This window comes from Pollicipes pollicipes, unplaced genomic scaffold, assembly GCF_011947565.3.
Source record: "Pollicipes pollicipes isolate AB1234 unplaced genomic scaffold, Ppol_2.1 Scaffold_4219;HRSCAF=4965_pilon_pilon_pilon, whole genome shotgun sequence".
Lineage (NCBI taxonomy): Eukaryota > Metazoa > Arthropoda > Thecostraca > Pollicipedomorpha > Pollicipedidae > Pollicipes > Pollicipes pollicipes.
Genome location: NW_023596448.1, coordinates 18,883,186 through 18,954,514, shown reverse-complemented (window position 1 = coordinate 18,954,514; position 71,329 = coordinate 18,883,186). Strand labels below are relative to the sequence as shown.

General features: G+C 53.0%; 2 protein-coding genes across 2 annotated transcripts in view; one reads left to right on the top strand and one right to left on the bottom strand.

Annotated features, from left to right (window-relative positions):
• The window catches only part of KdelR (ER lumen protein-retaining receptor), a 37,194-nt gene extending 10,235 nt beyond the window's left edge, over positions 1–26,959 (top strand). Inside the window, exons 5-6 of the mRNA XM_037218279.1 lie at positions 19,407–19,504; positions 26,282–26,959. Coding sequence (XP_037074174.1) covers positions 19,407–19,504; positions 26,282–26,316 — 133 coding nt within the window. The 3' untranslated portion in view covers positions 26,317–26,959. The remainder of the gene's footprint in view (positions 1–19,406; positions 19,505–26,281) is intronic.
• Positions 26,960–40,900: 13,941 nt separating this feature from the next.
• LOC119094964 (GTP-binding protein Di-Ras2) lies at positions 40,901–70,532 on the bottom strand. Its single transcript, XM_037217874.1, has 5 exons — positions 70,471–70,532; positions 48,787–49,067; positions 45,213–45,440; positions 43,134–43,338; positions 40,901–42,488 (listed from the first exon to the last, which is right to left on the bottom strand). The coding sequence occupies exons 2-5, from the start codon at positions 49,065–49,067 to the stop codon at positions 42,369–42,371; spliced, it is 834 nt and encodes a 277-aa protein (XP_037073769.1). The 5' UTR covers positions 70,471–70,532; the 3' UTR covers positions 40,901–42,368.
• Between the last annotated feature and the right edge of the window lie 797 nt (positions 70,533–71,329).

The following is a 71,329-nucleotide window of genomic DNA, read 5'->3' as shown; positions in this document are numbered from 1 at the left end:
GTGGGCGGCGCCGGCCGACGGGGGCGGGCCGGAGTGCAGCGAGCGTCGATCGGCCGCTGGCTGAGCAACGAGGTCGTCGGTCGGTCCCACGAACTCCGCCGACGAGGGGGGAGGGGGCGGCGTCCCACGCGGGCGTGGGTCGGGGCGTACGGGTCAGTCGCGGGGTCACGCGGCGCGTGTCGGCCCGTCTGGAGCGCCTCCCCCACACGGGGCCGCCGCGCCGGGCAGATCTGGTGCCGTCTTGTATGGCCTGGTTCGGTCTGGTCCGATGGGACTGACTCTCCCAGCACACACACGAGCTTGAGAAAATCGCTCAACAAAATTAACGGAATCCAAATAAAACGTGATATGCGGCTGTCAGACCAGCTCAGGACTAATAAAGTTTCGTCTATGGCTACGCTTCGAGCTGCTCCACTCCGTCTGTTTTAGTGCGATTTGTCTGGACTGACTCGACCCTCCCCAGCTGATCCGGCTGGCGCCGCTCTGGTCTCTGTGGCGTTATCTGGTCGGCTCGTCTGGTCGGCCTCGCATCTCATGTGGTCTTTTACGGCGTCGTCTGTGTTAGTCCCTGTCCACCTCCCTGTCGCAACGGTGGTCTGACGTCACACCGTGCATCTGCGTCACTTCCACGCCTGTTAGCGGTCCTCATATCTTAGTGAGAAGACGATCATCTCATCACTTCCCGGTGAGCAGATGGATGACGCGACATCATGCTACACCGCGCTACACGCGCTCGCCGTCGCAAGCCTTCCGCCCGCGCCCACTGCTCCGTCATTCGTCGACGCACCCACCGCTGTCCGGCTCGTCTCGGCGCGCTGCCTGGAACGCTCCCGGGCGCATCAGCAGCTCATCTTCCGCGCCATTGTCGCGCGCGCCCGCCCGCCGCGCGGAGGACGGACGAGCGAGGCGGAGACAGGGCGCGGCGGGGCGGGGCGCGGCGGGGCGGACAGTCGTCGCCCCCGGGCGTGTCTTCCGCGTCGGCGGAATTGTGTGCCGACGGAAATCCCTTCCCGTGAGGGGATCATCCGTTCAGGAAAGGATTTCGTTCGAATTATCGGTGGTCAGCTGTAAAAAAAAAACTGGCTGTCGCATGCAGTTCCGCTCAAGGCCATTTCAGCCTTGTTTGGTGTCGCCGCCTTTCCACTGGTTTTTAGCTATTGCTCAAGACGACCCAAGTCCGAGATTGAAAAGGAAAGGGAAAGAAGGTGAAGTTGACACCGTGCTGCTAAAAGTACTCTAATTATTGAGGTCCTTAAGTGGCTAGCAGCATAGAAATGCTCGCGTAATTTAACCTTGTTAGGTGCTTGATCTATGCAGACAGCAGGCGCCAGCAGTGTTTGGTGTTATCTTTCCGTCACAAGGCTAGATTCATTTACATCTGGGGCAGGCTCCATGCTTCCAAAAACCATATGGAGATAACACGGTCATTTTATATAGCTCTGACTTGTTCTCATCTTAATTTGTGAATTGCTCTCGAAATTCTTGCAGAGAATGTCTCTTTCATTAAAAAATCATCGTCTGCCATCGTGCTGACCATCGTTTCATAATCAATCATCAAATCAAAGTTTCTTTCATTAAGTGAATACCTAAAGGCCCCAGAATTGTTTTTGCAGGCGTTTCTACAATTAGGATGTTGGTTGCTTGTCAGTTTAATTTGCGTAAGAAAGGTAATCTAAAAATTCCTGCATGATGCGAAAGATCAACAAGTATAGTTCATTGCAGTCAGCTCGGAATGTGAACTATTTTTAATGATAGGACCAAAATTGCCCAACGATGGTTCCAAAACATCAAGAAAGCAAATGTGAACACCGGATGAAAATAGCCGTTATCAGTACTCTGCTTAATCTAGGTTTGTTACTTCATGTGAAAGAAAACAGTGCATAAATTAAGTAACACCAAACACAAAGGCACGTGCTGCTCGGAGGACATGTCTGTGGTGCATATCATTACCTGTTTTTGTACTGGTGAGTAGATATGTTACCTTGGTGTTTTTTTTGTGATGGGTGTCTGTGCAAGCCATGAGGTATGCAATTCAACTGTTGTCATGATGAATAATTTGTTAGGAATTTTGAGGTAGGATTGCTGTCGTCATGACACAGCTCTCTGGTTGGTTCACATATTATGACCTTTCGACTGTGCGAACACACCTGTTTGTGTCGCCTAGCCATCAGTCCATATCAGCCCAATGCTGTTGACTGCAGAGATATCAAATTATTTCAACCCTGGTATGTCAAGAAAGCAAATATCTGCAATGTGACTTGCCAGTCCATGCCAAGTGTGAATGGCAATGCTGCCCTCAGGTACTGATGCTGCATTGGATGAGGAAGGACAACATAATTCCACAATTTTTGCCACTAACTGTGTAGCATTCAGAGGTCATTTCTGTAGCTTAGCCTATTGTTGCAAGCTGCTCATAAATGCATCAGGGTGGGAGTAGATAGTTTGTTTCTGGGGCGGGGCAAAGTACATGATATGATGCCGGGTGGCCCATCTGATCAGAGTGCGGTAAGTTTGTGAGTGTCATTGGCCAATGCAAGACAATGCTGATTTCCTACTAGCCCTTGCATGTCAGCGAATATTCGGTGTCACAGACTCCAGGTGTATCTTAAATGTCATCCTAAACAACGTTATTCAGAACAACAAGCCATGATTTACATTGCGGAATGGGAAGCAGTAGCCTTGCTTGCACTTGTTGGAGTTCTTGTCATGTATGGACGGTCTAACACATGTTACTTAGACATCATATATGCCATTGCCATAAAACAGCTTATGGTCTTATTTACCAGTTCACTTCCTTGTCATTCTTGATTACCTGTGATTGGAGAAACTGTTTTTAGCATAGATATATGCTGGAATATCTGTAAATCAGTTTTTCCTGTTTTTTTTTGTTGTTGTTGCCAATTTCTGTGATCGTGCTCCTTGCAATGCATAATGCGCCATCCATACGCAGAGTACCGGCTTCCCCTTTTTTTCTTCTTTTTTGTTGTTCAGTTCGCTTCAAAAGCGTAGTTTTCGCCCATAACCCGTTCCTTGATTCGAAGTAAGCGGGATCGAACTATCGACCGTCAATTCGACGTGATGCCGCTCCCGCCCATGTAAACACACCTCTGCGAGAGGTTTAACGTCGCATGATCCGTTCCAATCTTAATTCGAATTACCTTGGGCTGCCCATGTAAACAGTGTAACAGGATCGGCACGACTGCCGCCATACGGAGCGCCGCAAAGCTCGGGGCCGTCGGCCCGGAACGCCGACCGAGCAGCGTCCTTGTGCACCGGGCTGCTCAGGGCCGTGCACCGCGCTGCACGGGACCGTGCACCGCCCAGCGTCCAGCGACGCGTCATTGTCGTCATCGGGGTGTTACGGCGCACTCAGCTGCCGATCCTGTGTGGCGTCGCTTGCCTCCCACCGTGGCAAGAAAGGCGGGCACCGCCCAGCGACGCGCGGTCGCACCGCGTGCTACTGCCTCACCGCCCGGGGTGGCGGTGCACGGCTGCACTCTCCGGGCCGGGGGCACGCTCCGTGCACGCATACGCGTCACGACAGGCAGCCAATCAGCTCACGGCGCCGCCAGCTGACTGGGCAGCTATTGTCCAGAGCCCCCGGCCGGCACCACCTTCACGCGCTCCCGGCACACCCGGTGGCCGCCGGCGATCGAGTGACGAATGAAGTCACGAATGACGTCACGAATGAAGTCACGGATAAAGTCACGAATAAAGTCACAAATGAAATAACGAATGAAGTCTCAAATGAAGTCATTCTGAAAAAGCTCGAAGCGTAGCCATAGACGTAACTTTATTGGTCCTGGGCTGGTCTGACAGCCGCATATGACATTTGTTTTGGATTCTGTCAATTTTGTTAGGCGCTGTTCTAAAGCTTGTGTGTGTGTGTGCTGGGACAGCGGTTTCTGAGATACGGCGCGTGCCTGAAGGTGCGGTAGCTGTTGCTGTGGTGTTTTGCTGCTCCCGCCTTGGCCTGCAGCCGTAAGTGCACTTCGTCTCCGCTTGGAGCTTTCGGAACTGGCGCCTCTAGAGATGGTCAAGAGTGCTTATGTGCTCTGAAAGTGGGATCCGGCAGGTAATATTTTGTTAAGCTTTAGAAAGAGGCTTTCTGGGGCTATTTCTAGATCTAGAGTAGGAAAGTGGAGAAAGGCATCCTAAGGTATGAAGCGCTTTGCAACAAACATGGCGTCTGCACTGACGACAGGACTAGCGTTCCCGACAACTGGTTTTCATTGGAGATTGGTCAACCAGCGATCGCTATAAGAACTATGTTGAATACCAAAGCGGGCGGCCGATAGTCAGTGCATGGACTTCGGTGCATCTCTGTGCCAAACCGCGGCGCGCCGTTGTCCATTCCCGAGAGCAGGGGCGACATGCGCACTGGTGGGCTGACCGGCGGGAGACACTGAATCCATGCAATAGATGTTAACCTAAAATATACTAACGGGGCCCTGGTGCCCCGTTTCCTTATAACTGGGAACGGGATCTCAATGATGGGAGAGTGAGTGGAATGGGCGTGGCGGTGGGCGTGCATTGGAGTAAAAGGGCTACAGCGGGCCGCTCGTGGCTCCGGATACGGCAAACAACGGCTGGGCTCGTGCTCATCGAGGCGAGTCACGTGCGTGTGGTTAGCTCCTCTGACGCCGGGCTTCGTTTCTGCTGCGATGTCAACAGCACTTGTCATTTTCCTTGTGGTATGTCGCATTCGGTAAAAAGAGCCGGGCGTGGCAGACAAGATGGCCGCGAGAGGCCCAGGCCAGGGGGCATCCGTCATGAAACCCCATATGTCCTAGCTTCGTAGCGTATCTCTCAAAAGCTGTATTTTTGCCATCAACAAGACTGAGAATCCAGACTAGAGACGCAGGTTTTAAACCCGTCAACCCGCCAAGCTTGACCCGGCGAGAAGCCGCGGGCTCCTGACCCGGCTGTGGGACAGATTCGGCGGGTTGTGCAATAACCTGTCCTGGATGATACGGGGTCATACGGGATAATGTTATCAGCCGTGATCCTGTACGTCTCCGTGAGATCCACACCGAATAATCGTAATATTAGTCGCGTTTTATGCTCGTTTCTGACACCACCTATTTCGGTGCGACTGAACGCGACGTAGGGTCAACACACTTCACAACGTCTTCATCCGGGCATCGCACTGTATCGCAGACCCAAAGAAAATTAATGCTTTGCCTCAGTGCAGCGGGGCGTCTGGATCTCGAAAACGCGGCCTCCTGCCTAGATGGACGTGAGTTGTGTGTCTTGCGGTTTTTTGTGGCAATGGACGGTCACCTTTAACAAGCGCGCCCAGGCGTCCTGAAAAGCATCGCTTCGCCAGCAGCTTCGGAGCAGCAAAGCCACCGTCGTGGTTCCCCAGCTTGAGATCCCTTCCCAAGCGAACTTCTCCCGGAAAAGGCTTTGTCAGCATGAACTCGTGACAATTGGGGCGGCGCCGGCCGGCCGCACGCACCCGATTTCTTGATATCGTCCTCCGTTGTGTCGCCTGCCGCGGCCGTACGTGGCCACCATGGTCAGCTCCCGGAAGGATGGCGACGCGGTGTAAGTGAATTCCTCGCACAATGGCGGTGTGTCTGCGGCGGTGGGTGGCGAGTGGTGGTGGCATAGCTACGAGGTGTTACAGTACACCCTCTACGTTCTTCTAGCCCGTGAGATGGCTTGACGGGTGGGGGTCGTTGCGTCTTGGATAAGACTCATGTAAGCACGACTTATGCTCATTAAAGGGAGTGTTCCACATTTGTATGGAGTTTTGATCCGAAATAGCCGTCTTGAAGCTCATTTGGTGCAGTTCACAGTCGTGCATTGTTCAGACCTAAGCCCATCTAGTTTCTGAGCTGCACGCCTACGAAGATGGGGAGACTTTCGGGGGGGGGGGGGTATTTGAAGGTTACCCTGGCTGTCATGATGTCATACTGACGTCATTCAAATCCTGTCATTCCATTGGCCATGTGGCGGTCAAGGCCAATCTTCCAGGCAAGGCCAAGACAAAGTTATCAAGTCGTCCATGTCTGACGTTCATGAACACGACTTCCAGATATGGTGGCCGTCAATTGCCCTCAATCATTGTTGTGGAAGGTACGATGACGTAATCAATGACGTGTCAAAGAGCATACCTATTAAACAGAGAAATTGTGTTGTCTAGACCAGCCTTTTGTACTTCAAAGTATAGCAAGAGTTATAAGTAAGGTTTCCTTTTATATCTCATCCGTGCTTCATTGTCTTGAAATGTAAATAATTGCCCTTAATTAGGAATGGCATGCTTATAATGCAGTGGCCACAATACTATTTGATTCGAGAATTTCTGCGATCCGGAGCGGTCGGCACGGCCTAAACTTACATGTCCTGGTTTAGTGATAACCTTGCCGGAGTCCAATAGCTCGGTTGGTGCGTTCGAAAACCTCATCAGATTCATCCCCAGCATTACTTCGGGCGCATGTCCTGGAGCGTCGCCCACTACGTCAGCGTTTCACTGGGTCGGTCGACTTTTCAGGCCTCGCCGGCGCTTCATGCCCATTCGCGGTGTTGGGAACGCAGCGTGCATATAATATATTGCACGGTAGTTCTCGGGCAACAAGCTTGGGACGAGGGGTTATGCAATCACGGAGGGGGCCTGCGGACATGGTGCACACTTCTTAGACGCATTACACGCTCATCTGGTTTGCGATGGTTCTGGCGGAGCAACCTGCGCGAAATTTGGCCCGGTAATAATCTGACGAGCAGGTGTAGGCAGGAAGTGCAGGCGATGCTGTATCTGTTGACTTTATATAAGCCGCTCATTACACCACCGAATGCGACGCATTTTTCAAAGCGAAGCCACACACGTTCTGAGAACGTGACTGGCCCATACGATTCTAGCGCGACGAATCACAGCGCCCCACCCACGTTGGCAGCGACGCGGCCGCAGCCATCACGCGCCTGCCGCCGGCACGGGCGCGAAGAGTGACGGAGAACGGCGGCGTACGGGGCCGACCGGGCGATGCGCCCAGCGGGCTCGCCACCTGCGGTAGGAACCGGCGCTGTCTGACCTGGGCGGCCAGCGCCGTGTCATCTTCCGCGCCGGTGGCATGGAGAGACGTTGTTGCGTGGCGGCGGCCGTATAGGCATGCTCTGCGTGTCGGGCCTGAGCACGGAAATAGCGACCCCGTTTCTGCAGGTCACGGTTTTCGTCGGAACCACGCCCGGGCTGTTGCTATGGTGTGAGCAACGTTACCGGCTTCTTGCTATCAGCGACGGCAGCTTCAGCTATCAGCTATCAGCTCCAGGCAGCGACGGAAAATACGTATAGCGCATGCCTAGATCTGTGGTCTGAACTCTGTTGCATTATATTAGCAGATGCCTCTTGCTCTGTACGCCATTTCATGAACTTGGAAGTAGGTTGTCACTGATGTGTATCATTATCAGATACCTTTTAACTAGATAAGACAAATTTATAACAGCAGTTATTGCTTTCATAAATAAATAAAGGCAGACTGTGTCAGAGGAAAGCCATTCAGCCAGGCTGTTTCATATGACTTTTTATTACACATTACATAGATAAATCGAGCAACTTTCGTTCCTGACCCGTCGTATCCGAGCTGACTTATCCCCGCCGCAGGAAGCAAGTTCATTTGACGCCGTCCCCGTCGGCGCGGTGCCGCCCCAGTTTAGGGGCTGCATGTGTGGGCAGTGCTCCCGGTGGACAGTGCTCGCGCCCGCGCCGATGGTGTCCGCCTACATCGCGGCGGCGATGTTGCTGTTTACGCCCGCTTTATAATCGCGAACACACACCGTGGAGTGAGCGAACGCCAATCGCGCCATCCGTCGGGGGCCCGGGTTCGAATCTCGGTTGCGCCACAGCTCTTGAGCGCTAATATAGCCAATGCAGTCGCTTGCGCTTCATAAAAGGGCGTTGCGACGTGCGTTGCGCTCCCCAAAAAAGGATTGACCAACGATGACGCCGGCATCGGCCCGACCCCGTATTGGACCGGACCGGACCGGACCGGAACGGTACGGTACGGTAACGGGCGGTACTGGCCTCGCGCCCTGCCACCCGTCGTCGGGTAGCAGAGAGAAGGCTCCAGCAGATATTTTCTTGCTCACTTAAAGTGGAAACACGCCTTACGTGTGGTGGGCGCGAACAGAACAAACAAGGTTATTGGGAACGTCTGGCACGTGATTTGTTCCAACAGACGTAACTGCAAATGACCCTAAGACTCGATCGGGTGCAATATTTTTCACGATGTTAGCATGCAGCCTGCGCCGTCACTGCCAAGCTGAAACCCAACCCGCCGAACTGTGTCAAACCAGCCTCCTGTCTGTTTCCAACCTTCAGCTCTTAAAAACTGCATGAGTCTACTGTTTTACACTGGATGGCTTACGATCAGGCGAGGCTGAAGCGTGCACACACGGCCTTTCGGTATTCATGGCAACACATGATGTTATGGAAGGGGTCTCAAAGGCTGCAGCTTGGAGCATTTGAAGCCTGCGAGTGGTTTTTGTCACGAGAGCGACCCTTGCGCATACGACTCCCTTCCTTCCAAGCAACGTAAATGCGACAGCTTGCAAGGGGAAATATCGTCAGATAACGTCGGCGTGAGTTATGTTACCACATGGAAACGTGGATAAAGGTAGAAGAAAAATATGTAGTAGTCATGCATCAAGGTGAATACGCTTTGCTTAAATGCAAGTTGTTCAGATTTCAGAATAGGCTCAGCAGGTTGGAAGGATAACTCACCTGGGCTTTTTTGGGGACCTGCAAATCACGGGAAAGACTTCAGCCAGTGGAGGGGACCGAAAGCAGGCCTATTGGCCGGACGGGTGGGGTGGGAGACAATCATGCCGTCCCCGCTCTCGCGCTCGTGCTGCCCCGCTTAGCCACGGACTCCGGGCGCGGTGTCCCGCCTAGCGCTTAGCGGCTCTGCGCGACATGAGCGTGACCAGCGCGCGGCAGACCGCCGAACCTCGCGGGCGAGGTAGCGCCGACCCGCGGCGTTCGGCGGGCCCCGCTCACACGGGCCGCGTCTGCCACCGGAGCGTGCGGCGGCGGCGCTCGTAGACAGCGCCCGGCGGACGCTTAAGCGGCGCCCCCGCCGACCCGACCGCGCGCCCCGCCCGCGTCTGCTGGGACCCTGAGCCGCGGGACGACACGTGACCGCCCGCGACGGGGGCGGCGCCGGTGCTGCTCACGGCGGCGGCGGCAGCGGCGGCGGCGGCGGCGGCCTGCCGTCGGACGAGGCGGTCCGCCGGACTCGTGGCTGAGCCCAGGCCGCCCGCCTGAACTGGCGGGTGACGGGGCTGTGAACGACCTGTTCGGTCCGTCGAATCTGCACCTGAGAACATAACTAATGCAAAGATGGCTGCAGTTCGTCAGGAACTATGCTTATATATATATATATATATATATATATATATATATAATATGACAATATAAAGGACATTGCCCATGGTTTTTCTTATGTAGATAGCTTTCCATAGCGACTGCCGCGACTGCATAGCGCGCCGGACGGCGGGCTCTCCTCCCCCTCCCCCCCCCCCCCCCCCCCCCCCCACCTCCTCCTCCCTCTTACAGACCGTGGCGTCGGCTGCGAGGTGGAGCTCGGGCTATCCGTTGTTTCCACCGCTCGTGTGCTTGGTAATGGCCGACTGGTAAGCACATCGGACTCCAATGTGGCTGGCCCGGGCTCGAATCCAGGTTACACCATGGCCCCTGAGAGCTGCTAAGATCGGCGCAGTCGCTAGCGCCCGTAATTGGAGTGCGGTGACGTGTGTCGCACTTCCTTAAAAAAAAGAGCGCAGTGGACGCGTGTTCCGGGCTCGCCGCCGTCGCCGGTGTAATGCGACGCCGCCGCGGTCGCCCCGGCGATGATTGAGGAACGACGGCAGCGGCGCGGTGCGACCTCGCGGTGGCCGCCGACATCCGGGAAAGCAGGCCTGTCATTGCCGTCAAGATCCGTCCGCTTCCGCTCTGCCTGTTCCCCCGCGATGAGCCGTACGGCGAAGAACCGTCCAGGCCGCTCAGTCGTTATCGGGATCCAGTAATGCATGTTGCCTTCCAGGGACTCCCGCGCTGTGTTCGCGCCACTGGGATTCAAATAGATATTTGGTTAGGTATGCCGGCCAATTGCGCGGCGGATGCGTGCTCCTGCGCGCTCTCGCTCGCCACGCCAGAAGTAGCTGCTCGCCGCCGGTTCAGGGAAGTGGAAATGAGCGTAAGATGACATCGCCAGGGAGGGGAAGTTATTACGCGGTGCAGAACCAACTGCGTCTGGATTTCCCCACGATATCGGCAGGGGCGTTGGGACGCTGACGGTTGCCACTGCAAGTCCCGTGAAAAGGCGACAACATTAGTGTGCTAGACACATTGGCTTCGCCCTGCTTCGTGCGGGCGTTTGCTGCATGCGTCCTCTGCGTTGGACAAATATCACTGGCTACTTTGCTTGGTGCGGCGAGGAGTGTCGTCTTTGGCCGGCCAGCGCCGGTCAGCCTACTGCTCGGTACTTGCCACGGCTTCGGTGCCGTCTCACTCAGCCCAGCCCAGCCCCAGCCCCAGCAGAGGCCGAGCTTGATTTGGTTTGGCCGGGCTGGGCTCAGCGCGGCTCGGCCCGGCTCGGCTCGGCCCGGCTCGGCTTGCTCAGCGCTCTGACGGCTGTCGGTGGGAGTGGCCAGGTGGCGTTCCGACACCGGTGAGGTGTGGCCCGCCCGACCTCGCCGGCTGGGCCAGCACCGGCGGTAAATTGTGGCCGGTGTCGACGGGCCCCGTCTGCGGCGCACTGGATGACCGTCAGTCACTCCGGACACAAAGGTCTCCGCGGCGAAAGAAGCGCTGCTTAGCAGAGGCTGCCGTATGGTGCTGCGCAATAAGCAACGGCGGGAATAGGGTCCGCGCAGACAAATGTGGCTGGGGTGCCGAGCTTGGGCGCTGCGTGGGGGACTTATTAAGTCGCAGTCTGCCGTGAAGGTAAGTGTTCGTCCTCCATTTATTTGTTATGTGTCATGTCATCGGGGTTGTACGACGCACTCAGCTGCTGAGGCCATATGGCGTCGCCTGCCTCTCACCCCGGCAGGAAGGGCGGGCACCGCGGGGAATCGAATCCCGTACCTCTGGTTTCCCAGACGCGCAGTGGTTAACGCACTAGACTAAACCAAAATATGGAGACATTAAGTTCAAAGTTTCCCCACTCACTCCTACCGCAATTCTACACACTTGCCAAGCGGCTTTTTTCACTTGAGCTGTAAGAAAGGACATCTCAGTAACTTTGCCCCACGAACTTTGTATCACTAAAACACGAAATGTTCAATGATTCGTTTAATGTAGAGATTTGGAGTGAAGTGCACAACATTATGTTCGCACGATGGAGAATTACTATTGTTATTACTTAACTATCCTAATATAGGACATTTTCCTGCCTTTGGATGTTTTTTTACTTAAGGAAATGAAACCCCGGGGCCTATTCTCGTGAATTAAAGTTAATTGTAACGTACATCTAAATATAACCCCGATGTGAAAAGTCTGTTTTGGCATTTCATTTGTATGTGAGCTTACCTTGACCTCGAAATCGATGTTCAGCGCGTGTTTTGTAAACGCCTGGAGACCTTTTGATTAGCACGTGACTCATTCAAAGCGACTGATTGATTTGGAGATCGCAGGGGAGGACAATTTGCTGCGAAGCGGGGCGTGCTCGGCCACCGACCCCGGTGGCGCGAGGGTGTACGCAGCTTTTCTTGGACTGATCTCAGCGTGGCCGTTATTGGAACACGATCATCTCCTAAGAATACCGTCACCAGTCTGTTGATTGAGCTCGTTGGATCATCCCCCATCCGGCGGCAGGTGGCTCGGGAATGCCAGTCTTACGGATCCTGCGCAGGAGAGCGATCACTTGGGAGCGGAATGTATCCGGTGACGTCAGCGAACCCAAAGCCTTCAGCAAGCCAGATGTGTTCTCAAATTTCTGTTCTCCAGAAACGGCACGGGCTTTAAAATTGATGGTCTTCTGGATCCGGCATGAGATCTTGGTGGAGCCGTTACCATATGCAGTGAGGCAGTAAATGGAGTGCGATAGTACAACCGCCGAGACCACTGCGGGCAGAGAGCTACGTGGAAGGTAATAGCGTGTATGGTCGCGGCTTTCTAGGACGTCAAAACACTTCTGGGGACGACGGAGAGACGTGCCAGTCCCAGACGGACGTCAGGCACGGGCCGGCGCCGGCCGCGGGCGGGTCACGCGCGTCGCCTCTGGCCGCCCGAGTCCGGCGACGACGTGCTGGGACACCGGCCGGCGCCGGCGGCTGTCGCGCTCTGTGTGAGGTGTCCCTGTCGGGGCTGGGCTGGCCGCCGCGCCGCTGGCGCCGGGCGGCGGGGCTCAGGTGACCCAGACCGGGGCGGTTGGAGCTGCTGCGGGCCCGATGTCGCAGGTGCCGAGGTCGCACCACAGGCTGGATTGGTTTTCCGTGGGACCTGGCGGGCGTTTTTTACGTGATGTGGGCCTCGACTCCCAACAGCGAGCGACACAAACAGAAGGCGACTTGGAGACTGCGGAAGTCAGAGGGGCGAAACTGTTGGTCCGCCGCGCATAACGGACAGTTCGTTCACGAATCGCGGTAGCACCGTGCCTGCTCACAGAGCGTGGGGTGACCAGAGTTCGTCCGTTAGGGGCAACAAGATGAGACGCCCTGTTCCTTGTGGGCCTGGCGGAACAGCCGAAGGAACGGAGTCCGCTGGCAGGCTCGGGCTTCTGCACGAATTAAAGGGAATGTGTTACGTTTAAAGATACTGCGGCAAGCACGAGATGTGGTAAAATAAGCTCACTTATAAGTATTAATATATTTTTAAGTGGAAAAAACTGTCGTAGACAACACAATTTCCTGTTCAGTAGATTGCTTCTCAACACGTCATTATTTTATTGCGTCATTGTACCCTGCAAAACATGGGCTGAGAGCCAATTGACGGCCATTATATCAGGAAATCGTGCTCACGAACGCCAGACTCGACAATTATATTTTCGTGGACTTTCGCCGCATGGGTAATGGAATGCCAGGATTTGAATGACGTTATTGGCGTCATGGATGCCTGGGTGATCTTGAAACATTTGCATGGAATATTGTGCAAATCTTCGCGGGCGGGTGGCTCAGAAACTAGAGGGGTTTAGGTCTGAAGGAGGGCGGGGCTGTGAACTGCGCCGAAAAAACCTCACACAAATATGGAACACTCTCTTTTACAAACACCTGTGACAAACATTCACAATCGAGAACCGCACAGGTGACCTGTTTGGGTGCGTCACGCCTAGCCGGGCCACGATCTCGTCCCCGTCTGCGTCCGCCTGGGCCACGTTTGTGAAGTCCGAACAGTGCTCGTCTGGCCCGTTTTGAACTCGATGGTAGTTGGTGAGCAGACAACGTGCTGAAGTGACGAGTTTCGGCCTTGTCGGGCCTGATCGCATTTGTTTCCTCTGAACGGTTGCGGAGGCGGCTGGAAAACGTTCGCAGGGGGTCGTTGGATCACGATCAATAGCGAGCCTGCAAAAGCAGACCACGTGCCAACTCTGATGGCGCGTGCATCAGCCTTGCCCGGGGACTGCCCAGCCGTGCTCAGGAACCGCTCAGCCATGCCCGGGGACTGCCCAGCCGTGCTCAGGAACCGCTCAGCCATGCCCGGGGACTGCCCAGCTGTGCTCAGGAACCGCTCAACCGTGCCCGTGAACTGCCCAGCCGTGCCATGGACTGCTCAGCCATGCCTGGGGATTGCCCGGCCATGCCCAGGGACTGCCCAGCCGTACCCGGGGATTGCCCAGCCATGCCTGGGAGCTGCCCAACCGTGTCAAGGGACTGCCCAGCCGTGCCAAGTGGCTGCCCAGCCGTACCGTGCGTCGTGTCTAGCGAGCAGTTTTAGTGCCCGGGGGACTGCTCGGCCATGCCCTCCTTGCTGCAGAGATATCCGCCGAAAAATGTGACACATAATCGCAGAAAAACGTGAGCCGGGCGGCCCCCCGCTGAATCCTGCTGCGAGCGTTGCGTCGGGTTGTGGAAAGGATGTAATTTCCGCGCTCTTCCGGTGAGGGGCCCGACGAGGCTTCAAAGCAGAGAGAAGTTTTTAATTGAGACCTTGATGGGAGAGTTTGATGTTCTGATTGGATTCGTCCTGGATAATGCGATTTGAGGACCACCTGGTGCGCCCGTTGATGGCGTAACGGCCAGTTTTCTGAAAAATGAGGATTACACGTGGTGTAATCCTCATTTTATTTGGGGATCCTCATTTCCAGTGCGGACATATCTAGTGCTCGAGACCCTCCGCAACTGCCCGGTGAACTGCGGCTAGCTGCGGGGCTGCGTTTCAAAACGAACCCTACGCGCCTGGGGCGTCTCGGAACCAGACGCAGCGTTCTACGTGTAGACTCGAGGCATTCAATTTAAGCGCGTAAGCGCGCTGCACTTGCAGCCACCACGAAGTCCGTAGTTCCTCTCTTGCGTTGTTCTCGACTTTCATCGCTGTCATCGGCTGTGCGCGTGCCGTCTGCTTCTGCCCGGTCGACGTTGATTGGCTGTCGCCCGCTGTATTCAGGGCGCGCGCGCGTCGTTGCCGTCAGATGACGGGGCGCGGTCGGCGGGCGGCCTCAATGTATCCAGCGCTGATGGCTGTTTACGGCGGCGCCAGAGTGTCGGCAGTTGTCAGTCGGCCGGCTTTGGGCTAGGCCGGCCTGGGATGCGTTCGACTCGAGTCGCTGGACTGCACGACACTGCACCACACTGCACTACGCTGTACTGTACTCCGCTGCACTGTGCTTCACCACACGGCCCGGGCCGGGCTGGGCTGGGAAGGGCTAGGGTGGGCTCTGGGCTGGGCTGGGCTGGGCTGGGCTGGGCTGGGCTGGGCTGGGCTGGGCTGGGCTGGGCTGGGCTGGGCTGGGCTGGGCTGGGCTGGGCTGGGCTGGGCTGGGCTGGGCTGGGCTGGGCTGGGCTGGGCCGGGCCGGGCCGGGCCGGGCCGGGCCGAGCCGAGCCGAGCCGAGCCGAGCCGGGCCGGGCCGGGCCGGGCCGGGCCGAGCCGAGCCGAGCCGAGCCGAGCCGAGCCGAGCCGAGCCGAGCCGAGCCGAGCCGAGCCGAGCCGAGCCGAGCCGAGCCGAGCCGAGCCGAGCCGAGCCGAGCCGAGCCGAGCCGAGCCGAGCCGAGCCGAGCCGAGCCGAGCCGAGCCGAGCCGAGCCGAGCCGAGCCGAGCCGAGCCGGACCGTACTGAACTGGGCCAAACTGTTCAGGGCTGGATTGGGCGGGGCTAGAAGTGAATGTTGCTGCATCAGTGCGAGAAGCGGTGCCGCATCGGTGGCTTCATGGCATTCCTGTTCTTTCCGTCCCATGCTCGACCGAGCGCCCCCAACCGAGAGCTAATCGTTCCGGAGGTTAGTGCCTGTGCCCTGGCTGAGGTGAGGCAGAGACTGGTGGCTCTAGCGGCGGACTGTGACGTCACTTCTGCGGCGGCGGCAGCGCATGCCGGGCGTGCGGTCAGGACCAGCGAATGTCAGGCCCGGCCGGCGTGCCGGCGCCCGCTGACCCGACCCGCGTACCGACGCTGGTGACCTGGCGTCTGCGGCCGGCGTTGATGCATCGGTGTGACGCTGTGAAATGGCAAGGCGTTGTGCCTCGTATTGGAATTCCTTGCTCCAGCTAGTTTTGCTGCAAGTGTCGGGTCGCATGTGCGGTGAGGTGCTCGCGATGTCTTGCTGCCTCGCCCTAATGCTTTGCTCTCTTGATGCAGCCCCAATTGCGACGCCGCATCACTTGGAAATGACAAAAAGTCTTCCACAAATGGGTTCATTAAGCACTGTTGGAATGGCTCCAGACATTTTCTCTGATCAGCTAAAAGCTGTTTTCCTCAATCTCTTCGTTTCCACGTAACATTTAGCCAGATTAGTTCGACGGGTGCACTGTACAAAGAACAAACGCTCTGCGGGACGAGTTCGCCGTCGCTGAGCGCAGCTTGTCGCGAGGGCCGTAGCCACATCACCCTTAGGCGAGCAGTTCCAGTTCAGTGACACTCAACACCAGCCGGATTACGGCAGTGTCACCTACCGCTGTGCCCGCGACACGCCGTCGCTGCGTCCGGAACTCACGCGCGCTCCGTGATGCCCGGCTCCGTGACGTCGGTGGACCTCTCCGCGAACCAGGCGCTCCCCGTGATAGGCCGGCGGCGCCCGCGGCGTCGGCGGCGGGCGGCGGCCTCGTGCCCGGGGGTTGCGCGGCGACTCTTCACTGGGAGTCAGTTTTTTCCAGCTTCGTCTACGGCCGCTAGCCAGTTCGTTTGCTGATCCTGTGGCACGCTAACTTTTTCATTGCCGGGAGGGACGCTGAGCGTGAGTGCCGATGGGTTGCGTCATGTTGGACCGCAAGTTATATTCGGATGTTTGGACGGTTGAAAGTTGCTGTGCCGTCGCTGCTTCTCAAAGGCAAGGTGTACTTTGGCTTCGTTTCAGGTAGAAACATTCTCGCTCGTGCAGTGTTATAAATGCGCTGACGTCGTATCGCGGCATTTGGGTAGTGGCAAGGTACGGTGTGCCGTGGACATTTCAGTAGCGCTTCTTAAGTTTGTGGCGCAGCATCCGTCCTACATAACGCACTTGGACTTCCAGTCTTCGGCTCACTTACATTTACCTGGAATGTGTCTCAGAATTCCTACTTGTTACCCTGGCCCCAGCCACAGCTCAACCCACAGCCCGGCCCAAGCCACAGGCCGGCGACAGTCCTAACCACAGCCGAATCCCAGCCACAGCCTCAGCCCCGCCACACTCCAACCCCAGCCACAGCTGAATCCCAGCCACAACCTCAGCCCCAGCCACAGCTCAACCCACAGCCCGGCCCAAGCCACAGCCCGGCGACAGTCCCAACTACAGCCGAATCCCAGCCACAGCCTCAGCCCCGCCACATCCCAACCCCAGCCACAGCTGAATCCCAGCCACAACCCCAGCCCCAGCCACACTCCAACCCCAGCCACAGCTGAATCCCAGCCACAGCTCACCCCAACCACAGCTCAACCCCAGCCACAACCCCAGCCCCAGCCACAACCCCAGCCCCAGCCACAGCTCAACCCTAGCCACAGCCTAGCCCCAGCCACAGCTCAGCCACAGCCACGATTCCAGCCCCACTCGTCCCCAACCACGATCCCAGCTCCCGCTCGTCCCCAGCGCACCGTTGCTCGGTCTGCCACCTGTTGGCCGCGGGTGTAATCTCCCCCGGCGTGTTTGTCGCTCGCCGCTCGGCGCGCAGGATGCTCAGATTGGATTCCGACGACACTGGGTGCGCGTCCGCCCGTCCGCGGAAACTATAATCTGGACGCGATTGGTTCTCAATCGAATCAGCTCCGTTCTTTGAGTTGCCGGCGCCGGCGCGCGGCGGCGACGGCGGCGGCGGCGATGACAGCGGCCTCTTGGAGGCGTGGCGGCGGTAACGAGCCATTCTTCGCCGGTCGGTGCTGGCGAACGGGAGCTGAGCGGAAAACCCAGCGCTGGCACGGGCCCCTGGAGAGTCCGCGGCGGCCGCGGCGGCTGCCGGGACGGCGCGCTGCGATGGCTACGACGTACGACTCTCCTGATGGTTGCTATGTCGTCTGGCGGTAGATGTGCATGCATAGCTGATAGACGTGTGAGTTGTGTGTGATTCGTCTCCTGATCTGCTCACTCACGTGCTCTCTGGTCTGGCACGTCGCTCGGGAAGCGCACACTGGCGGCCGAACGTTGAAAACGGAGCCGGCTGGAGGCCGAAGTGGCGTATCATCTCTTCCTATGTGTGTCACTCGCTGACGCAGCCAGGCGTCGGCCGCGAGCGCCGGCGCCGCCGAGCCCGGCGGCTCAGCCCTAGCTCGACCCCGACCACGTCTGCACCCTGGGCGCCGGCGATCCCGGCTTACGGCGCGGGCCGGCCCGGTGGCCGCCCTTTGTCCGGGCGCGGCGGCGAGGGCGGCCCGTTCGCCGCCGCCGGCGCCGTGTTAAGTCCCGCCTCGGTCTGATGGTGCGGCGATGATCCGCCGCCGGGCCCCGCGCCGCCCCGGGTGGTCGGGTCGTCGGTCGCGGACGCTGACCCCTCGCCGCCGCCTGTGTTTTGCGGCGCTGGGGTCGGCGGACGGCGTGAAACGGCGCGCCGTTTTCGCGCCAATCCAGGCCCGCGGCGGGATCGACATCGCAGGCTCGATTCCCGCTTCGGGGTATTTTCGCTGGCCACACCTCCGCGTGTGGGAAAGCTGCACGGGCGTCACGCCACTGCCGCCGAGGCACTGTGACGCCTCTTACCTCAGGACTTGTTTGCGTCGATGCATGGTCTCAGAGCTAGATTATTCGTTTGTTATCTTCTATTCGCCGTTTATGCCTTGCCTGGCTTGCTTTCCATCGGTTGGGGTTGAGCCGACGGCAGTGGGCGGCGCTGCCACCCCCGTGCCGTGTTTGCCCCGTGCATCGCCCCCGCTCGCCGGCTCTGCCGCCGTTGGCGGTGCCGTCGTCTCGTCGTCCAGACATGGCGGTCGACCGTAAAGAAGGCGGGCCGATGATAAGGTCGTCGCCGCCGGCGGCTCTGGTGCCGACAGCCGGGAGGGGGCGCCGCCAGCGATGGTCGCAGGCAGGGCTGGGGACTCTTCACTCGACGTCGCCGGCGGCGCGCGTGGGCCGGCGGACGGCGCCGCTGCTGGAGGGCGCTCCTCAGCGCGCCGGCGGCGGCAGCTCCGATGTATTGCTGCGCAGTGTCAGCTCGCAACGCGCTGAACCAGTGCTGGCTGTGTGATACGACTCAGCTGAGCACGCACCGCATGCTATCAGTGCCCTGTGTGCCCAGCCGCGGGCGCTGGATTACGCGACCAGAACGGCCGCCCAACTGCGGAGATGGGATTGATCTGTGGTCGACGACGAGCTTGAGCTATGACGTTGGCCTCGTTATGTTGGGTTACGTGTCGGTGGCTTTTTCACTTGCCGTCTACACTGTACAAGACGGCTACCGCCCACCCCCGAACAGGTTCGGCTCAGCTCTGAGGAATGTTTCAGAGCAGCTTACCAAGCGGCAGTGTAGGTAGCTGAATACCAAGTACGAGCTGAAGGACAGGGCTCAGGGCTGAAGGACAGGGGCCCGTCGCTTATGTTTGTGTGAGTCAAACAGCAGCGTATAAAATATCTGAGATCCAGCGCAACAGTTCTTATTTGATAGGTCTCGTGGGTCCACTCACGCACTTCAGCGTCATAAATTTGCATCAACCGGTACCATTTCCGAAAGATCGTCTTTAAACTAGTGACGTCTTCTTTTAGTGTTACGTTACGTTCAAGTGGTTAATGGGGTTATGTAATCGCATCATATGTGCCAGCCTTCGGTCACTCCACCTTGCTGTGACGCCACGCACAGGCAACCAACGACATGACACGTGGTGCGTACGGTCAACAGACGGCTGTCTCTTCGTTCGCAGCTTCTACTTCGAGAACTTCTACGACCTGATCGCCATAGTTGCGGGCGTGGTGCAGACCGTGCTCTACTGCGACTTCTTCTACCTGTATATCACCAAAGGTGAGACTGTGCTTCGGCGCGACGTCATCTGCAGGCACGTCACCCCACGCGCGTCACCTGCAGGCACGGGATCCCTGCAGGCGTGCCACAGGGGCCCCTTGGTGTGGGCGTCCTGGCCGCGCAGCTGGAAGGTACAGGCTCTTTGCGCGCGTAGGGCCGGGCTCGAGTCCTGCCCGGGATGAACGGGGGGGGGGGGGGGGGGGGGGGGGGGGGCTCTTCACAGCTGCAGTCGGCCCGCGTGCCCGCATGCTGGCGTGACGCCCTCTCGGCGCCCCGTGCGGTCCGGCTTGGGTGTATGCGACGTGTCAGGACCTTTTTTGTGCTCCCTTCCGCAGGAAGTCCTCGTTGCTCGTATCGAAGGCACAACTTTTGTTTTGCTCTACTGTTTGATGAACCCTTTGCGTTTGCGATAGCTGGTAAATGAAACTGGAGCAACTTTAAGATTTACCGACAAATGCGATCTGGTACTTGCAGAGCGCTGGTTCATGTGGTGAGCCTACCATCCGGCGGATGGCAAGAGAGGCTGCATGTTTTCCATCAGCGTGTCAGGGACTTCCCTTCCCCCTGTTCCAGGAGAGGGTGAAAATTAGCTTGGGTGTAACCACTGGGGAGGGGAGTGACTCTGGGATGACAGGTCTCTTGCAATTTTCCCTCCAAAAGGGGTTTTGTCTCCAACACTGCCTGTGAAAATGCACGTTTTTACGCTTGTGAATTGAAAATGCTAGTTTCAGGGAAGATTGTCCCCATAATTCAGTCTGATCCTTCCAATCCTGGTTTTTGCTCACCAATCTCGAGAGACGCGGGTACGCCCATTAGCACAGCCAAATGCGCGAGCGGTCTCATCAAATATAAATGTCCTGGATGCTCACCATCGAGATCGCATCCAGATGTTCCGACACGCCTACAGACACTACTGATGCACGTCGTTTTGGACACCACGTGATGCAGTTTGTCAGCCACCCAGCCGTGCCGGCCATCGTTGAGTCACAGCGGTAACGACCCCCCCCCCCCCCCCTCTAGTCCTGGCAGGACCGTCTGTAATAAGCACGCGGGGAAACTCGACCTTCAATACCGCCGGGGGCGTAGACGGCGGAGGGGGAGGCGTGGAGCCATGCGGACAATATCACAGCGTGCCGTCGGTCGGGCTTGGGGTGGTGAGAAGCCAGTGTGCTTGTTAAAAGCCGAGAATGGATTGGCTGCTGTCGGCGTGGTTATCGTGAAATCTGGGCGGTAGTTGTGCGTTTATTTTAGGCGTTGCGAGTTGGGAGTTCTCACTCTGGCAGTCGATCTTCAACAAACCAGGAGGTGCTGGTCAAAATGCGTCGTCGAGGCATTGGATTTATCGGCGTTACCAACCGAAGTAATCAGGCAGGTGTTGTCGATATAACCATGCTTTTTGACATCATATTTTGATCAGCACCTGGTATATTGAAGATCGAAGTACCGTTGTCAGAATGAGAACTGTCACCCGTGCTGAAGAGCAAAGAACCCAATGCTTCGCTTTTATCGAGTTGGAGAAGCATATGAATATCTTTCGCGCCGGTGAATATCTCGATCATTGCGCCTCATTTGCTTTGTACGAGTCATCTTTGTAGGTGCCGCCGCCCGAGCAAAAGTTCCTCGTGGATATGAATCTGATGATCGACATCTCATCTCCCGTGCCGCCTCCGTGCGTGGCGATGATCGAACTGGTATTCAGGCTTCATCCGCGCTCTAGTGTTCAGCCTGCCCCGCGCGCATTTTGCCAGCAGGGCAGACGTGCCGTTAACATTCCACAGTCACAAAGATTCTCCTGCGCAGCTTGTGCTCGCGCTGTGTGTGTGCGGCAGCCTGCGCTCAGTGCGCACGCAGCGGCCGACCCAGGACCAGCCTAGTCGTGAGGGCTCGCCGGGCTGTGGCCTAGGGGACGGGCTGTGTTCCCCGGGTCTGGTCTGGGTCTGGATGAACTCCGATGAGCCGGGTCGGGTTCGGTGCGCGGCTCCGCCGATGGCTGCCCGTCGGCGTCGCTCGCTGCCGGCACCCCGCCGCCTTCGGCCGTGACGCTCGCACGCGCCCGTGTCCGCGTCACACGCCCGGCCGTGACGCGCTGTGCGGCCGGAGAGCCCGGCTCGTCGGTGGACCGGGTGGTGGGGTTCCGGTGATCGCGGCCTCCTGTTGGGTCCGGTCAGCGTACCGCCGGACAGCCGATGTCGGCGGAGGACAACGGCTCTCCGCTGGCGCCGCGGAAAATGTGACGTCAGAGAGGGGTCGCTTTGTTGTTATCCCCTACAGGGCGGGTGGGGAGGGAAGGGGTCGGGTTACGCATCCGGAGGGAGTCGACACATGACCAGAAGCCGGTGCGCATGGGGACTGAGCCTCAGCCACCGGGGAATCCAACACATGCCGGACGCTGGTGTGCGCGTGTATGTGTGGGCTGTAAGCTGAATCATGACCGTCGACATCGGTTCAACCGGAGCTCCGGGCCTAAGGCGCAGAAGCCCGCAGCAGCGTCTTCGCGAAGGTGGTGGATGCCGGCAGTTACCTTCCGAGAACGAAAACTCACGCGCTTCAGCTTCTGAGGAGCCTGGGAGGCATGTGGTGAAACGAACGTTTTGGGGGCGTCGGAATCCCCATGCATTGCGCTGCTCGCGAGCGTACGTAATTTAGTAGTTCACTAATTGCCGGAGCAGTCAGCGCCGCTACCCACCCTTGCCCCACAGCCCTTCGGCGTCGCGGCGGGGAAGTTTGGCCGGCATCTCATTGCGTCGATGCCAGCATCTCGGTGATTTCACTCGGTACGATGATGGTATTTCCATTCAGTGGAGCCTCGTGGACTTCAAAGGCTGTGCTTCGGCCAGATTCCGCGAGCGATATTGGAGCCGTGTTTGCCCCTGCTGCCTCGGCTCGACCCTCCGGTGGCCGAGGCTGTGACGCGATGCGACGGCTGTCGGGTGCGTGCCGACCGAACTGGTGACTTGCGCGACAGGCGACCGAACCGCCGACCGAACTGGCGACTCGCGCGGCACGCGACCGAACCGCCGACTGACTGGTGACTCGCGCGACACGCGACTGAACCGCCAACTGAACTGGCGACTCCGCGGCAGGCGACTGAACCGCCGATCGAACTGGTGACTCGCGCGGCAGGCGACCGAACCGCTGATCAAACCTCCGACCGAACAGGCGACCCGCGCGACAGGAGACCGAACCGTCGACCGAATTGGCGACCCCCGCGGCAGGCGACCGCGCGCGCTGTAAAGCGGCACAGAGACATAAGTGCCGTTTGACGCTTCGAACACTGCCGCTGGTGCCTGGACATGCGGCCAGCGGGCAGCCGGCGCCGCTGGTCACGACGGCTGAGGGTGATCTGTTTAGCCTGACCAGCTCGCGGCGGTCCGCAAGGGATTTCCGATGGCTCAGCGCTGAAACGTGCGCCGTGAACGATGCTGGCGTGCTGCGTTCGCGGTCCTGTTGCCGAGGGCTTTCTAAATCTTTTGTGATCTCGGCGTCGTCTGGAGATCTTTTCGTTTGAAATGCTCGAGGGCTTGTTGGTTTAGCAGGTAGTACTTGGCGAGTGGGCTGCTCTCGTTTGATGTCGCAGATTCCATTGGCAGACTCTGATATCTGAGCGGCTGCTTGAAACTCTCTCTCGACGGGACCTTTCTCCACTCTCACCCGACGACAGGCTGCCTGGCAGCTTCTCCCTTCTCATGAGAAATTTCGAACTAAGGCTGGGAAAGCTAGTGAGATGCTGGTTGTTTAAAATATTAGATAAATGTATTTTTCCGGTTAATAGGTCACTTTTCAAGTTCAACATTGGTCTTGATATGTATGTATGACATCACCATTGATGAAATGGGCATTGAAGTGTATGGTATCTATTTCAAGTACCGGTAGCTGTCAAACTTGACTTGTTACCTTTCGGGCCCTTTGTGGCGCCTTAAGTCATGCTCGGCCATTCGGCTCACGCCTTTTTACTGCGGTACAATGGCATACACTAATGTATTGCTGCCCAGTGAATACTGGCATGTCATTCGATAAAGGCATTTTAAGTTGCTTATGCCTCAGAGGGGAATAGTATACCATATCCGTTTCGCCTTTCACATTTCAAACCTGCTTGTGGGACCCAACATTTTCGCTGGTCACCAGATTATACCCATCCATGTTACGACGACGCCACAAATAATGCTCGATGCAATATGACGACCTGTCTTAGATTACTTATGTGCGAAAGCCATGTAGGGATTTGTGCAAGGTCTAACGAGGTTGAATTCCGACATACACTGGATGGCAATAATAGCTGCAATGATGATGCCACGCGATGGGGAACAACGTTAAACGAGCGCGCCCAGGCTTTACTGGACGTGTTAAACTGCTCTGTCCGGCTGTGCACTGGGGTACCGCTGAGGACGGCTCCCTGGGTAACTGAGACATAGCCCCTCCCCTCCCAGTATGACCAAAGTCGTATAAAATTATGTATTTGTGATGTTTGGAGGGTCCTAGCAGCTTTAATTAGGAAGGATTGTTGCAGGGCGCTCTTTGAGGCAAAAGGAAGCAAAATCGGTTATTTTAATCAGGACGTTTTTATAACGGCTCCCTTCAAGTTGCGGCTCAGGTGGGGGCACGATATCTGTCAAAATTATTTTGATGTGGTGGATCGCTTTGCTTAGACACAAACGTGTGGTATCACCCACATCGAAATCGGTTCATTGATTGACAGGCAATATAAGCCAATCGCCAGTAAGGGCACTGCATGGACAATTTGGCGAGGAACCTGGCTGACATGACCATTATCATTGAGTCATACGTCACGACCTACGAGAAGAGAGAGAGAGAGAGAGAGAGAGAGAGAGAGAGAGAGAGAGAGAGAGAGAGAGAAAGAGGAGAGAGAGAGAGATAGAGAGAGAAGAGAGAGGGAGAGAGAAGATGAGAGAGATAGAGCGGGAGAGAGAGAGAGAGAGAGAGAGAGAGAGAAGAAGAGAGGAGATAGAGAGAGGAGAGGAGAGAGAGAGGGATAGAGCGAGAGATCGAGAGAGGAGAAGAGAAGAGAGAGAGGAGAGAGAGAGAGAGAGAGAGAGAGAAGAGATATAGAGATCGAAAGAGAGTAGGGAGAGATTCTCTCTCTCTCTCTCTCCTCCTAAAGACTTCTCTCTCCTCTTCTCTCCTTCTTCTCTCTCTTCCTCTCTTCTCTCTATACTCGCTCTTCCTCTCTCTCTCTCTCTTCTCTCTCTCTCCTTCTCCCTCTTCCCCCTCCCCGAAAAATGGCAGGGTGATAAAAGTCACAGCTCGGTTTCGAAGAATCACCCCCGTCTTCTTTCTTGGTTACAGAGCTGATTTAAAAAATACCTTCTAGCCCCTCCCCCCCGTCATCTCTTGTTGAGGGAGGGTAAAGTAGGGTCACGTGGTCATCTCGTGATGGTTAATGGTCTCCGGCAAGCCGAGGGGAAAACTTATTTCACGCCTTTGCTTCCACGTCCTGTCCACACCTCGGCTCGAGACATCGCTATGGCCGGACAAGGTGCGGCACGTGCCGGTTTCGGGGCGGCACCTCGTCTTCGGCCGGCGATGCTTTATCAGGCGGCTGCAGCCGGACGGTGTATCGAGTTGGCGGCCGCCGGTGTGCCGCGGCCGTCGGCGGGGAGGTGGAGCGGCGGCGACGCGCCCCGGCTCTGGTCTGTGTTTGGTCGCCAGTTGCAGGGCGTCTGTACACGACCGGGTCCCATTACCCGCGGCGGTCATGCGGGCAACCGGCAATGGACGCACTGGACCGACCGAACGGGAGGGGGGCGGGGGGGGGGGGCGTGCGGACGTTGCGTAAGTGAGAGTGGGGGATGTGTCGACGGACCGGTTTCCGAGTCGACTTCCGCGCTGGGATGTGACAACACAGGAGCTGCTGGAGCTGCCGTGCGGGCGCACATTACCTTCCCCGAAGAAGTCGGCTCGGTAGCGGGCATGGTGGATCGCACAGCTATTGGTATTGCTCGTAAGGGATGTCGCTTTGAGCATGCAGCCATGCGTCCTTCTCTGCCAGCTTAATAGAAGCATGCCACCTTGGCACGTCCCACTTTTTTGGATCAGGCGCGTCTGCTCTGATCGGTTAGACCAGTCTCGAAATCCGTCTGAATAGCTCGGAATTTCAATTTGGAGTGGCTACTCCTGCGGAGAAATCTCACTGGATTCCCTGCTCACCAACATGGAAGTATTACATGATAGGGAATGCTTCACATTGGTAGATATTGAAGGAAGCATCAGACATGATGACCTCAGCTCTGCTATAACCATTGTTTTACTTTTTAAGTGGAAACGACTGCTATGGACAGCGTCACTGTCTAGTAAAGACGCTCCTTAATGTGTCATGGGTTGACCGCGTCATTGTACCTTGCACAACATTGATTGAGAGCCAATTAACGGCCGTTATATCTGTAAATCGCGCTCACCAACCCCAGATATGAACGACTCGACAATTATATTTTTGTCCTTGATCGGCGCATGTCTTATGGAATGGCAGGATTTCGATGCTTTTATCATGACGTCATAAATGCCAAGGTGAATGAAATACTTTCCCCGATATGCCTTTCCCCATTTTCGCGGACGTTTACCTCAGTAACTAGAGGCTGCTCAGACGCTAAGAAAGGCGGGATTGTGAACAGCACCGAAAAACCTTCAAAATGGCCTTTTCAGTTCAAATCCTCATAGAAATGTGGAACACTTCCTTTAACGCACGACTCCTGTTGAACGTTTTTCAGCACACATAACGTCATTGCTGTGCTGATTTAACGCCATGCGCTCTCTGTGTTCCAGTATTGAAGGGCAAGAAGATCGTGTTACCAGCCTGAGCGTCATCTGCCGCCGAACCCGCATGACGTCATTGGAGGCGGCGTGACGTCACTGGAGAGCAGGCTGGGCGGCGCCGCTGAGCCCGACAGCGTTCGTCGCGTACCGGATGTGGTCCCGGTCCGGGCGCCGCCCTCGGGTCGGAACGCGCAGTGGTGTGGTGTGCCGAGTGGGGCACTGCGACGGCGCGGGAGAGTGTCGTCTGACGTGCCGGGGAGCGTGGCGTGAGGTGACGTCGGAGGTAGCGCTAGAGCTTGTTGGACCTTCCGCTCTCGAACGGATCAGCTGGCGCGCGTAGCGGCTCGATGGAAGCCATCGGTGATGGCGTTGCGCGTGTATTTAAACCCTTGACGTGCGCTTGACATGCCGCAACCAGCTGACGCGGCTTCATGCTCTCCCGTTCGCCGTCGAGACGGCGCACCGGGTGAGGCAGCGTGAGTGATCGCTTCTATCAGCTCCCTGTCGCCTTCAACGTGAAAGGCGCCCGCTTGTATCAAACTTCATCCGCTTTCTGTGTTTGCGTTCGATCTATCGGCGTTGTTTTCCACTTTGCGTTATCGAAGACTTGTCCGAACGCGTTCAAGAGCAGTTCGGCGGAGAGTATTTGGCGTGAGATATTCTTATTAAACATGGGATTAAAGTGCGTGGTGTGTTTTTGCCGGAGCGGTCAGCGTGGGTGGCTATGAACATCGCGGTATCTCTCGGCTCACTAGAGGCCGTCATCTTGACTTTATGCTATGAAAGAGCAACGTCGTGTGAGGGTGTGGACGGTCCACTCTAGTTAACTAAGCAAGCAGACTGTAACTTGCAACATGACGTAAGCTGCGGTCGAAAGTACAGCTGTGGGTGCCGGTAGCGTAGTGGTTCCACTGCGTGTTTGGGAAACCAGAGGTACGGGGTTCGATTCCCTGCGGCGCCCGCCATTCCTGCCAGGGTGAAAGGCAGGCGACGCCATATAGCCTCAGCAGGTGAGTGCGTCGTAAAGCCCCAATGACACACACAGAAAGTACGGTTGTGCGGCCGTCGCACGTGCTTGAAATGAGCGTGTTCTGTCAGCAACGAGCTAAACAGATTTACAGCGTACTCCCTTTCGGACCTAGTTGTGCTCTCATTATTGGGGCCCTGCAATAACACAACCTAGAACTTGCCACTCGTCCCCTCCTCACAGCCGCTGCTAGTTGGCGTACGGAGCTGCTGGTGCTGCGGGCTCTTCTCCTGTGCAAGATCTACTGACAGTCTCTCCGCACGACGCCAGAGTCGTAGTTTGCGGACCCGAGGTCGATGAAAACAAGTTTGAGAACACTGATGATAAGTAACTGCTTACATTTACAAGCATTTACCTTTACACTAACATACATTTACAAACACGTCAACACTGAGAGTGGAGAATCAGTTTTAGTTTTGCGTGTGATATTAGCAACAAACCGACGTTTTGAAACATTACAAGCTTGTAGTTCATATGTTGACAGTAAGCGGCCTTCAATACATGCACTAAAAAGAGCTAGAGAAGCCATGTTATCAAGCAAAGATTGGCTACGTTGTCATCAGGCGCAGTACACCCTCCTCAGTCCGTGCGACCAAAACCGCCAATCAGCCGCAGAGGTTACGCGTTCAGAACTCACTGTCTGATGTCGGACACGTGGTCATTAGTGATTATCAGCGCAGCATGACACGTCTTGCCTCGCAGGATGCGTTCCCAGCCATGATCAAACACCACCAGTCAGTCAGACGGGGTCGTCGGTACGCACGGAACGTGCCGGAGCTGCTGACTTAGGCAAATGCCTCTGGCCTGCGAGTGCTCGGCGCGGCCGGCACTGAAATGGATGCAGGCGGCGGAACTTCTGAGGCCAGATATGTGCCCAAGTGAGACAATGAGTCGGATTTCATCTTGTTCGTGTGCGGTCATCGGCAGTGCCGGCTGGGGAGCTGACGAAGGACCAGGTCACATCTTCAAAAGCTGCCGGAGCTTCAGTATAAGTACGGATGGCTGATGATGAAGTTCTTTATGGGGTTGCCTCTATCACTGCATGCCGGACTAAGTTCATTGGAAGGGCCACACGTGCAGAGTATGAGCGTCTTCTACTGGCAAACGACAACTGTGATAATTGTGTAATTGTAATTATGATAATAATGTAACTATAATTGCGTAATGCAATAATTGTGATAAGTGATTTTTTGGTGTTTATGGGTAGGCTCCAGTCAATTCACATTGATGACAGTATCACTGAGGTGAGCAGTTCCAGGTGTTGGCCTTTTCCGATCAAGCTATGCGGCGCATTTGCACGCCTTTGTAACTGTCTCAACCCAATAGATGTCCGTCCGGCAGTTCATGAATGGGAATAACTGACCGATGTGCTCAACGAGCAGAATTCTGCAGACAGCTTACTGAGAACGCGCCCCTCGGACTCGATTTGTTTTCTTCAGTCAAAGGCATTTCAGCACAGGGAAGGTCATAGTAACGCTTCAAAGCATAGACAATAAAATCACACGGCCAAAGCACTGAAGTGTCTTCACGGGCCCATATCTCCTTCCGGACACCTGCTCTAGCGTCTGAGGATCGGATCTTGGGCGTTTGCAGTCACAGAGAGCTCTACATCTGAAGTCACAGCGTGCGAGCCTCGCTCGCAGATGCCGGGGTTGGAAAAGTGCTGCCGCGCAAGACACGGGCGGCTACGTAGTATATGGCTATGCAGTATGGGTCGGTCTGTTAAGATAGTGAGTCCGTTCCTAAAAATAGCGAGCTTGCCAATAAGTGTCATGTCAGAGTATGTAAAAGTTTCCCTGTAGATAATCGGCCGAGTTCAGTCAATGAGGAAGAGACATGGTCATTATTGTTTTACTTCCAATGCAATTTTTCCGTGAAGCGCATGTCTTTTGGCAGCCTACGCTTCTATGGAGCGTACGCCTCACTCGTTTGATCATCCACGGTTCATATGCCGCCCAAGTGAAGGTAGCGGTCCAGGCGGGTATCACATAGAACAAATACGTGAGCATTACATAGAGCAATTACGGGAACTGCCATCCGAAAGCTTTTTGGCTGCACAGCCTCACTCGTAGATGTGTGGCAGTCCAGGTAAAGGGCACGGATCAGCGGCAAGGAGTCAGCAAATCAGAACATAGATGCCACTTGCGCATCGGATGACTAGAACGAACAGAGATTCCGATGAAAAAAGCGTATGAAAACTGGACAGACCACTATATATAAAACAGCAAGGTGTGTTACGAGATACACATGAGATACGTTCTGTGTTGCGTTGTGTTCTATTTGTGTCTTGCTTTTATCTAATAGCGAATGGCAGCGAACAGCAAGGTAGGCTACGAGATACACCCAAGCTGCGTTCTGTGTCGCATTTTGTTCTATTTGGGCCTTAATTTATCTAATTATAGCGAATGGCAGCGAATCGGCGAAAACATGTTATCCGTGATAGCGCACTGGAGGAGCACTGCAGCTGACATGGATCTGCCTTTGAGCAAAATAAATACGCGCATGTTTTGGACGGCTGTAATGTTCAAAGACCATAACGACATTTCAATTACGGAACTCGACCTGCCTTGGCATTTGGAGGGACAATGCAGAAATTTAAAACCTTAAGAAATTAATTTCAAGGCAATCGAAATTCATATAATTTGGCATCTTGTTATGCGTTGGTCTTATTCATAGATATATGAATCGTAATCGTAATCGTAATCGTAATCATAATTTATTACGATAGTAAATGGCAGTGCGTGATGGAAAAAGCTTTTGATCGCGATGGCGCATCCCAAGAACGCCACTACGCGGCTGACATCGATCTGCTTTGGGGCACATTCGCTTGCGTTTCCGCCTGCGTTTGCCTGCAGCGGATGGGCATCATAGCCATCACTGAATGTGGTCTCTGTTCCGTCCATAGCCGTGGGGCAACTACATCGAGCACTTAGACCAGATCTCATGCCACGTGGGCACTGGCGCCTGCTGTACATTGGTCTCGACAAAGCTCCCAGTAAATGTCGAGAGTATTTTTCCAGCTTCGCCAACCACTCGCAGATGTGGGAAAAGCAAAAGCGAGGCATTTATGTGTGCTCAGTGATGCGGGTTGTGTGAGGCTCTTCTTCTGTATGTCCGTTTCGCGACGACCCAAGTATTGTAAGGACGCAACTGCGGTATGCTGGTCTTGATGTGATCTGTAGCGGATGTTGAATGAGCGGTTTGACCTACGTTGGCCTGTTCACGTCACCAAACTGTCCTGGAGCGAACAGGGCCGGACCCATCGATATTTTCCTAAAGGGAATTTTTACATTTGAAGCTATTTAAGCAAACATCAGATCTGATTAAATGAGCTCACTTATAACTATTGGCCTGCTTTTAAACGGAAAAGGCCGCTATAGGCAATGCGATCTCTCCGTTTAGGAAACATGCTCCTCAACAGGTTACTATTTGATTACGTCATTATACCTTGCAAAACATCGATTAAGAGCCAAATGACGGCCGCTAGATCTGGAAACCGTGCTCACGAACGCCATATATGAACGACTAAACGATTATAATTTGCTTGGCCTTGATCGCCGCATGGCCAATAGAATAGTGAGATTTAAATAGTGTTATGGTGTTGCATGGATGCCTGGGTGGCCTTGAAAGCCTCTCCGAAATGGTCTGCGCATCTTCGGGGGCGCAAAGTTCAGAAGCTGTAACGGTTTAGGTCACAAGAAGGGTAGGGGTGTGAACTGCACTGAATGGTCCCCAAGGCGGCTCTTCAGTTCATAGTCCCATGCAAACGTGGAACAGTCACTTTCATGTGACGCGATACAAGTGGTCGCGCACCCCTGTACGTAGTGCCAGCGACTGCAGAGGCTATATTACCGTCTAGGGGCTATGACGCAACCGAGGTTCGAACCCGGGTCCACTACGTGCAAGACGAAAGCTCTGAACACTCGGCCATTACGCCCAAGGGCGCGTAATTGGGACATAGCCGGAGACATGTCTGCTGAGTTTTGGTACCTTTGAGGCTCGCGCATCAGGAATCAGATTCTATTAAATGGCTCGACAGCCCAAGTTTTGTTCCGAGGATTTCGCTGAAATTGTAGTTAGGTCTTAAGTGGTTATAAACTCGCTGCCCAAAAATGAATTTAGGCTCACATGTAGGATATTATACCTGTTTATAGCAATATGGGAGTACATTTCGCCTCTGGTCTGATGCGTTTCAAACTGCGCAGCCAGGGATGGCTAGACATGGCTACAAACACCACAGACAGTCAGAAATGATCAGCTAATCAAGCGTTTACGGATTAGAAATGCTAGTAGCAGCTCAGGTATGTCCAGGGCGCAGAGGTCACCATAGTGGCTACTTGTATTTAATATTGAACACGGGTATGCGCCTGAGAGCCTGGTTTCTTATGCAGGAAAGATATATGAACGCATCGGTGAGATGATTTTATCAGTAACGGATATATGAATGCTAAATAGGGGTCAATTTGATTGCTGTTCAAGGCCTCCAGTAGGGGATTTTGGAAATCCCGTCAGGGGATTTTGTACCGGGTTACGCAAGTCAGCTACAAGAATGAAGTGCGTGATGCCCTTCTTTTTATGCTGCCTGATTCCTTCCCGTTTAGTTTTGTTAGGTAACTATCAACTAATACTGTCATGTCATATCATCATATTGGATATTGGGACCATACAAATTTGGTATACAGTTGTTTGCCTGCCTTTCATGTTGCCTAACGGGTGTCAGAAAGTGTGACCGTCATGCATGACCGTTGCACCTCACGAAGTACGTCGCGTCTCCCATGAGTATGTAGTTTTATTCGTGCATATACGTTTCAGTGACCACCATTTATGCCATTGCCGGAAAGTTCCGATCACCTTTATTGACATGCTCGTTGGAAGAGGTCATCCACTTGACGACATTCGTCAACACAACTTCTGGAAAAGTCGTGAAGCCTTAGAAGCCCGGCCCTAATGACTTTGAATGTACACAAAATACAGATGAAACTCCGCGGTTAATATTACCTCCGAAAGAAAACAGGGTTCAAAATGAGCACCTGGCTACTGATCCTATGCATGACGCGGAAACAAAGTTATCAGGTTTGCATGTGACTATGACATGGCCTCGTGTATGCAGCATGGAGCCGTTGTGTTGACATCGCATCGCGCGAAAAGATCCTTCCGTGAGCGGGAGATACGTGTGCGATTCCCACGCGCAGCATATGACCACTGACTACTAGGTGGCGGAAGGTGGCTGCGGTGTCTGACAACAGGAGTGACAAACAATTTGCGTGAGAAAAATTACCGACTGACCCAGTGAGCGCACAAGTATGGGCGGCCAACCTTTTGCGTTGCAGCAATTTTCCAGGATGAGCGACGATACGGCACGAAACTTGAAGGTGACAAGTTAACGCTTTAACGCTTGACATGTTCAACGCTTTCGGGAAGATGCCGGCGGATTCCTTTGGGAGCGCAGTGTGGTACTCCGAATAGACTATCTCGCGCTGCCGGGTAAACTGCATCTCTGCCGCTAGCGTCTGAGTGAGTCGGTTTCCTTTCATCTGTTTCATCCACGTTTACCGCAAAGCCCTTCCCTACGTCAGTAAAACCCAGGACGACACCGGCTAACTGCCCTTCGAAGTTTGTTGTGAGGCGAAACTTATGAATCCAAATAATAAGCCGGCTCTGGCGAATGAAGCCCCTGTGAATTCGGCATCAGATCCGCCCAGCCGGCGGATGGCTTCGAAGATCTCTCGCGGGGTAGCTCTCGAGTGAGCTTTCGATCCAGCTGACTCGACACCAAGGAGCCGCAGGGCGCCCCCCCCCCCCCCCGCCCCCTTCGATCCGCTGAGCCTGCGCCGTGTCAGCTCACTGTGACCCTGCCCAGTGTCTGTCACGACGGGGATCGCCCCTCGCCGCGCCCTGTGACCCTGCCCAGTGTCTGTCACGGCGGGGATCGCCCCTCGCCGCGCCCTGTGACCCTGCCCAGTGTCTGTCACGGCGGGGATCGCCCCTCGCCGCGCCCTGTGACCCTGCTCAGTGTCCGTCACGACGGGGATCGCCTCTCGCCGCGCCCTGTGACCCTGCTCAGTGTCCATCACGGCGGCGATCGCCCCTCGCCGCGCCCTGTGACCCTGCTCAGTGTCCATCACGGCGGCGATCGCCCCTCGCCGCGCCCTGTGACCCTGTCCAGTGTCCGTCACGGTGGTGATCGCCCCTCGCCGCGCCCTGCGACCCTGCTCACTGTCCGACACGGCAGTGATCACCCCTCGCCGCGCCCTGTGACCCTGCTCAGTGTCTGTCACGACGGCGATCGCCCCTCGCCGCACCAAGTGTGACTCCCAGGTGACGTGACCATTTTTTAATCCCAGGTCGCGTGATTCTCAGGTGGTGGAGCGTCCCTATGGTTTTTCTCTCGTACAAGCTCCATAAAGTCAACATAAACTGTTATCAATTTGCCCCGGGCGGGGAGCTTTATGAGCCGTCCATAAATTACGTGACGCATGGGGGAGGGGGTTTTGATGGAGCGTAACGGTGGCGTAACGAGGGGGAGGGCCTTTGGTCAGCTTTACGTTACGCTCAGGTGTGGTTGAAAATCATGCTGAGCTTTTTAGAAATAGAATACAACGTTAAATTCAGACCTGTCGTCTTTCTCTCATGACGAATTAGACACCAGTTATTCGCTTCGCATCCTTAGCTCAATTAGCGGCCGTTGCTTTCTAGGGCGTTACTATTTTGCACAGTACAAATATGGGATATCACTCAACGTAACCGGTGCGTCACCAAGAGTGGTGGAAGAGGTGACAAATTATCAGACATGCGTAAGTTAATCCACAGTCAGTCCATTACAAATTATATGTGGCTTTGCTTGGGCACGTTGCCAGCGCCGGGGCTCGAGAACGACAAATGATCATAGTTCTGAAGTGCATTCGCACATTATTGATCACAGCTCGCCATGGCTCAGCAGTCGTCTTCCGGCGTTAAAAGATGTGTGGTCTAATTTGGTACCTTCCTCTGCCTCTGGTATTCGTGTTGTAAGCCAACGTTCAGATCAGTGTCACATGATGTCGACAATCGGTTGGAGCTGTTCAGCTGGTGTGGAAGCATCGACATTCCTATTTTTGCGAGCACTACGGTCATTAAGCCGGGATTGGGTGCCTTGTTTTGATGTATTGCATTCCTATTGCTGTACAAGACCACCATTTTGCTTTCGCAGCGACAAATCATTGACGCATAGAGCATCCGGAAGAGCCTGTCAGAATCTACCACGCGTGTTTCATTCCATTTTTATATCCGTGGAGCTCTACGGGCATTGGGTCCTGATCAATGCTGTATTTTTTTATTTTTTTGCCAGCCGATGACTCTCTTGGCGGATTATTTCTGCGACGCTTTCGCTTTAACGCGTGACCAGCGGAAGGTCACAGTTGAGCATGCATAGGTGCAGGGTTCATTGACATGTAGCATGAGTAATACAGTGCGGGCAGCTCAAGCATCCATTACACAAGTGTCACTGTTTATGTTGTGCATTGGTATATAATCGAGGATGAAACTTTTTGCATTTGTTACTCGATTCTTGCTGTCTGCTTCACATACTGATACGCTTCAGCCAGACGTGTTATTTTCGTTCCCCTGGGTGCATACCCCTGCATCAATCAACGATGTAAAGACGGGTTATGTGCGTGGTATAGTACTAGGTACGGAAGAAATGCTTATTGGTTGATGATAATGTATATCAAACTTACATTACTCGTCGCAAATCAGTTACTAGGGCTGCATCGTCCTCAGCCAGTGGCTGTAGCCACGGGCTTACGTAACGGGCAGCTAGAGCCGATGAAGGCCAAACAATGTCATTGAGCAGTTAATGTAAGCCAACAACAGCGTTGTGATATGTCTCCGGACAAGGACAGGCCAAGCCTAGTCCTCGCGCTGATAGATAGGATGGGACCAGAGGTGTATTTTCCTATACAGTTGTATTGGGGGAGAATGGAAATGGGACGAAAATGGGCCAAATCTGGGGACAAGCCCGTTTGTAGGCGCATTTTGAGCAGGTTGTCATTTCACAGCCAGGTTCGGTCTGTTCTCATTGTTCAGACCCCTAATCATCCTGTGCAGCTGCGCCCCAGGATCGGATCCCCGATCGGAGATATTAGGTGATACTGTAAGATGCTTCAAAACAAAATGGGGAGATTGCGTGCGTGCGTGCGTGCGTGCGTGCGTGCGTGCGCGCGCGAGCGAATGAGTGAGTGAGTGAGTGAGTGCGTGCGTCCGTGGTACGTGCGTGTGTGTGTGTGCGCGCGTGCGTATAAGTGTGAGTGCGTGTGCGCATGCGTGTGCGAGCGCGCGTACGTGTGCACGCGTGCGTGTATACATGCGTGCGTGCATGCGTGCGTGCGTACGAGCGTGATTTACCCTGTTTTACTCGCCTCGATAGGGAATAGCCGAGAGAACTCACCACCATGCGTTCGTTCCAACTTACTGTCATTCTTATCACCATGCGCACCATTCGTTCGCCACCACCAGATGATGTTTACAGCGGTCGCAGCTGTTGGTTGTATTTGCAGACTTGGGACGACTGCGTATTGCGTCAAGGTCACGCTACCAGACGTCTTCAGCGTCAGCCAAGATCCCCATCACCTGTAATGCTGCCGATACTCCTGAGGCGAATTCCTTGTCCGTATGCGCAGCCCATCACTCTCCAGTCGGCCGTTCATCAGGATAATTGCCCACCACGCTGAGACGCCGTGCAAAACAAGATCGATCCTTCAGTCGAGGGGGGGAGGGGGTCGCGAAAGACAGCACCAGCTGCTCCGCCACGCCATTACCGCCGACCGGTCGCTGTCGGGGCTTTTTCGAGGTCTGGCCTGGGCTGTCGGACATGCGCAGTTGGTTTCAAGGTTACCGCGGGTGACCTTGGTAGTCTGTCCTCGGGCTGAACGCTGATTGGTCCTCGCCACTGCCTCTCAAGTGCATGTACCTACAGCGACGCAGCCCTCCGATGATTTCGAAAGTTATTGGCGCCTGATGATCCCGCCGTTCAAAATTATACTAGGCAAGCAACCTCCTCACCTGCAGGCAATAACGCTTATGATCTGACTGTTCGAAACTTATTCAACTATCGATCATCACATCCTTTTGCTCTGCTAAGGTGGTTTCACCGTTTTATTAAATTTTGCATTCACTCTAAAGACGCAAAGTGGTCACCTAAGAAGCTGTTATAAGCCCTTGGTTATGAAAGGGGCACTGGCACATTTAAGGATATATTGCAATAAACGTTTGGAATGTTATATATGGACCGCTTACAATTTTTGGTCACAATCAAAACTCACAGTCATTGTTTATCACAAAAGAAGCATGGATGTGTGTTATGTTTTACAAGGATCCGAAGGAGTTTGCTCCCCACTATTACATGAAAGCCTTTCGCCAGCATTCGAGGCACTTTCGAGTGAATTGTCAAGTGCATTCGGGGGAACATTATGCACGTATATAACACAATAGTAGCAGCTTTATTTCTCGCGGAAAAAAGCTAGGAGAGTTGGGATATAAGAGCACTGATATTTTGGCAACATTTCTTCACCGAAACGAACGGCAGAAGACTTCTGACTTCTGCTATTCGGTTCGATAAAAGTGTGTTACCGAAATATCAACGCATGTATATCTTAATTCTCTTGGTTTTCCTCCGAGAAACAAGGTTATTACTACTGCATTACTTTCCGGTGAAAAGTAAATGACCTGTGTTTTGTACACGTTATGCACCAGAATGAGCAGTCCTCAAACTATATGGCTTCGTAATAAGGTGCGGGGCTTTCAAAGGTAACGTGCGATCGAGGGCGGAGGTTCAGCTCCAAGCTCCGGACCTAGGGTGCGGTGCGATAACGCGTTGGCGCAGTGAGTGGGTTTCACGGAGAGTTCATTGGTTTCCGTGGTGCACTGAGCATGCTCTTAAGAATTCAGTTGCCTCGTAACTGTTACTGTCGTGCTACGAACTTTACCTCCTCTTCAAACTGCGAACCCCTTGAGCTCTTCAGAGGGTAAGCAGCACTCTTCCAATCAATGTCGCTGCCTCCGACAGCTAGCTCAAGTAATCTAAATGTCACGTCAGAATCTGTGCAATCACTATGCTTTGTTCCATGCCGTTGAGCATGATGACTCATCCCTGTTGCTTTACCGCGTTAAACCACTGGCTTTGCGCGAGCTCCCACAATTAAACCAACGTTGGAACAAGACGTTTCAATACCAAACAAACATTGCGCGCTCCTTAAGCGAAAACCTAATCAATGTTTCGCATAAAGAAAAACTGGCCACTTGCTCGGAGCCCTTCGGCTCCCAAGTCTCCGACCAAAATGCTTGAATGCAAATATTGAACTGCAATCGAGCGTAGCGAGCTGCATAGAAATCTTCTGACATACGTCGGCAGGCAAGTTCAAACGGAAGACAAATTACGTTCGCAGAGGTTAATAATTGCTGCCAATAGTTAATCGTACTAGATTGTGGTGGCTGACATCTTCAAGGCCATCAGCTGAAACCAAATCGAACTTTCGATGAAAACATTGAGTAACCGACTGCGGGCTTCAGAGCATGGACCACATTTATGTTATCATCACATTAATCACATCAATCCTAATGATGCTAAAGAAAGATTTTGACCTGCGGTAACGAATTGCAAGACTTCAGACCAAAAGGCTTGGCTCTGACCTCCGTGACCCTGACATTTCGAGTCCAATGGCTGTTCCCTGACCCTTTTGGCGATCACCGGAGCCTTTGCTAACAGCAATCCCCATATTAAATCACGTCGACTATATAGCCATTGCAGTACGAGCCCTATAAATACGAGGACGGCTTAAAGTGGCCTCCAAGCTCCATGAACACTGAGACTCATTGGACGCATGCGAATCCCCAACTTTCTTAGACCATTGTGGCCATTACAGAATCACCGACCGTCCAGGTGCTACTTGAAGTCTCTGGGTGCTATGAAAGCGTGAAGAAGCTAAGGCTGTTCTCATCGGGCCGTTGTTAGTGAGCATCCGTCAAATAATCAAGGGCATCTTCTCTGGACTGTTATCATTACGGGAGGCTGTTCACTATTTCATAGCTTCTAAACAAAGTATTGCTAGCTCAGAAAGGCAGCTGAAAGCCGTTCTGAATTGTTGAAAATTACCTAAGGCTGTTGACATTTTGGTCCTCAAGACGCAATCTCATCTACAGCTGCGTGTCTGTCATCCGGTCGATTTGATTTAAACAGCAATCGGACTTATGCTGCGTGCCTAGAAATTAAATGCTGGCCCGAGCACTTGTTTTTCTTTGGTTGGTTTGTCTGCTGGTTTGATGATCTGTGAGCTTCTTTTCTTAGCTTTAACGGCATTCCAACCCAGCCATTTTTTTCATAGCTCAGTGATGACATGCTTGTGTGGCGATGTGATCAGGGCTAAGTTTTCCTCCTTGGACATGACTGCGGCTCTCAAACGTTCAGAACACCAGCAACATTCTTTACTTTTTGGAAAACAGCCAAAAAAGATTAGAATATGACTGGCTGCAAGCCAACAAAAGAGGCAGTTGCAGAAAATCTGGCGAGGAAGATGTTTTTTACGCATTTATTTCAGACAGGCATGAGATTGACATGATAAAGTATTTACATTGGTGTTTTGGTCTCGTCAAAATGACATAAAAATATTAAATTTTGTTGTCTGACATTCTCTTATTGATGTGGCAGTATCTACACAGACACACACACACACACACACACACACACACACACACACACACACACACACACACACACACACACACACACACACACACACACACACACACACACACACACACACACACACACACACACACACACACACACACACATATATATATATATATATATATATATATATATATATATATATAAATTTGAAATTTTGATGACTTTGGTTTTTGTTTTTCCACCACCTGGAGCATATAAGGAGCGTGTTTTCGCAAAAGGGGTTGGGGAGCTGAAAAGTGAAAAATTACTCATTTTTTGAAGATTTGATCCGAACTCTTTGAATGGGTGGATTTATGGGATCAGAGCTGGCGCTAAGCAGTGCTTGTTGTGTGAGCCCTGACCCTTACCATGCGATCGCGCAATTCCAGGCAACCGCAGTATCTAGTGGCGAAACTTTAATGTCCTGTAATGCCCGGCACGGTCCGTCCTGCCCTCTGACGTCCTCCGACCTTTCTTGCGACCGCTGCCAGCGCCGTAGGCCATATCTTTTTTTACCGAGGGCAAAAAGCGAGCGCCTAAAGCGACTCGAACCCACCCCGCCACGAGTGGGTGGATCGGAAAGCAAGCGATCTAACCAAGTGAGCCACTGGGATAGACAGATTGCCCCAAATATGTCAATAAACAGTTTGCTGCCAGGATTTTGTCCACTTTCTTCCCAAAGTTTTGGGAGGGGGGCTAAAGCCCAAGTTGGAGTGGGACTGAGGTCCTCCAACTGAATAGGAAGCTACACTTCTGACGTCAGCATTGGTCTATAAAAGCTTGCTTTATGCTTTCGCGGTGTGGTAACCACGTTGGACACTATACGAGCGGTTTGTAGTTCACTTACGGTCGGAAGTGAGCACAGTGAAATCCAAATTTTATCTCGTTAAGCCTATCTTTTTAACACGACAATCATGCGATATGCTGCAAGGACACGGTCTGCACAGCTAGTGGAGCAATTATAGCGAGCACAGTGAGAGTTGTGTAGTGCTTTTCGTGTGCATTCAGGGATTTTGTCTTTTTATATGAAGTTTTGCACCAACAGTACACGGGAGTAAAAAGTAGTTAGGAAACGTGCAAAAACGTGTTTTTGCCTTGCTAGTTTCACTGTTCTACGCCCTAAAACAAAAAGATGTAATGGAGTAGCCGACTAAAATAACTTTCGTTACATTTGCTGTAGAGTAGTGGAGTGATGAGTAACAGCGCTGCCTTTTAGGTAGCGACGCCCACCAATGGAGGCGGCAAATACAGTTCAAACCAGAATGCTTGGGCGTTGTTCAGCGCTCTGAAAAAGTTACTAACACACAAAGCTCTAGGTCACAATGTTCGCCGCACGGTGGGTCGTGGTGATCCATGGCCAGGTCAAAATCAAACATGCTTCATCGCTTGTTTTGAGTATTTTCGACATCCCATATTGTCATGAGCAGATGTGGATGCTCGGTTGTCATGGCAACGGGTCAAGAAGCAAGGAGCTGCGCTGGATGTGGCCAATTCTGAGCAAACAGCGGCAGCGGTGTTCCTGACCCCGTTGGTAAAGACGTCGTGCAGAACCTGTTGAACAACAAGCGATTTGGCAGCAGACTTACGAACGATTTGGCAGGAGATAGGATTTTTATCACCACATCACTCGTCCAACTTTTCGTTCGTCGGGGAGGACTCCGGTCATTTTGGCTTTCGACATTGGTGCTGCCACAACCCTGAACCGGCCGATCACACAGTAACCGCTCGGAAAAACACTGACCTCGGACCACTCAGTCCTGAGAATGGTTGAACTCAAATTCCAGAATACGTGCGTTTTGTGCACGCGCCTCTGCTATGTCACATGTTTGCACCAAACACTTGTTATTGGTAAGATGTGTGTTTATTCCTCATCTGTCTTCGCAGACGGCCAAAAGCAATGGACATCAACTACATCGAGTCTATTACAGTAGCAATGACGGAGGATCACAGCATATTCAAGAGCAAACACTGATCCAGTTACCTCCAAGCCACAGCAGAGCCTCTTGGATCCGCCAGTGTCAAAAGTCCGTCAAAGCAGTCTCACATCGTGTCCTGCTCTTCAGCGTCTCGGCCACACGTCACCTTACGACAACAGCGCCTCGGCCTCACGTCACCTTACGACAACAGCGCCTCGGCCTCACCTCACCTTACGACAACAGCGCCTCGGCCTCACCTCACCTTACGACAACAGCGCCTCGGCCTCACCTCACCTTACGACAACAGCGCCTCGGCCTCACGTCACCTTACGACAATCTGACTGTTACTGACAGCGCGTCCTCAGCCAATCAAGTTGGATCATACATGCGCAAAGTCTCTACCTGTACACCGTCAAAAATTATGATCGTCACACCTCGGACGACATGCGAAATACATTTCAACCCAACGGCAACGGCCTTAATCCGCGCTGCACATCGGACTCTGGTGGGACAAGTATTCAGCAACGCTACCCACACTACAGCATTAACAAACACCCGTCCGCTCAGCCGAAGCTGCATTTTGATTCACACTGGACACGGGAAAACAGGATCACAGCTCGCACAGTTCCACGATCAACCGTTCCTCGTTGAGCCTACGTGCGCGAGCTGACAGAGACAGTGACTTGCCCGACGCGTACTTGCCAAAGTCACGGAGCGGGACTTAAAAGACTTAAACTTCTTTCACTTCTGTACCGCAAATAGCGAAGACGATAGCACAGTGACAGCGTATTTCGCACGCACTCGCTGTCTGTCCGACATTTCAGGAATAATATTCGTTGGGGCTACCCAGAGCATATAGGTGCTGCGTAGTCCTTCAACGACTTTGTCCGTTGTAGCGGCACCCTTGCAGCAAACATGTCAGCTTGGATAATTGAGCACACGTATGAACAATAGCGCGTTAAAAATGAAGCACGATCGCTCCAACCAACTTTCAAGTAAACCTGCTATTGTGGCGTTACTTCTTAGATATGTTGATATCAAAGCTCCAAACTCGAGCCCGTTTGGAACATGCCAGTCCACTCTCGCTGCCAAAAAGTTTGATCGCCTGTTCAAGATCTGACAGCACTTCACGCAAGAAATGAGCGCTGGTATACTTCCCAGGGACAATCGACGCATGTCCTGCATTCTCGCTCACCACCAGCCAATCGGGATGGCCCCAACCGCGACCGGATAATTGGCAAAATCCATGCCGAGACGGAGCTTTGCTTCCACCGTAAACAGCCGACGTGCTGACGGTCACCACTGGACAGCAGTAAATGCATCACTTCCACTCCAGTTTTTCGGGGGTGGTCATCGGTGAATGCGCCACCGCCCCCTTGTGGCGACCGCGAGTAGCAAAGATCACTGCCCTCTAACTTTCACCTCCGAAACTTGCGCTTCCCGGCGCGCTTACTGCACGCCGCAGTCGTCGGACCTCCGATCGACAGACCGGCTCTTCTTGGACAGGGAGCGACGGATCAGGCTCTTGCTGCGCGGCTTCAGTCGACTGAGCGGCGAGCACTCGTCCGCCTGAAAACGCCCAACACGGTCACCATACTGCACGTGCCTTGTGTCTAGAGTAATCTCGTTACTACAGAGCCTGCATAACTGTTCCATGACCAGGGCTTCAGGAATTCGAGCTCAACATGAGCATTCGCGCTCAGCATCCGTTGCAATCGGGATGAAAGACTGCCGTAGTGGTCGATGCAGCCATTACAGGCTTAAATTAGGCATGACACTTATCTTCCCGACAGAATCAACGCATCTACTCATCCAACGTTCGACTGATGACAGGATGAGGCAACTTCGAGACAAATGCGGCAATATGACAAATTCGACTGATGATTGATGTAGGATAGGTAATGCGATACATTGGTTAGTGTCACAGTGGTATTGTAAGCCTCACACGAACCCCTCAGCTGGCGTTACCACCATCTGGCTGACTGTTTCCCGCTAGGCGTGCCGGAACGTCACACAGTGCATCTGCCAGCGGCATGCGACTTGGGTCACTGTGATCCCGCTGGCTTTGACACCACCTCTCGCGACGGAACAACACGGAACCTACCCAACTCATCACGAGGCTGTTGTGCCTCTCCCATCTCCTCAGCCACGCACACGTGACCAGCGCTTGCCAGGCGCTGCCGTGCCGCCAGCCCAGCGTCGGTAGGCACTCACCATGGCCGCCTCGCCGATCTGGGCGGGCGTGCGCTGCGGCGACAAGTGCACCGGCGGACTCTCGCTGCGCTTGCGCGACAGGCGCAGCGAGAGCTGCCGCTTGGGGCCCGCGCTGGGAAGCGGGATGCCCGCCAGCACCAGGTACACGTGGAAGATGTCCGCCACGTTGGTGCCCGTCAGCGCTGAGCATTCGGTGAACCGACCCCTGTGGAGCGGGGCGGCCGTGGTCAGGCGGGTCGGGCAGTCGTGGTCAGGCGGGTCGGGCGGCCGTGGTCAGGCGGGGCGGGACGGCCGTGGTCAGGCGGGGCGGGGTGGCCGTGGTCAGGCGGGTCGGGGCGGCCGTGGTCAGGCGGGGTTGGACGGCCGTGGTCAGGCGGGGCGGGACGGCCGTGGTCAGGCGGGGCGGGGTGGCCGTGGTCAGGCGGGGTGGGACGGCCGTGGTCAGGCGGGGCGGGGTGGCCGTGGTCAGGCGGGGTGGGACGGCCGTGGTCAGGCGGGGCGGGGTGGCCGTGGTCAGGCGGGGTGGGACGGCCGTGGTCAGGCGGGGCGGGGTGGCCGTGGTCAGGCGGGGTTGGACGGCCGTGGTCAGGCGGGGCGGGACGGCCGTGGTCAGGCGGGGCGGGACGGCCGTGGTCAGGCGGGGCGGGGTGGCCGTGGTCAGGCGGGGCGGGGTGGCCGTGGTCAGGCGGGGCGGGGCCAGCCGTGGTCAGGCGGGGCGGGGCAGCCGTGGTCAGGCGGGGCGGGGCAGCCGTGGTCAGGCGGGGCGGGGCAGCCGTGGTCAGGCGGGGCGGGGCGGCCGTGGTCAGGCGGGGCGGGGCAGCCGTGGTCAGGCGGGGCGGGGCGGCCGTGGTCGGGCGGGGCGGGGCAGCCGTGGTCAGGCGGGGCGGGGCAGCCGTGGTCAGGCGGGGCGGGGCAGCCGTGGTCAGGCGGGGCGGGGCAGCCGTGGTCAGGCGGGGTTGGACGGCCGTGGTCAGGCGGGGTTGGACGGCCGTGGTCAGGCGGGGCGGGGCAGCCGTGGTCAGGCGGGGTTGGACGGCCGTGGTCAGGCGGGGCGGGGCAGCCGTGGTCGGGCGGGGCGGGGCAGCCGTGGTCAGGCGGGGCGGGGCAGCCGTGGTCGGGCGGGGCGGGGCAGCCGTGGTCGGGCGGGGCGGGGCAGCCGTGGTCAGGCGGGGCGGGGCAGCCGTGGTCGGGCGGGGCGGGGCAGCCGTGGTCAGGCGGGGTGGGACAGCCGTGGTCGGGCGGGGCGGGGCAGCCGTGGTCAGGCGGGGCGGGGCAGCCGTGGTCGGGCGGGGCGGGGCAGCCGTGGTCAGGCGGGGTGGGACAGCCGTGGTCGGGCGGGGCGGGGCAGCCGTGGTCAGGCGGGGCGGGGCAGCCGTGGTCACGCGGGGCGGGGCAGCCGTGGTCAGGCGGGGCGGGGCAGCCGTGGTCAGGCGGGGCGGGGCAGCCGTGGTCAGGCGGACTTGTCTTCCTCAGAGCGCGACCTCAGTGGGAACAGGACTGGTTCGTGTGGTGGGAAGAGATGACTGAAGAGGGTTGCTATTGGAACGCACCGGGCACCCGATGTGCCACTTGTTTTGCCTACCGAGTCCCCATCAAACTCCCCATCGGGTAAAGTCTTGTGCTCATATATTAGCCAACGCGTTATAAGTACCAGGCAATTATCAAGACTGTGTTATATCTATCATTTCGAAAAAAGTTCTGGTTATTCTGGAAACTACAGCACTAGACAGGCATCGCAGCCGGACGATGAAGGTCTGCATGTTTGGTGCCGAAAGATAATGGTTATGCAAGTGAGGGTCCGTTTTATGTGCTTCCGCAGTGCAATGATGCATGGCGTTTGATTGCATGATTGGGTGATTGCAGTGCATCATGGTGCAATGAGTTATTAAAGCATAGAGTAGAGTCTAGTAACGTCGTCAAGCATTCCTTGGCTCACAATTTGCGGACGGTAAAGGTATTCATCAAGAGCATCCAAGAGTCGTCAGCACAGCGACCAACAAGAGCCATGCGTCGTCTTCCGCGCATCACCTGACCTCCGGGTGACCTTGCCCACCCAATCTCAAACCCCGCCTCGCTCACCTGTTGCGCGACATCTTGGAGTAGAACCAGCTGGAGGCGGTGCGGCTGCTGACCTCGCGGTGCAGTGCGGCCACATCACTCTTGTTGCCGACCAGGAAGGTTGGGATCTCGCGGAAGTCGTCACGAAGCTCCCGGATCTCGGCGAAGACGTCGATCGCTTGCAGGAACGAGGCGTAGCTGTCGACGCTGTAGACCAGCATGATCGCCTGCGCGTTCACGATCGACACCCTGCGGTGGCAAGAGTGCGACGTCAAGGGGAGGGAGCCAGAGGAGAGCTGGGTGGAGGAGAGGGGAGAGGCGGTTGCCACCGACCCGACCAAACTGAGAGTCGCGGACTTTCAAAGACTGTGGGACGTCTGGAAAGCCGCTGTTTGGCGAGGAAAGTGCTACAAAGCAGACAATGATGGCGTTGCCTTGGAAGCACTGCACTGGTAATTGCAACCGGCGCTGCGTCGAGGTTCTTATTCGTCTATCCCCCTCCCCCCCCTTAACGCGAACTTCCGTTACCATGCCGGGCTTACTGTCTAAGCGCTTCACCAGCCTCTGGGATTCCATTCAGCGACACCTGAATGAAAGCGCCATAACAAAAAATCGCCCTATCGGAGATAGTCACGCAGTCAAACGTCGTCTATCGCAAGCAGCAACGTCGTTATTACTCGGGGCTTGCGTCAGGGATTCCGCGGCCTTTGTGGAAATTCTGATAACTGAATCACTCCTGTAACAGTGGTTGTGATCAAGCTAGACCCCGAATAGGAAAACGTGTTTAAGATGCCGGAGAAATGAATGCTCTTTTCAAACTGTTGTCGAGAACATAGCTGAAAAGGCCGGCCATATTAAGCACCATTGTATAAAGCATTTGATTTCCAAGCAGATCACTCACCGTAGCTCACCTGGCGCTACATCCTAAAGGAAATATGCGTTTTTCATTCCAAGGGAGTAGTTGCCAACCAGCGAGTATTTCCAAAGAGCTTGTTATGGGTCCTTGCTGAGCAGTAGACATGCACAATTCTCAGTGAAAAGCATACATGCCCATTGAAAATATCTGGGAGCTTTATGAGCATTGAGTTTATACCACCGCCGTGTGATTTCATCACGGGCTTGGGCGCTTGAATTTCAGTACGCACCGTACGCTCATAGCTCAACATGGCCAGCAGGCCCACGCCTGGATACTGACTGATGGGAAGGAACGCTACGTGGACATACCCAGGTGCGTTCACGTGAACGAGCTCAAATGGGACCACGTCGTCTCCCGCAACATTTCCGGGTGCGCGTCGTCGTTCACTGGGATAATCGGATCAAGAAAATGTATGATTATACTCCCTTGGGTAGCCCCCGCCCAGCGCAACATCTTTTGACTTCCCTGGCTATTACCCTCCATCACCATTTCTGAGTTACGAGAAGCTACCCCAGGGTTAATTTCGTTTGTTCAGTTCCTAGTTTTACGCAAACCGTTTTGATAACTCCATCCCATCAGGCTGACAGGTCAGCCATTGTCAAAGCTTTTCCTCTGCCCTCCTTTGGTCACCTGCTCGCCTTGAAGACTACGAGACCGGTACGGGCATCAGCCTAGCCGCTTCCTCACCACTCACCAGCCCTTGCAGACCGAAATGGGAAGAGATTTTGTCGACTATCACAGGAAAACGGACTCCTCGTCTTCCACGAAGGGATCCGGGAGTCGTGTTGCGGTGAACATGTTCATGAACATGAACATGTAATGCACATGTTCCTGTGGCCCTTTTCCCGATTGTTTCTTTTAGAATCATAAGGTCACAGCGTTTTATTCTCAGGAATCGAGAATTTTTAGGGAGGTTATGGTGTGGGAACGACTCATAGTTTCGGTTCATTGCTGATTAATTTTTACCCGTTTCAATTTGTGGTACAAGCTATAGACCTCTAAAGGTGTGCATGTTCATAGAGATCCAAGATTTAACTGTTTTCAAAAATTCGTCATCGGGGCTGTAATTTGGTACTAAATCTCAAATGCTCAAAGAATGCGATAAGCCTGTGGATAAGCCCAAACCTGTGGTTTATTGTCAGTGCTATTAAAATAACCGTACAGTTAGGTGCATTTGTTAAATCAGCATGCGCCTGCCCAGCATTTCGCCTTTGGATTACGTTATGGTTTGTTTTCTTGGGACCAACTACACGAACGCAGAATTGCGAAGGGATGCCTGGTCACGAAATAAACACGCTTTCAGAGCAACGTTCTTTGGCTTTTTGGATAAGCACGACGACAAACGATGGCTTTCGCTCCCTGCTTTTTCCATTTTCGTTGCATTTTAGAACTAAATGTCAGTGAAATATGGCGGGACCAAATGAGGTACCATGTAATAAATGCCAGCGTAAAAGAGGCTAGTGTGACGCGTCAAAAACGCCCAAGGCTTTAGCTTGATCATCGGTGCTGTGTTCGCAGTGAAAGCTGCTCAGCTAAATCTGGCGTATCAGGCCCAGACGAGTGCATTTTCATCTCGACAGAAGGGTTTATAATCCAACTTTCTCATCAAATATGACGTTTTGTGGTGTTGTGACTGCCCTTTAGCAGATATAAATATGGCAGATATAAATAGAATTTCTGTGTTGTGTAGGCCTTGTCAAAGTGTCTTCTAAGGGCCGTCTTATTTCCAGATGGCTGGGAATGTTTGAAAAGCGCACTGAACTGAATTAAAAAGCCTAGCCTCGAAAAATTAATGGGAGAAGTTTGCAGCACTCAATGAATAACCACATGACTGTGCCAGCAATAAAATACCTGGATTTATGCTAAGTTTCCGTCCAACAGCCAACGGAGCCTACAGTTCGGCGGCATGCATGCATTTATGGTGTTTATCGTGTTTTCAGTTTATGGCTCTTAAAATCGTGCCGCGATTATCAACACCACTCACCAGAATTGTTGGGTGTCGAATGGCGGGCACTAATGACTGCGAGCAACGCAGCGAAAAAGACGAAGCTTACGTCAGCTGCTGGACAAGTTCCAAAGCGGATCTGGAGAGTTGATTGGGCTCTGCACGGCCATAGCCGGTTGTACGGTCTGATGTGGCAATCCCATTTGGCATGCGATACTCGGTATTCGGTATCATATTCATCGGGTGTGCGCGATACGATCCCTGGCTGCGGCCTCGCTCATTCTCCGCACTCGTTACCCGCAGGTCTTGTAGCGTTGAAAGTGGGCGTTGTTCACTAAGGGCGAGGCACACCAACGTAAAAAGAAAGCACTAGGCGAGTCCAGGTACGCGTATCATTTCCAAAGTTACCGCTTTTGATAAGATTTTTAAAGATCATTTCATAATTACGATCGTACAGTTTTGATGAAGGCACGATGCTAATTGGAAGATCATGTTCCACAGCCATTCATCGCTAGATTCTAGGATCAGCTGCACATGGGAGATCACCTTGTTCCAGTTAGTGATTACAACTGACCTTCAATCATCCCTAGGCCTGATCTGCTTCCAAAGGTGTCGCTTACCCATCCCATTGTTCTCGTCTCTTTCTCACGTTTTTTTTTCTCCACAAAACTAGTGCTCTGTTCCGAATTACAGTTGAGTGGCCTGGATTTTCAGTCTATGTGTTGTGTTCTCACCTCCTCATAGCCGGGAAGCTGTTATCACCACACGTGTCCAGTATGTCGACGCGCAGCCTGGTGCCGCTCATTTGGTAGGTCCGCGAGTACTGCTCCTCCAGCGTCGGCTTGTACCGCTCGTCGAACTCGTTGTGCAGGAAGCGGCGGCAGATGCACGTTTTGCCCACCTGCGGGCCGCCCAGCACGAGCAGACGTACGTGGTGGCCCGTGTCGGCGCTCATGGTGACCGATCCGCAGATGAGATCCGCCAGACATTTGATTCCGTCATCTCCGCCCGGCATCTGCGACAAGAGGTTGCCTGGGTCACCAGAGGGCGCGCGGGGTTATGAGGGACCAGGCGGTTCACAAGGGCTCATGATAGGTCACGGACAGTCGTGAGGGATCAGGAGAGTTCGTCATAGGTCATGGAAGATTGTTCTAGTTACCGCAGTTACTTAGAGTCACATGTCACTTGGGCAGCTAGAACTCCTAGGGGTCACTAGCAACATACGAGACAGATATAATCAAATACTTCTACTCTCCCAACCTCTAACCCGCCGTGGAGCAGCCGGTGGAATATTGAAAGAACTAGAAAATCGTCAAACATGAAATACATGTTAGGTGCTCAATAGGCATACGTATGAACATGCTCAGGGCTGCTAACTAGTGAATGCTGTGTTTTTTTTTTCAGTTTGCTAGCTTGCTGTCCTTGCTGCTGCTAACAGCTGCGGCTGGCATGGTCTCCACTGCAGTTAAACGGGCTCGACTAGCACAGGCTGGAAATATTCCGACGAATGCAGGATACTTGAGAAGCTTGGCCCAGTGCAATGATTTCCACGTCTAGCGTCAAACCATTTCAAAAATCTATTAGCAGCGAGTGAGACGATCTTTCACAAAAGCTTACAACAATACGATTGATAAAGGCAATACAATATCAGTGTATGAGACTGGTGCTCTGCCGAGAGCGCTGACAAGCGATGGTACCCCTAAAACATTAATCTGCCATAGTGCTATGAGGAGACAGTCCGAGGTTTCCCAAGAAAAGCTGGAGCTAATTAGGCTCATGATGCCTGGCGGAGGCTGGTTTTCATTCGCCACTTGCTGAATTTTTGCCCACCCTTGTTTCTTACGTGATTTCTTAATTGTTACCGTGAGATGGACGCGGTGACGTCAGCCATAACTAAAGAGCAGGATGATCTATATAGCTGGGTGTTCAGCTGAGGTAAGGAGGCGATGCGCCGACTGAAACCTCGGATCAATACCAGCGCGGCGGCACTTTGACAAACGGCTGCTAGGGAAGCGGAGCGAGAAGTAGCGAAGGTAATGAACAGCTCTGACGCAAACCCGGACTCATCGATCAGTAGTGCGCGCCCTGGAGAAGGCTTTTTGGCGCGCGGCGGAGTTCAATGACAAGATTCATTACGCCGACTTCTTCAGCGCGACATCCGTGTCCATTGTACTCTTTGCGCCTGCGCTAGAAAGCGGTGCGTGCGTGCGAGGGATTAATGAACATTTTATATATTATCTACCCGGTCGCCAAACAACTCGCACAGCATCGCTGCTGTTGATAAGACCGCTACTGCTGCAAAACGGATAATCAAGCAAGGCTTTTCCTGATTTCTTGACAGGCATCCGGGTGGCCGGCTGGGTACCCTTCGCTCGGTTGGGGGTCAATTTGACCGCCATGAGATCTCAAGAACTAAGGGAGCTAGAAATATCAAATTTGCAGGGCGTGTTGGCCTGTATCTGAGCTTACTCAAGGCAAGGTTTGAGGTTCCTAGGTCATGACTTTCGGGTCAAATAAAGTCAAATAACATCAACCTCTAGGTTGGTCTCCTAAGTGCTCCCAGAATCTAGACACCTGTTCTAAGCAAAAGGTTGCATGATCACTTAAAGTCAGTGACCTTGTTTGACCTTTCAAAGGTCATGGTGAACAGAGTTATACAAGACTGCTTTGAGTTTTGCATTCAAATAAGCGGCTTAGATTACGTTAGGCGGTATGTTCCTGAAGACAAAATGTTGACCTAGGCCATGTTAGGTCACTGACCCATTTGACCTTTGGGAACCGCATAGAAGATGTATAATGCGGCCGCTGCTATCAATAAATTCAAAATGAGCGCCAGAAACTACTCCACTCAGCAAGCCCTAGAGTAGTGAAACAGATTGACTTTGGCCTTGGTCTGATCCTCAAAACTGACCTTGGGTCAGTTGAATTTGTTCATTTAATTGTTGTGTTGCCTAAGCGTGTGTCTCAGATATGTGTGGCTTCGTCTAACACTCCGTTGTTCCATCAGATTGAACGGTTCCCTAGAAATCGACTTCGCAGAATCCGTGGCCTGACTGATCTGCCGTAGGACAGCGACTTTAAAAGGTACATCTAAATTGGTTATACCCAACGACCCGCTATTCAATTGTCTACAGCTATGCAGAATTTGACACGGCTGCGCCGCGCCGTTCGGAAACCATTCTGGAAAAACCTTGAGGGGGTCAATTTGACCCCTGCCCGAGCGCGTGTTAACACGCGCCCGGGTGGCCGGCTGAATACCCTTCGCTCGGGTGGGGGTCAATTTGAACACCCCTGAGACCTCAAGAACTAAGAGAGCTAGAGACAATAAAGGTACAGAGTGTGTTGACCTGTACGTGAACTCACTTAGGTCAAATTTTGAGGTTCCTAGGTCATGACCCTCGGGTTAAATAAGGTCAAACAATGTCAAGTTCTAGGTGGTCTCTTAAGTGCCCACATAACCTAGATAACTGTTTCTAAGCAAAAGGTCACAAGCCCATTTAAGGTCAATGACCTTGTTCGACCTATTGAACGTCATGGTGACTAAAATTATACAATACTGCTCTGAGTTTTGCATTTTAATAAGCGACAAAGATTACGCTGGTGAGCATGTTCCCAAAAACAAAATGTCAGCCTGAGGCATCTTAGATCAATGACCTATTTTGACCTCTAGGAAGTCTATAGAAGATGTATAGTGCGGTTCCTGCTATCAGTAAATTCAAAGTGAGCACCAGCAATTATCCCATACAGACAGCCCTAGAGTAATAAAGCAGGTTGACTTTGACCTTGGTCTGACCTTCATACCTGACCTCAGGTCAACAAAATTTGCTCATTCAATATTTGTGTGGCCTAAGAAAGCATCTCAGAGATGTATGGCTCCGTGTAACACTCCGTTGTTGCATCAGATTGAGCGATTCCCCAAAAATTGACTTCGCTGAACCACGGCCTGATTTGACCTGCCATAGGTCAGCGACCTTACAAGGGATATCTAAATTTGTTCTACCAAACGATCCGCTATTCAACTGTTTACGGCTGTCCAAAATTTGTTCCGGTTCTGCCGCGCCGTTCGGAACCATTCCGGAAAAAACCTTTGAGAGTCAATTTGACCCACCACCCGAGCACGTGTTCATACAGCACAATACTGGCATTGCTATTTCTGCCGAGGACTACAAGGAAGGCCGTAACCGAGTTGAGCGTATCGCCGCCAGACTCCGTTCTTTCTCGACTTTCTCGCTTCTGAGCGCCGCTGGGTGCATGCCTACGTATATCTCGCGTCGTATCACAATGTCGAGAAGCCCTTCACAAGTGTGGTCCTCGTCATGTCTGCTGATCAAGTTCACGGTCAAGAGGCCGAATCAAAGGTTATCTCGGAATGAAGTTCGGGCCGGTTTCTTGGCGGGTTTCAGCGAGCAGTAAGCGGTGGTTATGCCAAGTCATCAGCCTCCGCCGTCGATTGTGTCGATGTGAATAAAATCCAGATTCAGATATCCTCGATCAGTCACGTCCGCCAGTCTACTCGAGACTATAGAAACCACCTCGCAACGAGCGACCCGGGTCGGCTGCTGAAACCACCAACGAACGGTCGGAACGAACGGTCGGCTGCTGACTTATCATCACAAGTCTCGATCAGTGTTGAATGGGCGATATCATTTGATCGGATTCCGGGGCCATTACCAGCAACATTTTGCAGTTTATCGCGGAAATCATGGCGCGATAAGCCTGAGGGCTCCAGTTCGAAAGCCCACCGACAGGAGCTGGCGTTATTAGGGTGGCGTCTCGTTAAGCGCATTATTGTGCGATCAGCACCAGCTTCCTAGAACTCTCCGTGCTCAGCACGTGGCAAATTTTTCTAACAATCGGGTTACTGGGAAGACACGAACGGAGGCTGCGTCGCAGGCAAGTGTTGGGGGCCAACATTGCGATGTCGGGTCAAAAAATGTTTGTTGAAACTTGAAGACGTATTGCATCTTTAAGAGCGAACAGGCAGCGAAAAGAAACATCGCGAAACAGATAAAGGAGATATCATAGCTATCACATGTACTGCTAAAACGATTTCATCAGTTTAATCTGTTAACTTGATGTTACGTCAATAACAACATTGTTTCCAGAGCAGGCGTAATGTTAAATTTTGCGAAGTCCTGGCACGAAGCCCCAGCAAGACTCTTCTCTCTACCATCCCCAAAAAGGGAAAAGTTGCCTCAAGAAGCTCAGTGGAGTCATGCAAATTAACCTAAACAATGCGGAAACCCGCCCGCCATTCTTTCATTAGATGTGCTTACCAGTCAATGCACAACATGAACGGCACTCGTGCCGCGCCGACCCCGGCTCGGGCAGCTTCCTGAGCTGTGCTGCGTTGAGCTCTCCGTAGGGGCTCTCGCGTATGGCGGTACAGTATAGCCTGCCAGCGCTCTGGGCACCACATTCGCAAGGCAGGTGGCAGCGAATGATTGCTTCGAGTTATTGGGGAACCGAAATCGCATGGTCTGCCCCCACGGACAGTCCACACGGTGAGTTATAGGCGGACGGGTGGTGGGTGGGGTCGATGCCGCCCCCTCTAAGGTTTTCCGTGAATATTTTTTTCCGCCAGGTCCTGCAGTCGTGCCGAGTTTTTGGCAGCTTTCGGGATATTCAGTTCGTATGTCTTAACAAACAATACGTGTCTCTGGCAATTCCGGTTTCTGATAAGCGGCGATCATTTTTGGGAATGTTGCACGGTGTTCCACAGCCGACGCAGATGGCGGGCAGCAACCGACGAGTCCGTCGGTCGCGCGTGGCGTACCGACACTGATATATTAACGGAGCCTCACGTCATAGATTTATGTTGCAAACAGATATAACTGCATGTCGACACTGTCGGAATTAAATACGAGAAACGCCTGTTTAAATTTCATGCCGCTACGTGACATCAGTTTGTAAATATTGGCGTGTAAAGCTGAACTAATATGATTTCCAGGGAACTTGACAAAGGAAAACTCATTACCATGCGCTAGATTTTGTTAGAATCATTTCATCCTTCATTTGAGGCGCTTTACTTTCTACATCGGGAACGACAGAGGGGCTCGTATATCCCTGTTATTAGTCTGCTTTATGAAAACGTACCAGGATTACAAAAATAGGATTTATTTTTGCGAGGATTACAAAAATACTGGTACGTTAACGATGCTACCCTATTCTGCACGAAATGTAAAACTCATGTTTTCAATGCAAAATCGTGATACCAATGCGGACACCTTTGGCTCAACTGTTGTTTTGCCTGTTTTTCTTTGCGTTCGTTCAGCGTCGGGTGATAAGTCTTTGAATCATTCTCTTTTGCCCGTAATGTTGAATGTTGAATGACACCAGGACATTTGCGTGGAAGGATTTTTCTACGCCAACCATTCTTTTTTAGGATGCTCCAAAGTTACATCCATTGCTGAGACATAGGCAAAAGTTCTGCGGTACCATACGACCCATCAATTTTCATAGATGTTTCGTCGAAAATCATGGTGCCACTACCTTATTGGCAGTGCGGGCGTGGCGCACGTGGGAAAAGGTTAACCTTATACGACATCGAAAACGTCGAAACAAATCAACATGGATCTTTGATGACCTAGAGGCACCCGCAAAATGCCTGAGGCTGATCCTCAGACCAGCAGAAATGCACTGCATGACTCTGAATCGGAGATGAATGTAAATTCACCCGGTGCGGTTATGTGAGTTCCAGCAAGTTTTAACGCCAATACCATATTATGCCAAATCCCTTGATGTGCCAGCCTTGCTCTGGTCGGGTTTGGCCACGCTCGGTCTCAGTGGACCTCGGTGTTGGAGGAATGTAGCTCCAGCAGGTGCGCTGCTTCGGTGATGAGCATGCTTTAAGGCGAGCTCTCGGGCCGGGGACCAGGAGGGATGCATGTCACGAGTGTGCTCGTGAGAGATGAGCGGTTACAAATAAGCAGACGTGCGTTGTGCATGTGTCGATTTGCCCAGTGTCACCATCGCATTTTAAGAGCACATCCAATGTCATTAATTTCGAAGGAATACATGGCTTGTAACGAACTGGGCTTGGAGCTTTCCAAAATGCAAAATTCAACACTGGACTGGATGTACATCTGCCAGCCTAAATGAGGTGGAATGGATTCAATATTAATATCAAGCTGTGAAGCAGCAGATGTGCCCACACCTGTTACCTCTGGCATTTCATGTCGAGGCTGGCTGAAGTCTGATCGATTTATGTGGCATGTGCTGAGCAAGTGGTTTGGATAGGATCGGATCTGAAATTCCTTAAAGATAGATCTGCGCGCAGAATCAATTCAGGGTTAATGGGCTACATCGAACCGAATAATTTCAATCAAATCCATGGACAGACCTAGCAGCTTTCCTGTTTGGGGAATGCTTTTAATGTTTAAAGAGTTTGGGCTGTCATCGCTTTCCTCAATGAAAATTCAATTCAAACTCATTTGACATTAAACGGCGCTGCTACTCCCCGGCGATGCTTGCGAGTTATAATATGAAAACAGAGGGAAGGCCGGTCGGTGTCGATGAGCCCGACAGGACCCGACCCGACATCCCGAGGGCATGTGAGGCCATAAAGGTCTCAGCTCTCGGTCACGAAGCCAGAGGAGACCATAGAGCAGCCATACGAACCACGGCTGGACACGTCTATAACACCACGGAAGTCCGAACCTCGTGCGGCAATACGTGTCAGATGAAATTAGAGACGACCCTCTAGTTTTTGTTCGAACGGTACCATTGTCCACGTTCACGCTTCGGTAAAGACGAAGCTGCGATTCTGCTGTGATTTGCCAAGTCAGGAAATATGAGCCGAGAAGCACCACTTCAAGACTTTCCAAAGCCTCATCAGATTGCCGCCGCCGCTCCGGTCGTAATGCCCTGGAATGACTGAAGAGCTCTGTTCTCGGACCCCAGACCGTACGTCATGCTCAGCTGAGCCTCCGCATTCTGCTCACCTCCGAGAGCACGTGATTTTCCCGGCCGGCAGCGCCCAAACGAGCGTTGTGATCGGGAACGCATGCGGCATTGCACCAAAGGGGGTATGTATGCGTGCATTAAATCTAAAATTCATCCATCAAATGGCCCGTCCAGCTTTGCGTCCAGTACATGATCTCAAAACAATAAAGAAAAATTATTCGTTTGATGCTTCTACAGTTGAAAACCAAACCAAGTACACGAAGTCACAAGTCAGAAGTACTAAACACAAAAAGAACACGACACAACACGTCAAACATGTAAAGATAAGAACGGCATGCGAGCATCAGGCGCAAGATCTCCGGATCCTAAATTTCCGCCGAGTTGCTCACGTTGCTCACGGCACGCATGAGAGTGCACAGTGAGCGGCACTTAGTTATACCGGCCGGCAGCCCACTCCACCGTCTCTGCGAGCACGCCAGCCGCCATTTCGGCCGCTCCAGCCGTTCCGCTTCGGTGGAGTGAGTAGTACGGTGGGATACCATGGACCTGGGGTAATCATGCCGCGCAATGCGGGGCCCGTTCTGACAATTTACGGCTTTCTGGACTTTGGTGACGTCACGCACCTCGACTAACCGCTCTATTCGGTCCCATCCCAGAGCCTTGAGTGCTGAGCCGATCCTGTCCCAACGCTGCGTTCCTGTCACAAACCCGGCGGCAAAATTTGCAGCTTTCTGGGTTCTATGCAGTTGATTTGAGCGGCGCCTCCCTTTAACGAAGGACAATACAGAATTTAGGAAAATACGTGGGCTTCGATAAGAGGTTGTAATATGTCTTGGGTGAAGTGATGCCGCTCGCGAAAGAGAGATACCAGAAACGCATTGCACTTCCAGATAGCTTCACAGATGTGCAAATCCTGGTACGGAACGAGCGAGTGGGTGGCATTCGGCATTGGCAAAAGCCAAGTAAGAGTTTTTCGCCATTTTTTGCATCGCGCCTTCTACAAATAAGAATGAAATCAGTTTTTACGTTCATTTTGTGAGCGTTACAGCGGGACCAGCTCTCCATGGTCGCCAAAATATGCTCAGTTTGGGTTCGGAGAGCAGTGAGAATTTGGTCACTTGCCTTCGCTCGATCAAGCGGCTGGGTGTTGTCAGCAAACACAATGACTCAACAGTTGAACAAGTGGTACAGTGAGGCGTTCGTCAAAAGACTGAACAGGTTTGGTCCGGCTATCGATCCCTGTGGTATGCCATGTGGGACGGACAGGGGGTCGCACTATCACCTCTCATCACCTTATTCCGTCCAGTGAGGTATCCCTTGGCCGGTGAGCGAGTGATCGACTACGTACTACGTCCAGCTTGTGGAGGACGACGCCGTGGTCGACACTTCGAAGGCTTTACTCGTCAACTGTTGTGATCGATCATGTGTCATCATTGTCTAAATTGCGCGATACCCGGTCGATCCATCCGCGGAAGGGCAACAGCGGTGAGCATAGCGTTGGCCGAACAGGATGTTGTTATCAGTGAGTCACGGAGACACTTGGTAACAAACTACCCATGTAATGACTTTCAACGAGAGAAAAAGCAGAGAAATGGGCGGAAAATTAGATGGAATGTCCGTGTCACCAGATCTTAAAACCGGTACAACAGCAGCCACCTTCCGCGACTCCGGGAACACACAAGTCGCGATAGGTGTGTAACGAGTCGCAGCATTTCGGGAGCGTGAACAGCCAAACAGCGTTTCACCACGCTCAGAGGGACACCGTCGATGTCGACCGCACCCGGCACGTCCATAGCTCTGATCGTGCGCGCGATGGAAGGTTCAGTGACTACGGGCTGGTGATCGCTGCCCGGCATGTTCAGGATCGCTACTGCCGTGGGCCGGACATCCGTAGTTGTGACGACCGGGTCGAGGGCAGTGGGGTTCAGCATCAGGTGGGTTGGCAGGTGCGTCAGCTGGACCAGGCCGAGCTCTGATAAGGCTGCGTTGTAGCGTTTGACGTCTATTATACCGGTGTCAAGGACGTTTATATCACGTCTCCTATCAGGAATAGGAGCTTGTTGCCGCGCTCTGCAGCCCAAAGCTGCTCCTACAAATGATCGGTAGCTCGGCAAGCTGATCCGGCGGAAGGCTTGTAGATGACGCCAATGACCCTCGGTCTTCCTCCCCGCCATGAAACAGACGTCCACAGCGTCTCAATGAGGTCGGCGTCCGGCATGTCCATCGCCTAGTGTTTCATCTAGTCCCTCATGGTGACAACCACGTCCCCCCCTCTGACTTTGCGATTCTGTAAGGTGGGTGGTCGGCCACGCCTGACGAGATGATACCCCGGAAACACCAGAAAACGTGACAGTGTGTCCGGCGACAGCCATGTCTCGGATTTCCACGACACGTTCAGGCTTTCATACAGGGGAAGACTATTCACTAGATCTACCTTGGCCACCGGCAACTGAGCATTGATGTGCGCTACCTTTCGTCTCGCATTACCGAGCTGTGGACGCTGTGCAGTGCTTAAGGTTTTCTTCTTCGTTTCAGGCAGCGTAAGGCGTCTTGGGCAGCACAGATCGCAGTGGTGCTTCCCCACCGCATGCTCGCGGTTTTGGAGGCCGGTTAGAGTCGTTTGCTACGCGTTGAAACGGTTGTGTGGATTGGTCGACACGTTTAACGTCCGCCACGTAGGCCGTGGTGTTGGCGTTTGACTGGGCATAAGTTGGGAGCATCCCACCTTTCTTGTGCTTTTCACTTGTTGTTGCATAGGACACGTACGATGCAATCAGTAATGCCAGTTTCCTCGAAATCCTCAATAGATGAGCATTTTAATTTTAAGTAGCCGACCTTGCGGGAGAAATATCTTTTGTCTTCCTGCTTATTACTTTGAGAGTTATGCATCTCACTTCCCTTGCTTTTTTACTACGTGTGTGCTCTGTAATGCTTGCGACACACTTAAGTGTCAAACGTTTGCGCAATAAACGCTACGAAGACTTGAAACATTAGGCTAGGACAAAAATATATGCAAACTATATGATAATGCAAAATATAAGCAAATTCAATGATACGCTATAACATGACTTTGGCTTCTCCCCTAGTAGGGTGACTAACACAGTGATGTTTTCGAGGGACACATGACTTAAACTGACATCCTTTTGTGTCCTGACATTGCTGCGGTTGCACTAACCAGTGATATTATTAAACGTAAGTCGTTTGAAATGTGTCTCAAAGGTGGGACACCTCCTTTACGGAGTGTGTGCAATCACAACTGTTTGCAAAGAAAGTGTGGCATATGGTCAGCACTTTCCACAAGCACATGGCGTAAGTTTGCAAAACCTTCAAGCGCGGATGTCGATTTGTGTTTTTTTAAGTGGGCCACTGCCACCCCGCCAACAAGGAGACTGCCCCCCCCCCCCCCCAGCTTTCTGGTGCCTCAGTAATGCAAGGTATGAAATTGGAAATCAACATCACATACATTGTAAAGAAGATTTCTACTTATTGTTTCACAGGCAAAAGGACAAAGAAAATGAAAACTGCAATGTCATGATCGCTTGAGTTTTCTGTTTTTACTCGGCGTTATCCATAAGTTAATTTCACGATTCATATGTCTTATTGACTTAAGTCCAGTTTTGCGTTACTGTCTGAGTGCTTTGGCCTTAATTAGCGGTGCTGCAAGTTCTTCAGACTGTAGAAAATTGAGTAATCTTGTTTCGAAATCTTATCATAAGACGAAAACAAGCTGGCTGAGATAAGGACCCAAAAACCATGGCTAGGTTATTAGCCGTTTACACTCGGAAGAGCCTTGAAATGTGCTGACCTCCAACTTCGAAGTGAAAACTGGATGGCAAAGTGACCATAGCCAGACGATCGACGCCAGCCCACTAAAGCAATGGCGGCCATCGAACGACGATGACATGCCTAACGCCAGTGCCGATTTGCTGCCTGCACCCTGTCTTGCGGCTATCAGTCAGGAGAAAGGATCCGTGGCAGTCTTTAATAGCCGCGCACATCAACTTGTGCACTTAACTCCCAAAACTGTACATGTTTAATAATTCTGAAGCCGCATGAGATCAGCTTTACTTCGATTACCGGAGCCTGGTTCCGACGATCGACGCAAAAAATTGATAAGGATTACAAACATCAACATCTTCCGCCAAGACAGAACGAGGAAGCGTGTTAGAACCGGGATGTAGTTAACTTTGCGGTTCGGGGTGACTTCAGCGCCATAACACTGAGAAAAAGTTGGTCAAATCCGGAGAAAAACCTTTTATTTAATGTATTTATGATACGATTTTCTGGCTCAGCCTCCGCGTCTATGTTGCTAAATATCCCCTTTGTGGTCCCAGGTAGGATAAGGTGGGGGCCTGCAAGTTACATCGACAAGGCACTTGAGTCAATGGGGGGGGCCCCTGCGTCGGCCTGAGCATCACAGTGCCTGACAAGGTTCCTGTGTTGGCAAGGGAACCCAAATCTGTTAGAATCAGTGTTTGTGGGAGCTCGCAGGGAGTTTGAAATGTCCCACGGCACCAACGACCAAATTCTAGGTTGGAGGGCACAGAGAGCTGACGGTAGGTGCCATTAATGACCCAACCCACAGGTCTGGGCCATATTGTCGGTAATAGGGCCTCTTGCACCGGTGTGGGATACCCTAAGGCAATGTGGGCCTTGTATATGTGGGCAATGTATGTATATGTGGGCAATGTATATATATAGGCCAGACAGCTCAACACCAAACAGTCGGCTCCGTGTCGGTCTGAAACCCGGAGAGGGTCGGGACCCGCAATTTTCATTGCTCGGAGCCCCTGAAAAAATGTGGGCTTTTTTGTCCGTCAGGCCCTCACAGTGCCTAACAGGGACCTATGCCGGCAAGGAGCCTGAGTCGGCAAGGGTAACATTTGCTGGACAGGGGCACGGGCGGGACCCCGAGTGCTAGAGGCCCTCTTGTGTTGGTTGAGGCCGTCTAACAAGGAAAGTGGATTTGAGAGTTAAGGATGAGAGACCAAAAGGAGGCAATGAAAGCCCCAGTGACAGTCGGGAGCCCCAGTACAGAACGGGAAGCTCTCCATCACATTTCAGACAGGGACTCGTTTTGCTGAACTAGAGTCTCTGTGCCAATTATAAGACAACTGTGACGATAAGGGATCTTTGTGCGTCAATAACGGCCCCTGCATGGGCCAAATACCCGGTTCAGGAGGCCCCGGCGTCAGGCAGGCGACCAATGTGTGACTGATCCCACTAAGGGCTTCCGTATCGACCTGGGAATCCTGTCCCCGAGTTGCCAGCATGACAGCTGTCAGGCACTCCAGCAGGTGCTGTAACGGAATAGCCCTTCACTTTACCCTCTGACCGAGAAATAAATATCTGTCCCAGTGTACTATATATATAAATATAATCTGTCCCAGTGTACTACCCACTGGGCCCTAAGGCGTAAATGGTGGGCGCTTTCATTAATTTTTAATAGGACGGGTCAAAACCAGGCCAAAAATGAAAAAGCCGACACAAATGAGGACGTTCGTCTTTATCCGAGTCAACATGTAACACAAATAAGGTAAAAGTGCTTTGTGCCTGCGTGCTCGCAATCCTAGAAGCAAAAACAAAAATCGATGGCCGGCGTTGCAGCTTCCATGAAATCGAGCCGCGTCGGGGTGCGGCTAACACCAGGCAGCGGCGGGGGTGCGGCTAACATCAGACGGCGGCGGGGCGCGGCTAACATCAGACGGCGGCGGGGGTGCGGCTAACACCAGGCAGCGGCGGGGGTGCAGCTAACACCAGGCGGCGGCGGGGGTGCGGTTAACATCAGACGGCGACGGGGGTGCGGCTAACACCAGGCGGCGGCGGGGGTGCGGCTAACACCAGGCGGCGGTGGGGGTGCGGCTAACACCAGGCGGCGGCGGGGGTGCGGTTAACATCAGACGGCGGCGGGGGTGCGCCTAACACCAGGCGGCGGCGGGGGTGCGGCTAACACCAGGCGGCGGCGGGGGTGCGGCTAACACCAGGCGGCGGCGGGGGTGCGGCTAACACCAGGCGGCGGCGGGGGTGCGGTTAACATCAGACGGCGTCGGGGGTGCGGCTAACACCAGGCGGCGGCGGGGGTGCGGTTAACACCAGGCGGCGGCGGGGGTGCGGTTAACACCAGGCGGCGGCGGGGGTGCGGTTAACACCAGGCGGCGGCGGGGGTGCGGTTAACATCAGACGGCGGCGGGGGTGCGGCTAACACCAGGCGGCGGCGGGGGTGCGGTTAACACCAGGCGGCGGCGGGGGTGCGGTTAACATCAGACGGCGGCGGGGGTGCGGCTAACACCAGGCGGCGGTGGGGGTGCGGCTAACACCAGGCGGCGGCGGGGGTGCGGTTAACATCAGACGGCGGCGGGGGTGCGGCTAACACCAGACGGCGTCGGGGGTGAGGCTAACATCAGACGGCGGCGGGGGTGCGGATAACACCAGGCGGCGGCGGGGGTGCGGCTAACACCAGGCGGCGGCGGGGTGCGGCTAACATCAGGCGGCGTCGGGGCGTGCGAGGATAGCCGTCGTGAAATAATGTTTCCGAAAGTCTTTCTAAACCAGTCTGTGCCGCTCAACAATTTGGTTTGGACGTACGCTTCACTGTACAATTTTGAGGACATTCTCAGGGCGGATAAGCAGCAACAGTAGTACGAATATAGAGATTCTACCCTTACTTGTCTTGTTTCACTGCCAAATTCCAGCACTTGTTTGCTGTGCTGTGAATGCTAATGCGTTCTTATTTTAAGTCTACAAATTGCTTAGAGAAATGTGCCCACAGATTATCTTTTAAGCGTGCGAAATGACGTCAAGTGTACGTCAAGTGTACAAGTGTACCTCAAGTGTACAAATGCACTTTTTCAGAAACGAAATAGTTTTGTCCGCTCGCTGGCCATCACCCAATGTTAGCCGCAGGCCAACGCCGTGCGGCCAACAAGGATTGCAACACTGGACATCACGGTTTTTGGTCTAAGGCTTGCTTGCGCACTTCATCAAAAGTATGCGATATAATTATAATACACCCTTGTTCTGGAAACAGATTGTACATTTCCAAAAACACGTGGGCTCGGCACATCAAAACAAACTCAGGGCACCATTTGTATCTACAATCTAACGCCACTATCATTTACGTTCACCATGACCTACGTTCGTTGTCATCTACATTCATCATCATTTACATTCACCATTATCTAAACTCACTGTCATCTACGTTCACAATGTCTCTGCACAATACAGAAAAATTGCGGCAAAACCCCTGAGTGTTATCAAGGAAGAAAGCGTCCAATGAGCAGTTACAAAATAAATAACGACGGCTGTATGTTCTATGAAATTATTTAAGGCCTGGTTTCTTCAGCTAAATGACTTCAAAATGTAACTTATTTTGTTTCTCTGTGCCTTCTGGCTTGATGTTATAAAATGGGTTCGTCTTAAAATAAAACGGAACAGATTGAGTCCCTTGAAATCAAGTGGGTCATATCTGTTGATTTTTTTGGTAGGGGCCTTTCACCCTTCGTCAAACCTGTGCCCCTCCCCGTTACCAAGATTCTGACTGCACAACTGCGTGGCTGGGCTCATTGGGCACCAAGTATGGGTACATCAGTATAATGCGGCCACTGAGGAGCCAGCTCAACTAGCAACGCTTTTACACTCAACCTGCAATGTGCATGATATTGACACTACGGGGCTTTATCTTCCACACATTCTAATTAAAGCGGATTAGAGTCGCTTTCTCTTTAGAGGTGCAAAGGCTTGGGGCAATGTCCCTCAGAAGCACACAAGCTTGCAAGGCGTGTATAATGAAATGAGCGGTGATATGTACTCTTAAGAGGAGGTCGTCTACTTAAACTATGTGGGGAAAGGTTGAGGACCATTTTAGGAAGTCAAGAGTGGATGAGTGGTTATGCTTTGTTTACCTTAACTGAGGGGCATATGTCTTATTAATGAAAACCCGGTTTGCGAGGAGACTGCGACTGAGCGGATTGCGGTAATCACGCATGATGTGAATACCCTTTATTTGTGAATACGTGGATAAATACGCCATGAATTAGCTAATCACATGATGTTAATTCATGCAGCAACCTCTTTTGATATGCAAGATAGAGATGTAGCTTCACCCTCTCAGCCTTACAAAAAAGGTGCGCTTGTAAGAAGCTGATGCAAACTGCTAGGCTTCCGTAAATCTTCCTAAGGCAAACTTACAGGCTTCCTTCCGTAATGCAAACTGTTGGGCTTCGCTCGTATATACATACATACATATATATATATATATATATATATATATATATATATATATATATATACAATAAATGCTTAGAACATACGTGGGTAAAATTCAGAAGTCTTTCGTACCTGTCACCTCCCCGTGACTTCCAAGGCCTTCGCCTCTTATCATTTTGAGAAATCGACACACATGCCCTCATGTGAAATGGGCAAAGGTGTCCTTAAAGGAGTAGGGCAAGCTTTGTAAGCCTTGCAACCGGTAACATCTGTCTCGAGCTGAAAGGGCATGCCACTGCTGGCGCCTAGCTTCTGCTGCGTGCTGTTCGGTTGGCCTGGGTCTGTGATATAGGTGGCAACTATCAGGGCAATCGAGTAGCCGTCCAGGCTGTTGCCCACCAGAGTGATTGATTCGCAGGCTCTTCCTTACAGGGCAATCACTTTCAGTGGGTTGGAGATTTGATCGACTACTCTTGACTGACCTGTAACTATCGAGCTACCATGATGGTCAGGCAGAAGGACAGGGATGAACGCTCAGGCCACTCTCCTGACACCAACGAACCGCCGGTGGCTCAGGTTGGATATTAGTACCGTTTGTCTGCGAGTGTTTCCTGTCGTCACCGAAACACGCAAAGGCAGCTATGGTACCGGTGTGTTTTCTTTGGATAGCAATTGTTGCGAATCGTCTCTACCAAAGCCATCAGCCATCAGTCGCAATCATCTACCACTCCCTATGGAGAGAGCAACGGCTCGCATTCCATTTCAAATGGCCTGTTTTCGACACACCAACTCGATATTTCGTTGTGTGTTAAGGTTGGTGGGCTGTGCCGGTCATAATCGTCCTGCAAGTACATGATGTGCTTACATGCCTACATTTAAGACGCTGTAACGATACCCGGGCAAAACGGCGCGCACAGGCCAGTGCTCCACACCTTCATATTTCGGTTCCCTTGGCCATAACTTCTCAGCACAGACAGCCTGTGGCGTGGCAATCAGCAGGGCAAACTCGGACAAAATGAACGGGGTTCATGCACGCAGAGCATAGAAGTGAACGTAACTCAAAATCGACATCTTCCACAACTAGCATGGTATTGCGTGACTTGTTCCAACATTTCATCTGGAAAATGTTTCACATTAAGATATTAGCATACTGTGGTCAGTACCGCAATGACGAGAAAGTGCATCTTCAGCTTTCATCGACACAGGCAAGATCACAGGTTATGGCCGTTTTTTGGTTCATGCTTTGGTCGGGGACTCAACACTGGCAAGATCTGTATGATGTGAACCCACATTTTGTTGTGTATGTTCGACATATGTCACATGTATATTTGCCTGTGTAGAACCGTGTAGATGCATTTTAGCATGGATAGCTTGCTCAAACGTGTGAACTACCTGGGTCCAGCCCCGAGCCAACGACTAGGCATACGGTTGTAAACGAGCCCTCTGCCATTTGCCTTACCCTGTACTGCCGTGCGCTGGCCATCCTGGGCCGGAATGCGTAAAGCAATCAACGAAACAACGGCTCGTGTTGAAAACAGCGTAGCAAGAACAATGGGCTGTCCAAAAATAAAGACCCACGGTGATGTCGAACCATCTTCTCTAAGACACTAAGACACTCCCTCTTCCAGTTTGCTGAGTCCTCTGGATGTGATTAACCACTATCGTGACATTTAACCAGTGACGGACTCAGCAATGTATACACCGATCAACTAACTCTGCACCCTAGCTTGACGATAGCTCAGCAGTTTATCGACATCATCAAGGATAAGACATAGTTGCCGCTATTCTTGGGGCGAGCCGGCGCCAAAAAAAACTACCAGCGGCGAGAACTGCACACTCCGCCGTACATCTCCCGCTCCCTAACATATGCGACGGGTGGCGGGGCGGCTGTCTGCCGCGGGCCCACCGGTGGTCCGCACGACACGTGGCGAGGACCAGCACGGTGACCCCTGACCCCACCAACTTCCCGTGATCCGCCCATGCCTCCAACGCTCGCGAATCGGGGCCACCGGTCCCAATGAAATGGAGTGGAACTTCGCGGCCGCAGGTGTAGCTCTCATCAGGGCATTGTCGAGAGATTTCTCCCTGGGCCTTCCGTTTCCACTAGCTCGGACGTCACTTCCGTGTGGGCGACGACGGGTTCTCGGGGCGCCGCGAGATGCCTTCAGACATCGGCCTGTGCGAGCCGCAGTCTGACTGTGCCGGACTCGGCCTCATGCTGAGTTATTGCTAAACGTGGGGTTCATTCAGTTGGTTAGATATATGGAGTGAACTTGTCTGTGCGACGGAGAAAGTCACTGTCATGTTGCAAAGCGACAATGGGGTTGGTGAGGGACAGGCCGATCGGGACTACTATGTTGACTCGTATCGCCGATAGAGTTCAGGGCCGTACGGTGGGGATGTTCATACGGTTCCTATATCCCATTTTGCGCACCCATGTGCTTTTGGAGACCCATGAGCCATGAAACCCATACGACTCATGTTCCCCATCCACTTTTGGAGACCCATGGCATGATGATGAGCGTAGTCACATGCGCTGATGCTTGTCGGAGCTGGTTGGTGGATAGATAACACTCGGCAATTACGGAAATCATTTTGGCAGTTCAGACGAGTAGCGTGGCTCGGCAGGGGCAAGTCGATCTTAGATATTTTATTTGGATCAAACACTAAGTATTGACCGCGTCCGACTTCAAAAACGTCCCTAGGTTTTCTGACAATTTTATCCATTGTATTGCCGTGCGCCTCATTCCATGTGAGAGTCTTACAATCGCTTCTGATTTTGGAATCCAGGGTAAAGCAGCTTGACGAAACCTGACAACTGTGTAAGCATCATCTTAGGAGTACTTAGCTTGATGACGGCTAAGATCGATGCACGATTTAAAACGCTCAAATCGCACAGGAGTGTTCTTCGAATAACAGAAGGGCTCCATTACCTGTTTTGTATGATTTACGGTGAACAGTGCCAGTGGATGGTGACCTGACCTATGTGAGGGGCACACACAGAGTTAAGTGGTCGTTAAGGGCACACACGTAGCCAGGACATGCCACAGCTAGGGGTCCAAGCGACCATACTACCGAACTAACCCAAATTTGTCGGTAGTAGCTACCACATGGAGGCAGACAGTAAAACCGACTGCTTGCGCTTGCGCCAGCTGAGAGAGTTAACGTAAAGACCACGGTGTGATGCTGCCAACACCAGTCTTTCAAACCGCAGCTCATTGTCGATTCCATCAGCTGAAGAGAGAGCTCAAGTAAGAGAAGGATCCTGTGATTTCCTCTCGAGAAGAAAAAAGCTCAACACAGGCGTTGAGGCGGAGATGTTCTCAACGTCCGCGTTCAGATCTTAAAGCGCATTTGAGCAGGTGAATCCGATCGTCCTCGACCGACCTGAGATCTCTTCCGAAGACCTGTATGGCATTTGAACAGAGCTTTACAGCCTTTGTGGAGTGTGCTCGTTCGTTTAGCTTTCAGACCTCTGCAAGTCGCATCACTAACAATATGCGCAAAGCATAACAGTTTCCTCCTCGGTGTGCTCGCTCTGTGGTCTACGGAGGAGTGATGGTCATTACACACCGACAGTTCTTGGGCCGGACTGTCAAACCAAGCCATGCATACTGCCTCCTATTCGGACATCTTTTCCAGTTCCAACTGTCACCTCCGTCCCCGGGGCCATCTATGGATACAGCGAACACCAACAGTGCAAAGTAGCGTAAAATCCAACTGCGCCGAGCTGTGAACGCCACCGCGTTCATCGGATCCCGTGAACAGGCAGCCATCGGCCAACCTCTGCGGAAGTCGGCTGGGGCTGAATTCCGAGGAACTCTATCAAGCCTCAATATTCTGGACGTCTTGCTACCTGGCGTCTAGGCTGAAACTCGTAGGCCGAGATTTCTCCTGCCTTGCGCTCGTGCTGTTACAGTTTCTGACTTGCCTTTTACTTAGCTGGTGGTCGAGGCAAGTGAGTATGCTGTGGTTGATAACGGTGTGTACACCATAGCTGGCAGCACGCGATCTATGTTCGTCGTGCATACATGCTAACGTCTGCTAAACGAATGACATTGCACTGCAGCGCTCCTGCGCTTCTGCGCTTCTGCTGCTGCGACATTGCAGCGCCTGTTTGGGCACATAACTTCGCGGACGCGAGGGAGCGTCTGCAGTTGCTCAGTTTGGTGACATATATTACTTGAACTCCCCAAGTGAGGGGGGGGGGGGGGGTGGAAGGGCATCTCTTCTGAGATTCGGACGGGTGTCACTGACGGAGGCTCTCCTCTGAGATTCGGACGGGTGTCACTTACGGAGGCGTCAGAGATGACGCTCCCTTCGTCGGGTCATTGCGAGCTGGACAGGGGCCGATGTCGGACGGGTCAGAGGACATACAGGTCGGACTGATCACGGGTCGAGGAAGGTCGGAGACCCTCATCACGCTTCGTCCTCAATGCCCGCAGCGCCTCGTATATCCGGGACAAACTTCGTGCACCAGGCACGAGTGGACGTAAATTTCACCTGGCAGACGCCCCCCCCCCTCCTCCCCCCTCTCTCCCACGCAGAAGCGGTGTTCCTACGCGAGCTAATTCTCAGCAGAGGACTTCTAGGCGCACGTGGTCTTGTGACACCGCTATCCATTTTCCCTCATCCCACATCTCTGAAATGATCGCGGTTGGGCAAAACGGGTTTAATCAAACCAAACCAAACAGATCCCATCAACCATTGTGGACTGGTTGGAGGTCGGGTAAACGCATCCCCCGGGGAAACAAGGGAATCCCCAAAACATCTTTGCGCATGCCTAATCAGCATCGTATGCCGCTCGCTTCAGACTTGTATCTACTGTGCCGACATTTGTCGCTGGTGCTTGTCCATGAACAGAAATGCCGGACAGCATTGTGATTCGAGGCATGGCTATGTTAGGGTCAAATGACCTTTATGACCCCTCCGTCAAATTACCTTTTTAGCATATAAAGGTCAAGTGACGTTTACATACGAGAAAAAAACAGTATTGTGATAAATGCGATAAATAATGCACACCATAGATATCTGGTAGACCCATTTTGTGTCACCCAGTGCCAAACGGCAGTTTTTATGTGCCGTAAGCCGTCGGACACGATTCGCGGTTGGGCGGATGCAAATATGCTAGTGACTGCTATAATAATATGATAGTATATACTATGTATATGCAAATATGCTAGTGACTAACATTTTTCCACGCATCACCTCAGCACTGTATTGCTGAATTTAACAGATACGATATCGTGTCTAATCTGCGTCTGATTACATAACATGAGTGGCACAGATGGACAGTAAGGACTGGTAGTCTTGCTCACCATATTACGTCTACTGTAGTCTAGAGTAAACACGATGGCACTTGTGTGTGCTTCTCTGTTCTGTTGCTGCCAAAGTTGTGCGTTAAACCAAGTGATCTCGCTTCATGCTTGCCATACCAGCTTTCATGGTCTTAAATTGAGAGGTAGTGTGAATTGTTTTTGTTAAGTGTGGTCTTTCAGGCACTTTAATTTTTTGATGCCTCATCCTGCCTTCAAGTTATCCGTAGCAACATATTTACTGTATTACAGCGAATCATATGCCTATGCCCCATTCAGTAAAGACCTTGACATCACAGATCGAACCCTCGTGAACTATTTGCCCTTTGGCGGCCAAACGGGTGGACGGCTCCAAAAAGGATATAATACTTCTTATTAATCTACATGTAACTTTACATGTTCGGTAACAACTTCAGGTCAATCAGACACTAAAAACAGCCCCCGAAGCCGATGCCTATTGGAGCTCGAATGCCACCTCATTGCCAAGATCATGCGGATCTCACCACGGCGAAGGGGAAATAATAGTGAGGGGTGCAGAGAGGGTTGCCAGCAACGAAAGAAAAGAGGTTACTCAACCTTTCGCAGAAGGTTATGGCATGTTAAAGAAAACCATGCGGGGGCCCACAAGAATGAGAAGGAAGCTCGCTTCAGTGCCAGCTCTATACTGATCTGTGTTAACTCTGCATCAGCAAAACAGTGCAACGTCCGCAGCATTATGCGTGGCGTGGGAGCAAAGAACTGAAGCCACCGTTGTATAAATGGCAATGTTTCATTAATCCGCATCGGATCCTACCGTAATGCTTTCATGGGGTGATCGTTAATGCTCGCTGAAATGTCTACTTGAAATTAAAAAAGGAAAATGTGCATTCGGAGTCTCGAATCCCTTTAAACTGGACCGAAAGGAGACACAGATGTGAGAAAAGCTTGTTTCCCAGCGCTGAGTAGGGTAGTCATCCGCCACCACGTGCCCGCAATCACCCTTCAAAAGCCTACCTTGCGAAGGCTGTTGACGGCCTCGTTCACACCAGGACCGAAGCGGGTCACCTCTCGTCGAGGGCGACTTGGCGGCGAGCTGTCTGAGATCGGGCGAGGCGTCCTGGAGCGCGCTGTCGGGACGAGTGCAGCGCGCCGTCCGAGCACCACGGTCGTACCTGGGGGGGGGGGGGGGGGGGGGCGGCGCGCGCCGTCCGGTTACGTATTCGGCGGATCGTGCTGCGTGCGGAGGGGGAGGAGGACGGGGCGCTGGTACGCAGAAGAGGTTTGTCCGCGCACGGCAGAGGCCAGAGTTTCGAGAAACTGGATGCGCTCGGTGAGGTTCCGCGCGTCACCGCGGAAGTGTTGCGGCAAACATATCGACCAACAGGGGTGTTTATGGCATCCGCTGTGCCTGACGCTACTCTTATGCAAAAACGCGTGCAAACATTACTTATACGCGATGCTGCGTCTACTACAAAACTCAAACATTGCATGAGTTCTACATGCCTAAACCTATACTGCAAAAACGGATCCTCGCCGTTGGTTCTACAGCAAATATTTATGCAGATTTTCTGGTATGCGATAATACCTTTCCTTTGAAAACCTATGCGTGTCATCCGTGCTACCCGACAAAGCTTGCACCGCAAAAAATGTATATCCACCACTACCTCTACAGCAAAGACTTATGCAGCTTTTACTTATTCGACATGCGAAATTGCCTCTACCGGAACGAGTAATATGTGACACTGGTGTGGCACAACAAACCATAAAAAGGATACGGAGAAAGAAATACGGATACTAACTACTAGCTTGTCAAATAAACAAGCCGTCCGGAAAGTGACAAGCTAAAAGCTTGTAGAGATTACGACCATTGGCT

What these genes read in the sequence shown, in the direction of transcription:
- LOC119094964 (XM_037217874.1), bottom strand. Translation starts at nt 49,067, where the DNA reads ATGCCGGGCGGAGATGACGGAATCAAATGTCTGGCGGATCTCATCTGC. An exon ending in AGCTTCCCGGCTATGAGGAG is followed by an intron (nt 45,441 to 48,786) that starts GTGAGAACACAA and finishes TTGCCACCGCAG; the next exon opens with GGTGTCGATCGTGAACGCGC. An exon ending in AGATCGGCGAGGCGGCCATG is followed by an intron (nt 42,489 to 43,133) that starts GTGAGTGCCTAC and finishes GGGCGTTTTCAG; the next exon opens with GCGGACGAGTGCTCGCCGCT.